The sequence below is a fragment of the Gadus morhua genome, chromosome 22, assembly GCF_902167405.1.
Source record: "Gadus morhua chromosome 22, gadMor3.0, whole genome shotgun sequence".
Classification (NCBI taxonomy): Eukaryota; Metazoa; Chordata; class Actinopteri; order Gadiformes; family Gadidae; genus Gadus; species Gadus morhua.
In genome coordinates, this window is record NC_044069.1 from 9,215,346 (window position 1) to 9,276,108 (window position 60,763).

General features: G+C 41.2%; 2 protein-coding genes and 25 long non-coding RNA genes across 27 annotated transcripts; all 27 read right to left on the reverse strand.

Moving 5' to 3' along the window:
* Positions 1-5,592: 5,592 nt before the first annotated feature.
* Positions 5,593-13,448, reverse strand: LOC115536301 (mucin-5AC). Its single transcript, XM_030348119.1, has 19 exons — positions 13,390-13,448; positions 12,904-13,073; positions 12,581-12,750; positions 12,158-12,222; positions 11,672-11,841; positions 11,349-11,518; positions 10,926-10,990; positions 10,429-10,598; positions 10,106-10,275; positions 9,683-9,747; positions 9,187-9,356; positions 8,973-9,080; positions 8,208-8,791; positions 7,958-8,022; positions 7,568-7,746; positions 7,210-7,469; positions 6,900-6,961; positions 6,511-6,653; positions 5,593-5,935 (listed from the first exon to the last, which is right to left on the reverse strand). The coding sequence occupies exons 2-19, from the start codon at positions 12,971-12,973 to the stop codon at positions 5,844-5,846; spliced, it is 2,778 nt and encodes a 925-aa protein (XP_030203979.1). The 5' UTR covers positions 12,974-13,073; positions 13,390-13,448; the 3' UTR covers positions 5,593-5,843.
* Positions 13,449-13,875: 427 nt separating this feature from the next.
* LOC115536358 (uncharacterized) lies at positions 13,876-14,686 on the reverse strand. The gene is made up of 3 exons (XR_003974661.1): positions 14,622-14,686; positions 14,136-14,305; positions 13,876-13,982 (listed from the first exon to the last, which is right to left on the reverse strand). It is a non-coding gene; the product is annotated as an uncharacterized LOC115536358 (long non-coding RNA).
* Positions 14,687-15,107: 421 nt separating this feature from the next.
* Positions 15,108-16,395, reverse strand: LOC115536344 (uncharacterized). The gene is made up of 4 exons (XR_003974646.1): positions 16,277-16,395; positions 15,854-15,918; positions 15,368-15,537; positions 15,108-15,214 (listed from the first exon to the last, which is right to left on the reverse strand). It is a non-coding gene; the product is annotated as an uncharacterized LOC115536344 (long non-coding RNA).
* Positions 16,396-16,398: 3 nt separating this feature from the next.
* Positions 16,399-17,559, reverse strand: LOC115536350 (uncharacterized). The gene is made up of 4 exons (XR_003974652.1): positions 17,520-17,559; positions 17,097-17,161; positions 16,600-16,769; positions 16,399-16,446 (listed from the first exon to the last, which is right to left on the reverse strand). It is a non-coding gene; the product is annotated as an uncharacterized LOC115536350 (long non-coding RNA).
* Positions 17,560-17,641: 82 nt separating this feature from the next.
* Positions 17,642-18,790, reverse strand: LOC115536352 (uncharacterized). The gene is made up of 4 exons (XR_003974654.1): positions 18,751-18,790; positions 18,329-18,393; positions 17,843-18,012; positions 17,642-17,689 (listed from the first exon to the last, which is right to left on the reverse strand). It is a non-coding gene; the product is annotated as an uncharacterized LOC115536352 (long non-coding RNA).
* A 231-nt stretch (positions 18,791-19,021) lies between these two features.
* On the reverse strand, positions 19,022-20,474 carry LOC115536338 (uncharacterized). Its single transcript, XR_003974640.1, has 4 exons — positions 20,306-20,474; positions 19,983-20,152; positions 19,560-19,624; positions 19,022-19,243 (listed from the first exon to the last, which is right to left on the reverse strand). It is a non-coding gene; the product is annotated as an uncharacterized LOC115536338 (long non-coding RNA).
* Positions 20,475-21,276: 802 nt separating this feature from the next.
* On the reverse strand, positions 21,277-22,058 carry LOC115536360 (uncharacterized). Its single transcript, XR_003974663.1, has 3 exons — positions 22,034-22,058; positions 21,537-21,706; positions 21,277-21,383 (listed from the first exon to the last, which is right to left on the reverse strand). It is a non-coding gene; the product is annotated as an uncharacterized LOC115536360 (long non-coding RNA).
* Positions 22,059-22,518: 460 nt separating this feature from the next.
* LOC115536341 (uncharacterized) lies at positions 22,519-23,817 on the reverse strand. Its single transcript, XR_003974643.1, has 4 exons — positions 23,699-23,817; positions 23,276-23,340; positions 22,779-22,948; positions 22,519-22,625 (listed from the first exon to the last, which is right to left on the reverse strand). It is a non-coding gene; the product is annotated as an uncharacterized LOC115536341 (long non-coding RNA).
* A 3-nt stretch (positions 23,818-23,820) lies between these two features.
* LOC115536351 (uncharacterized) lies at positions 23,821-24,981 on the reverse strand. Its single transcript, XR_003974653.1, has 4 exons — positions 24,942-24,981; positions 24,519-24,583; positions 24,022-24,191; positions 23,821-23,868 (listed from the first exon to the last, which is right to left on the reverse strand). It is a non-coding gene; the product is annotated as an uncharacterized LOC115536351 (long non-coding RNA).
* An 82-nt stretch (positions 24,982-25,063) lies between these two features.
* LOC115536353 (uncharacterized) lies at positions 25,064-26,223 on the reverse strand. The gene is made up of 4 exons (XR_003974655.1): positions 26,184-26,223; positions 25,762-25,826; positions 25,265-25,434; positions 25,064-25,111 (listed from the first exon to the last, which is right to left on the reverse strand). It is a non-coding gene; the product is annotated as an uncharacterized LOC115536353 (long non-coding RNA).
* A 23-nt stretch (positions 26,224-26,246) lies between these two features.
* Positions 26,247-27,534, reverse strand: LOC115536342 (uncharacterized). The gene is made up of 4 exons (XR_003974644.1): positions 27,416-27,534; positions 26,993-27,057; positions 26,507-26,676; positions 26,247-26,353 (listed from the first exon to the last, which is right to left on the reverse strand). It is a non-coding gene; the product is annotated as an uncharacterized LOC115536342 (long non-coding RNA).
* Positions 27,535-27,537: 3 nt separating this feature from the next.
* LOC115536345 (uncharacterized) lies at positions 27,538-28,698 on the reverse strand. The gene is made up of 4 exons (XR_003974647.1): positions 28,659-28,698; positions 28,236-28,300; positions 27,739-27,908; positions 27,538-27,585 (listed from the first exon to the last, which is right to left on the reverse strand). It is a non-coding gene; the product is annotated as an uncharacterized LOC115536345 (long non-coding RNA).
* Positions 28,699-28,721: 23 nt separating this feature from the next.
* On the reverse strand, positions 28,722-30,020 carry LOC115536343 (uncharacterized). The gene is made up of 4 exons (XR_003974645.1): positions 29,902-30,020; positions 29,479-29,543; positions 28,982-29,151; positions 28,722-28,828 (listed from the first exon to the last, which is right to left on the reverse strand). It is a non-coding gene; the product is annotated as an uncharacterized LOC115536343 (long non-coding RNA).
* Positions 30,021-30,023: 3 nt separating this feature from the next.
* On the reverse strand, positions 30,024-34,735 carry LOC115536337 (uncharacterized). The gene is made up of 7 exons (XR_003974639.1): positions 34,697-34,735; positions 34,274-34,338; positions 33,777-33,946; positions 31,145-31,314; positions 30,722-30,786; positions 30,225-30,394; positions 30,024-30,071 (listed from the first exon to the last, which is right to left on the reverse strand). It is a non-coding gene; the product is annotated as an uncharacterized LOC115536337 (long non-coding RNA).
* On the reverse strand, positions 31,537-32,247 carry LOC115536359 (uncharacterized). Its single transcript, XR_003974662.1, has 3 exons — positions 32,209-32,247; positions 31,786-31,850; positions 31,537-31,637 (listed from the first exon to the last, which is right to left on the reverse strand). It is a non-coding gene; the product is annotated as an uncharacterized LOC115536359 (long non-coding RNA).
* Positions 32,537-33,572, reverse strand: LOC115536357 (uncharacterized). The gene is made up of 3 exons (XR_003974660.1): positions 33,454-33,572; positions 33,031-33,095; positions 32,537-32,701 (listed from the first exon to the last, which is right to left on the reverse strand). It is a non-coding gene; the product is annotated as an uncharacterized LOC115536357 (long non-coding RNA).
* Positions 34,736-34,818: 83 nt separating the features above from the next.
* On the reverse strand, positions 34,819-35,979 carry LOC115536346 (uncharacterized). Its single transcript, XR_003974648.1, has 4 exons — positions 35,940-35,979; positions 35,517-35,581; positions 35,020-35,189; positions 34,819-34,866 (listed from the first exon to the last, which is right to left on the reverse strand). It is a non-coding gene; the product is annotated as an uncharacterized LOC115536346 (long non-coding RNA).
* Positions 35,980-36,061: 82 nt separating this feature from the next.
* On the reverse strand, positions 36,062-37,222 carry LOC115536347 (uncharacterized). Its single transcript, XR_003974649.1, has 4 exons — positions 37,183-37,222; positions 36,760-36,824; positions 36,263-36,432; positions 36,062-36,109 (listed from the first exon to the last, which is right to left on the reverse strand). It is a non-coding gene; the product is annotated as an uncharacterized LOC115536347 (long non-coding RNA).
* Positions 37,223-37,304: 82 nt separating this feature from the next.
* On the reverse strand, positions 37,305-38,465 carry LOC115536348 (uncharacterized). The gene is made up of 4 exons (XR_003974650.1): positions 38,426-38,465; positions 38,003-38,067; positions 37,506-37,675; positions 37,305-37,352 (listed from the first exon to the last, which is right to left on the reverse strand). It is a non-coding gene; the product is annotated as an uncharacterized LOC115536348 (long non-coding RNA).
* An 82-nt stretch (positions 38,466-38,547) lies between these two features.
* LOC115536336 (uncharacterized) lies at positions 38,548-40,950 on the reverse strand. Its single transcript, XR_003974638.1, has 7 exons — positions 40,911-40,950; positions 40,488-40,552; positions 39,991-40,160; positions 39,668-39,837; positions 39,246-39,310; positions 38,749-38,918; positions 38,548-38,595 (listed from the first exon to the last, which is right to left on the reverse strand). It is a non-coding gene; the product is annotated as an uncharacterized LOC115536336 (long non-coding RNA).
* Positions 40,951-41,032: 82 nt separating this feature from the next.
* On the reverse strand, positions 41,033-42,193 carry LOC115536349 (uncharacterized). Its single transcript, XR_003974651.1, has 4 exons — positions 42,154-42,193; positions 41,731-41,795; positions 41,234-41,403; positions 41,033-41,080 (listed from the first exon to the last, which is right to left on the reverse strand). It is a non-coding gene; the product is annotated as an uncharacterized LOC115536349 (long non-coding RNA).
* Positions 42,194-42,275: 82 nt separating this feature from the next.
* LOC115536355 (uncharacterized) lies at positions 42,276-43,926 on the reverse strand. Its single transcript, XR_003974658.1, has 5 exons — positions 43,720-43,926; positions 43,397-43,566; positions 42,975-43,039; positions 42,477-42,646; positions 42,276-42,323 (listed from the first exon to the last, which is right to left on the reverse strand). It is a non-coding gene; the product is annotated as an uncharacterized LOC115536355 (long non-coding RNA).
* A 719-nt stretch (positions 43,927-44,645) lies between these two features.
* Positions 44,646-45,922, reverse strand: LOC115536339 (uncharacterized). The gene is made up of 4 exons (XR_003974641.1): positions 45,883-45,922; positions 45,460-45,524; positions 44,963-45,132; positions 44,646-44,809 (listed from the first exon to the last, which is right to left on the reverse strand). It is a non-coding gene; the product is annotated as an uncharacterized LOC115536339 (long non-coding RNA).
* Positions 45,923-46,004: 82 nt separating this feature from the next.
* Positions 46,005-47,655, reverse strand: LOC115536356 (uncharacterized). The gene is made up of 5 exons (XR_003974659.1): positions 47,449-47,655; positions 47,126-47,295; positions 46,703-46,767; positions 46,206-46,375; positions 46,005-46,052 (listed from the first exon to the last, which is right to left on the reverse strand). It is a non-coding gene; the product is annotated as an uncharacterized LOC115536356 (long non-coding RNA).
* Positions 47,656-48,374: 719 nt separating this feature from the next.
* On the reverse strand, positions 48,375-49,651 carry LOC115536340 (uncharacterized). Its single transcript, XR_003974642.1, has 4 exons — positions 49,612-49,651; positions 49,189-49,253; positions 48,692-48,861; positions 48,375-48,538 (listed from the first exon to the last, which is right to left on the reverse strand). It is a non-coding gene; the product is annotated as an uncharacterized LOC115536340 (long non-coding RNA).
* Positions 49,652-49,733: 82 nt separating this feature from the next.
* Positions 49,734-52,264, reverse strand: LOC115536335 (uncharacterized). The gene is made up of 7 exons (XR_003974637.1): positions 52,098-52,264; positions 51,675-51,739; positions 51,178-51,347; positions 50,855-51,024; positions 50,432-50,496; positions 49,935-50,104; positions 49,734-49,781 (listed from the first exon to the last, which is right to left on the reverse strand). It is a non-coding gene; the product is annotated as an uncharacterized LOC115536335 (long non-coding RNA).
* A 97-nt stretch (positions 52,265-52,361) lies between these two features.
* Positions 52,362-55,901, reverse strand: LOC115536058 (mucin-5AC-like). The gene is made up of 9 exons (XM_030347716.1): positions 55,805-55,901; positions 55,382-55,446; positions 54,896-55,065; positions 54,573-54,742; positions 54,150-54,214; positions 53,653-53,822; positions 53,330-53,499; positions 52,907-52,971; positions 52,362-52,590 (listed from the first exon to the last, which is right to left on the reverse strand). Exons 1-9 carry the CDS (start codon positions 55,847-55,849, stop codon positions 52,362-52,364), a joined length of 1,149 nt encoding a protein of 382 aa, XP_030203576.1. The 5' UTR covers positions 55,850-55,901.
* Positions 55,902-60,763: the final 4,862 nt, after the last annotated feature.

Here is a 60,763-nt window from a genome sequence, read left to right on the forward strand (position 1 = left end):
GCATCCTCCCTGACTGACCTGGTGACTTACTACAATAACTGCCTCTCCTCTTCCGTCACAACCCTGGCCCCCCTGAAAACCCGCTCAGTCTCATTCACCCACACTGCTCCCTGGTTCACTCCTCATCTGTGCCAGCTCAAAGCCACTGGCGGTCGACTGGAGCGACTCTACAATAAGACTCAACTCACTGTACACCAAATGTATTCAGACCACCTCCATCACTATAAGAATGCTCTCACCACTGCCAAAACCTCATACTACTCCAACCTCATCAAGACTGGTACAGGTAACAGCAGAGTCCTCTTCTCAAAAGTCAGCCACTTACTTCAGCCTCCTAAAACCCTCCCTCCAGACATTTCCACCACCAAGTGCACTGCGTTCCTGGACTTCTTCAGCTCTAAAATCAACACCATTCACCAACAACTGGCCTCATCCCGCACCCCCTCTGATGACCCACCCTGGATGATCACCTCTGGCCAACCTCTCATCAGCTCCCTCTCTGACTACACACCAGTAACAGAACAGACCGTCTCAGAACTCCGCAAAGCCAAAACCACCACCTGTCAGCTCGATCCTCTTCCCACCTCCCTTGTCAAAGCATGTCTACCGTCCATCTCCCCCATGATCACCAACATAATAAACTCCTCCCTCACTACTGGTACTGTACCCCCCACTCTCAAGCTGGCTGCCATCACTCCCATCCTGAAAAAACCTGGTGCTGACCCAACTGACCTTAACCATTACCGGCCCATCTCCAATCTCCCTTTCATCTCCAAAACACTTGAAAGGGTGGTTGCCGCACAACTACAGTCCCACCTTGACACAAACAATCTCCAAAAACCGTTCCAATCTGGCTTCCGTCGAAAACACAGCACTGAAACAGCCCTAGTCGAAATCACCAACGACCTCCTCTGTGCAGCCGACTGGATTACTCACCATTCTCATCCTCCTCGATCTCAGCGCAGCATTCGACACCATCTCCCACCCTCTGCTCCTGGACCGCCTGGCAGGCATTGGGATCACTGGTGCTGCACTCTCCTGGTTCACATCCTACCTCACCGGCCGTCAACAATTTGTTCAAATAAGCAACCACAAGTCTGGGTGTTCAGGTGTCTCACTGGGTGTCCCCCAGGGGTCAGTCTTGGGTCCACTCCTGTTGGACCACTTACCTCCTCCCGCTGGGCACACTCCTCCGTCACCATGGGGTCTATTTTCACTGCTACGCTGACGACACACAGGTCTACATCTCCACCAAACCCACCGCTGCCATCCCCCCCCACCTCCCTCATCACCTGCCTGGAAGATATCCGGAGCTGGATTAGAAGGAACTTCCTGAAACTCAATGGAAACAAGACAGAGGCCCTGCTCATCGGCTCCAAATCCACCCTCACCAAATCACAACACACCCCAGCTCCACTTATAATCATCGATGGATTCCCAGTACCCTTCTCCTCCAAAGTCAAGAGCCTCGGCGTCATACTGGACAAAACCCTCTCATTCGCACCACATATTCAAAACATCACCCGGACTGCATTTTTCCACCTCCGCAACATCGCCAGACTACACCCATCACTGACCCGATCCTGCACTGAAATCCTGTCAACGCATAGACTACTGCAACGCCCTCCTCACCGGACTCCCCACCAAACGTATCAACAGACTGCAGATCATTCAGAACTCAGCCACCCGGATCATCACCCGCACCAAATCATCTGACCACATCACCCCTGTCCTCATCCAGCTTCACTGGCTCCCAGTACACTACAACATCCAATACAAAATCATACTCCTCACCTACAAAGCTCTCTGCAACCTAGCCCCCAGTTACCTCTGCGACCTCCTCCAAGAATACACTCCCTCCGCTCAACCTCTGCTGGACTACTATGTATCCCCACATCATGACTCATTACAATATGTGCCCGGTCATTCAGTTGTTCAAGACCCAGGCTCTGGAACTCCCTCCCCCCACACATAAAACATTCAGACACAATTACAACCTTCAAGTCACAACTCAAAACTCACCTGTTCAAACTCGGACACAACGTCTAACTGGTCACTGTCTTGATTATTTATTTGTTTTGTTTTTGTTGTTTTTCCACAATGTCTTGTATTTAACGATTTATGATGATTTTTATGCTCTGTAAGGTGACCTTGGGTGCCATGAAAGGCGCCTCTAAATTAAATGTATTATTACCACCGAGTTCCCCGATCCACACGACAAGGGGGTCCGGTCCGCCCAGTCCGGATCGCAGGGGCCGTCCCCCCACCGCACCACGGACACCTTAACGGCGTCTGAGCAGAACGACCCACCCGATAGTTCTCCCCTCACCGAGTTCTCGGACTTCTTACCGCCATTGGGGGAAGGTACTACTCGGCCGGGCCAGTTCGCCAGTGCTCAACTGCAGGACGACGCCCTAAAGCATGCTTGGAGCCACGTGCTCGCCCACGACGGACAAACCCGGGACTCGGTGAGTTGCTTACTGCACCCACATTTTAGCACCAGGGGGGGGGGCTGCTCTACAGGGTAGTGGAAAAAGAGGGGGAGGAGACGGAACAATTAGTGGTCCCGCGACCATACGTCAGTAAGGTGCTCTTTATGGCCCACACACACCTCCTGGGAGCGCACCTGCATGGCACCATCTGGGCATGGACAAAACCCGGGACCGGGTCTTAGCGAGGTTTTACTGGCCAGGGGTAAAGAGGGATCCCCTGCGCCCACCGGTAAGTATTTGCCAACGCTGCCGAAGATGACACACTTTTTTACGGCTACTGTTGAGGATACAGACAGGAACAAGAACGTCCGAAGTGTTGAACATACCGCAACAGCAGAAGCAGCAGGAGCTGTGAAGTGGCGCTAGGTGAAGACCTGTGAGAAGACGTCAATAAGTAGGACTCTGTAGTCCTTTTTCCATCAAAAAGATAATGCGCTTTAAAATGATGCGCATCAAAAGTTAGTGCGACATATGTGATGGAAAAAGGGTTATATCGCTCTAACGCCGATTTTGTCGCACTAAGTTAATTCGCTCTGCAGAGGTGGTTTTGGGAAAGTTCTAGCGACATAAAAGTAATGGAAAACGGCTGAAGCGATATAGAATGTCGCGCATGCGCATTGTTGATGGAAAATCATCTAGCGGGTCAGAAAAATGCGCTTCAACACGGGGCATTGTGACACAATTTTAATTCGCTATAATCATTCTGTCGATGGAAAACCGTTTAGGCGCTTCTTATGTCGCTACAAATTAATTCGCTTTAAGAGTTAATTCGCTTGAAAATCTGATGGAAAAAGGACTTGTCAGAAGCGTGTGATGTGGAGAACAATATATCTATCGTCACTCATAGACTCTCTCTCTCTCTCTCTCTCTCTCTCTCTCTCTCTCTCTCTCTCTCTCTCTCTCTCTCTCGTACATAGGTAGGTTTGAAATGTTCAATCTCAACTGTAATGTCAATTCACTTACAATATCCTGTATCTTGTACATGGGTTTGTTTGTAGAATGATTGAAATGAAAATCTCAAGTGCAATGCAAATTGCAACCTAACTCACACATAGGCTACAAAGTAAATTATTCATCTTGGCAATTTTTAAGTATATGGCTGTTTGGGATGTTTTGCTAAGTATATGGCTGTTTGTGGGGTTTTACCCTAACTACTTGTCTTGCTGGTTACATTGATGTTGATTTGATAAACAGTGCTGATTTTCCTGGCATTTTGGTAAAGACAGGTGTTATTTGAAACCTTATTGTCTTTTGGGTTCCATTGTGACTATTAGTTTGTGTACTGCTACACTTTGTGTGTTCTTTGCTTTCCATCTTTATTTTGGAGTACAGAAGTGTATGCAGGGTTTAAAGGGGAAGGTATTTTTTTTCTCATCTCCAACCTTTGCAACCGGGGTTTCACCGAGCATGATGGGAGTGGGCGGAGCGGCGTTTCTCCTGAAGTCTACCACCATCTCCCGTGCGTTGAGCTCCAGGTTTTTGCAGCTGCACCAGCTCTGTAGCCGCTCGATCTCCCTCCTGTATTCAGACTCGTCCCCCCTGGAGATGAGGTTCACCAGGGTGGTGTCGTCTGCAAACTTCAGGAGCTTGACCAACGGTTGGAGGGACGTGCAGCTGTGGGTGTACAGGGAAAACATGGCTGGACACAGGACACAGCCCTGCGGGAAGCCAGTTCTTGTGGACCTGGAGCTGGTAAATACTCTTCCCCAGCTTCACCCGCTGAGACCTGTTGGTCAGGAAGTCGGTAATCCACTTACAGGTAGAGACCGGCACCTGCAGCAGGGTGTTGGTAAGCACCGGGGCCAGCTGGTCGGCACAGTGCTTCAGGGCTGAGGGAGAGACGGAATCCGGACCGGCAGCCTTCCGGTGATTCTGACTCCTAAACCGATTTTGCACCTGCATCTCTGTGACAGAGAAGGGGGGTGACGAGGAGGGAGAGAGGGGAGGAGGCGGGGGAGGAGTAGCAGGGGAACGATGGCCCTGCTTGGGTGCAGGGGTGGTTGTGTCCTGGGGGTGTGGAGGGAGGGGGCCGGGGGGAACTCCTTCTCAAACCTGCAATAGAACTCATTGAGCTCGTTGGCAAGGGGGAGGCTGTTGGGTGCCTGCGGGGGCTTTGGTTTGTAGTTGGTGATCTTCTTGAGGCCTTTCTAGACCGAGGAGGGATTCCCTTCAGAAAGTTGTTGCTGCAGTCTCTCAAAACTACAGCAAATCTGTCCGGGTACTGGCGTTCCACACTCATTAACTGCTCGTCCAGTGTGTCTACTGCTGCGGTGACGTCAGCAGAAGGCGGAATTTAAACGCACACGAGAATGAATGAGCTGAACTCACAGGGGGGATAAAATGGCTGACAGAGGATGAAGAGGGATTCTATTTCAGTGGAACAGTTTTCCAGAATCACTGTTACATCCGAACTCCAGCGATCGTTAACAAAAACCAGTACTCCACCTCCACGCGACTTGTTCACTGCCTCGAAGTCCCTGTCCACCCGGAACGTAGAGAAGCCTTCCAACTCCACAGACCAATCAGGTATAGCTGGCGACCGACGGGTCTCCACGAACGCAAACACAGCCGAGGAATGAAAGTCCTTGCTCCTCGCTATGAGACACTGGAGTTCGTCCATTTTATTCTATGGTGATTTTCTCTACTCTAGATTTGTATACTGATAGAGCTGACTTATCAGAACAGGATACAGGCAGAAATTAAAGTCACCCCCTATAAGAATTTATTGCCGTTCTCATGACACCTTCAAGAATATATCTTGAACAAATGGTTCATCGACATAGTTGGGTGCCTAAAAATTTAAGAGAGTCCAGGGTTCTGAGTATATCTGACAATTCACTAAAACATATCTCCCCTATGTATCAACAACGGTTTCTCCAATTGTTACACACCCTAATCTTCTGCGATGCAATACTAATCTTTCTTTCTTTCTTTCTTTCTTTCTTTCTTTCTTTCTTTCTTTCTTTCTTTCTTTCTTTCTTTCTTTCTTTCTTTCTTTCTTTCTTTCTTTCTTTATATTTTGATAATATTTCCCCATACAAGATATAGAGGGGTCTACATTTAAAATATTTTTCGATGACACTAGACAAGAACAAATATGATAGCTTAATCTTTTTATTTAAGAGAATAGTCTTTTGTTTACAAGCAAAGTGCATGATATCTTAATTAGAAATACTCTGTTGTGATTAAATAGCAATTCATTTAGTAATATATATTATTCATTTGTTTGTTTATCTTGGTTAATATAATTCTGTGGTTAACATGGTTAATAGGGTTAATAATGTTTCTTAGTTAAAATGGTTCTTATGTGTTGTCTTGGGTTTGTCTTGAGTGAACACCCAAGTCCTATGATCAGCTTGAAACGAGTAGCCATGAGAGAAGTGCCATCGAAGATATGATGAAGGCACTGCTTTTGTTCATTCCACTTGAAACTCCCCCCGTCACTGTACGAAAGAGTAACAATGTACTTGATTAGTTAGTGAAATATCTTAAATCACCAGTCATCAGTCAGTCTTAAAATCACCTCCACATTTCCATCGTTTTAGAACTGTGAAAAAGGGATGAGAGTATTGGAAAGACAATGCAATGTCTAGCATGATAAGATGCTTGGTGTTTTACCTAGCAGTGGTATAACTATATCAAGGGTGTGTAAATCAATCTATCCGTCAATCATCCTTCAGTTCACCTATCCCATGACAACCATGCTTCAGGATTTAGAATCGTCCTAAACCTTTTTACTTCCATCTAACTACTTAATTGCATTCATTTGCGGCTAAATAATTAAAAATGTGGGATGAAGTAATTTCCTAACAATTAAACGTTACACAAACAAAGAGGACTCAATTAGTAGGAAAGATTCAGAAGAAAATCATTGTATTATCATTTTAAAAATGACACACACACACACACACACACACACACACACACACACACACACACACACACACACACACACACACACACACACACACACACACCCGCATCACACTTATTTTACAAATGTGTTTGCATATCTTACCTATACCATTAACAGTAATAGAGTTGGTTTCAATGTCAAAAGCTGTGATGGTTCCTGCGGCATCGGTCAGAACTCTGGCTATCTGGTCACTAGAAGGAGCTGAACTGAACTTTGCGTCCATGGTGGTGATGATCGATCCTTGGCTAGGGAAAAAAATTGTAGCACATATCTTTGTTTTAAATTGATGTACTAACCAGTGAACTGAGACACATGAATGCCAAGCCAAACTTTAATATGTTAATATGTATACATAATGTGTAATATAATGTGTATGCGAAAATTTAATTCTAGTTATCTTATTTTGTAAAACACAGTTTAGAACGTTGACATTTTCCAAGTAACATTTTATTTTAATATCATAGAATGCCACCCGAGGCTTCAAAAGGTACCTGAAAGTTACCACTTGCAAGCTAGTGAAGGAACCAAAAGCTCTTCTGAACAAGGGTTCGAGCTGCACAGAGGAAAAGACAGTTAGAATAAGAAGGCTTTGTTCATTTCAAGGAATACCAAATAAGCACTGTGTTATTCACCGCTGACATCTGTTAAAATTCTGTGTATCACCTACTTAACATAGCTTTGCAGAGTAGCAACAAGTGATACGGGATGGATCCCTCATTTAGATAATTATCAAAGGCAAATGTTGTTTAAGGAGCAACTTGGTTCCCATGTAAGCCGCCCAGGTGCTCAAAATGTTATTACCGCAGATGTGATGGTTGTGGCTCGATTTTGGAAGGCTGCTGATGAGGGATTCAAAAGGTCTGCTGTAAATGTGTCTCTGACAGAACGGAATCCAAATCGGACGTTAGCCAACGCTACTGCAGCAGTGGTTGTGGTTTGAGTTGGGGCCGGTAGTTGGGCATTTGTAGCAGGTGGTTGGGCTGTTGTAGCCGTTGGTTTGGCAGTTATTGTCAGTGGTTGGGCAGTTGTTGGGGCAATCGTTGTGGTAGTGGTAACAACTCCTGTAAAGACGCATTTTGGGTTTTTGCGTTTAGTAATTTACGTTTATGATATGATATACACTGTATGTGATACATTTTATTGAAATTTAAGAACTTACTTTCGACAACAATAGTGGTAGCATCAATTTGGAGACTATCAGTGGAGTTGTCCATTGCAGCATTTCTCAAGACATTTGCAACTTCCTCTGCTGGCGGAATACTTTCACTTGGGGCAGTATTATTGAACACAAGCTCCAAAACGGTTTCAGTGTTGGCCATACGTCGACCTCCGGCAGGTCTGGAAAAACAGGTTATCATTACGATTGCAACAATTCAAATTTTATGTCAGAAAGCTGGTTCAGAGACAGGGGTACAGCGATTAATTGGCATACGAGACTTGGAATGGAGTATATTATCATTCGCATTGTGGTGAGGCCACAAAATGCCTTGCAAAAATATCTGTAGGCCTAGATATATTTACAGTCATGAGGAGGTTTCCAAGGTTTTACCTGAATCCAATGACAATAACGCGGATGAAAAGGAATCCATATTCTGCCCTGTAGATAGCATTACACTAAGGAGAAAACATTGAAATGTAAAAAAACATTGAAATGGCTTTCAAAGTAGATTATATCAAATCTGTATGAAATGTCAAGAGAAACAAAACGATCAATACAAAATAACTAGCCAATATTTCAAATTCTTCGAACACCAGGTTACATTCATTTTTTTAATCAACCACAACTGTGTCCAACTCACCGTTGTAACAACGATCAACTGCAGTGCAATAAACTGCTGACTGCTCGGGTTTGATAATTGTTCGTCGTAAGTTTGTGTTAACGTAACCGACAAACTGAAGGTCGGAGCAGGGGCTGATGGTGCGGTCGGAGGACTGGTGGTCGTCATGAGGCTGGTCGTGGATTCGCTGGAAGGTGTTTGGGTGGAACCCATGGTGCTGCTTGCTGTGGAAGATGTTTGGGTGGAACCCATGGTGCTGCTTGCTGTGGAAGATGTTTGGGTGGAACCCATGGTGCTGCTTGCTGTGGAAGATGTTTGGGTGGAACCCATGGTGCTGCTTGCTGTGGAAGATGTTTGGGTGGAACCCATGGTGCTGCTTGCTGTGGAAGATGTTTGGGTGGAACCCATGGTGCTGCTTGCTGTGGAAGATGTTTGGGTGGAACCCATGGTGCTGCTTGATGTGGAAGATGCTCCAGTTGTGACCGTGACAGGAGCAACATTTACAGTTGGGGTGGGAACCGATACGTCTGTTGTGATGGTTGGTGTAACAGAAGAGACGATTGTGCTTGTGATGGGTGCCTTGGTTGAGCTTGGTGTGAGAGTTCCTGTAAACGTTGTATTTATATATTTAGAAAAGCGAGGAAAGTGAATCCGTTGCTATTTCTTTGATCTTGCATACTGTACCTATGACTAGGATAGAGTCATGATCAACTGAGATTCTGTCGAACCCTTACCCTAACCCCATAACTTTTATCATAATATCCAGAATGGAAATTGTAATCATACCTGTGACAAAATAATCTGTAGTTGGAACTGAGGGTGCTGTAGCTGGAGTTGGCGTAGTTGTAGTTGCTGTTGCTGCTGTCGTCGGAGTTGCTGTTGGGATTTGCGTTTCTGAGAAGGAACATGTTACTTGTAACTATGTATTTATACAAACCTTTGTTTTACTTTTGTTATTGGAAATATTATTTTTTATCAAATATGGAAAGTGTGACCATACCTGTGACAACAATAGATTCAGGATCAAAGGAGAATCCGCCAGCGGAGGTGTTGGTTGCTGCCGTCGTCATGGTCTCCAGTACATCGGCAGTTGAAACGGTCACTTCAGGTGATGCTGTGTTATTGAAAACAAGCTCCACCTCTATTGTAGTGTTTCCATCGATGGACGGGCTGAAAAACAGATTGCCATCATTATGAGACCATTCAACTTGAAATCAACTTGAAAGCTTGATGCTCTAGCTTACAGTTGGGGAACATATACCATCATGTTTAGCTTATAATGCATGCAACAGAACTTATTCTTTGACCCTATGGTGCCTGGATCTTAATATTATCGTTCAGATCGTTTCAATCAGCCTTTATCATTGTGCGTTGTGATTAACCCTAAACTACATCGGTACAATTGCTACTTTTCAGAAATTAAGAACAATGATTGAAATTTGTCAACAGGACCTATATTCATATGGAAAATTGGTTATTTAAGAAGGATCATTTACCTGAATCCAAGGACAAGAGTGGTGATGAAAACCGACCCATAGGCCTCCTGGAAGATCGCATCGCACTATGGGAACAGCATACACAATTTTAAAAGATGGACAACCCCTTAAAAATGAATGCAATCAATGCAAATCCCTCTGAAGTTAAAGGTTCGTAAAATGACGTCTCAATTCCCGACTGTATGAAATCCAAATAAACCCTGTAAAGGTTTTTGGAATTATCTAGTGTAGTGCTGTGTGCATTACCGCTCATGAGGCCAGACATGTAAAAGGTTTCACCAGATGAAAGCAAACCACAACGACAAATATGGCAAACACGCTGAACGAATCAAGTAATATTGAATGCATCGCAAGGTTATCGAAGGACGAGAGGCAAAAAAGGGCAACGTGAAAGACTTCAAGTTTGAAATGATATCAACTTACAGATGTCACAACAGTTGTTTGCAGTTCTTGAAACTCTGCAGTCGTTTGGTTTGTTAACTCTGCAGTGAAAGGCTTTGATAGTGTAGCCTCTACCGTGAAAGACACAGTAGGAACTGAGGGTTCTGGAGTTGCCGTAGTTGTTGTTGGTGCTGTCGTTGAGGTTGGCGTTTCTGAGAAGGAACATGTCACTTGTAACTATGTATTTGTACATGCATAAGCGCAAGAATCAGGGAAAAGCCACATACTTGAGCAACAAGTTATTGGTTACGAGCAAAGTGCTGTTACTTTTATCATTGGATGAAATACGGAAAATGTGACCATACCTGTGACAACAATAGATTCAGGATCAAAGGAGAATCCGCCAGCGGAGGTGTTGGTTGCTGCCGTCGTCATGGTCTCCAGTACATCGGCAGTTGAAACGGTCACTTCAGGTGATGCTGTGTTATTGAAAACAAGCTCCACCTCTATTGTAGTGTTTCCATCGATGGACGGGCTGAAAAACAGATTGCCAACATTATGAGACCATTCAACTTGAAATCAACTTGAAAGCTTGATGCTCTAGCTTACAGTTGGGGAACATATACCATCATGTTTAGCTTATAATGCATGCAACAGAACTTATTCTTTGACCCTATGGTGCCTGGATCTTAATATTATCGTTCAGATCGTTTCAATCAGCCTTTATCATTGTGCGTTGTGATTAACCCTAAACTACATCGGTACAATTGCTACTTTTCAGAAATTAAGAACAATGATTGAAATTTGTCAACAGGACCTATATTCATATGGAAAATTTGGTTATTTAAGAAGGATCATATACCTGAATCCAAGGACAAGAGTGGTGATGAAAACCGACCCATAGGCCTCCTGGAAGATCGCATCGCACTATGGGAACAGCATACACAATTTTAAAAGATGGACAACCCCTTAAAAATGAATGCAATCAATGCAAATCCCTCTGAAGTTAAAGGTTCGTAAAATGACGTCTCAATTCACGACTGTATGAAATCCAAATAAACCCTGTAAAGGTTGTTGGAATTATCTAGTGTAGTGCTGTGTGCATTACCGCTCATGAGGCCAGACATGTAAAAGGTTTCACCAGATGAAAGCAAACCACAACGACAAATATGGCAAACACGCTGAACGAATCAAGTAATATGGAATGCATCGCAAGGTTATCGAAGGACGAGAGGCAAAAGAGGGCAACGTGAAAGACTTCAAGTTTGAAATGATATCAACTTACAGATGTCACAACAGTTGTTTGCAGTTCTTGAAACTCTGCAGTCGTTTGGTTTGTTAACTCTGCAGTGAAAGGCTTTGATAGTGTAGCCTCTACCGTGAAAGACACAGTAGGAACTGAGGGTTCTGGAGTTGCCGTAGTTGTTGTTGGTGCTGTCGTTGAGGTTGGCGTTTCTGAGAAGGAACATGTTACTTGTAACTATGTATTTGTACATGCATAAGCGCAAGAATCAGGGAAAAGCCACATACTTGAGCAACAAGTTATTGGTTACGAGCAAAGTGCTGTTACTTTTATCATTGGATGAAATATGGAAAATGTGACCATACCTGTGACAACAATAGATTCAGGATCAAAGGAGAATCCGCCAGCGGAGGTGTTGGTTGCTGCCGTCGTCATGGTCTCCAGTACATCGGCAGTTGAAACGGTCACTTCAGGTGATGCTGTGTTATTGAAAACAAGCTCCACCTCTATTGTAGTGTTTCCATCGATGGACGGGCTGAAAAACAGATTGCCATCATTATGAGACCATTCAACTTGAAAGCTTGATGCTCTAGCTTACAGTTGGGGAACATATACCATCATGTTTAGCTTATAATGCATACAACAGAACTTATTCTTTGACCCTATGGTGCCTGGATCTGAATATTATCGTTTAGATCGTTTCAATCAGCCTTTATCATTGTGCGTTGTGATTAACCCTAAACTACATCGGTACAATTGCTACTTTTCAGAAATTATGAACAATGATTGAAATTTGTCAACAGGACCTATATTCATATGGAAAATTTGGTTATTTAAGAAGGATCATTTACCTGAATCCAAGGACAAGAGTGGTGATGAAAACCGACCCATAGGCCTCCTGGAAGATCGCATCGCACTATTGGAACAGCATACACAATTTTAAAAGATGGACAACCCCTTAAAAATGAATGCAATCAATGCAAATCCCTCTGAAGTTAAAGGTTCGTAAAATGACGTCTCAATTCACGACTGTATGAAATCCAAATAAACCCTGTAAAGGTTTTTGGAATTATCTAGTGTAGTGCTGTGTGCATTACCGCTCATGAGGCCAGACATGTAAAAGGTTTCACCAGATGAAAGCAAACCACAACGACAAATATGGCAAACACGCTGAACGAATCAAGTAATATGGAATGCATCGCAAGGTTATCGAAGGACGAGAGGCAAAAGAGGGCAACGTGAAAGACTTCAAGTTTGAAATGATATCAACTTACAGATGTCACAACAGTTGTTTGCAGTTCTTGAAACTCTGCAGTCGTTTGGTTTGTTAACTCTGCAGTGAAAGGCTTTGATAGTGTAGCCTCTACCGTGAAAGACACAGTAGGAACTGAGGGTTCTGGAGTTGCCGTAGTTGTTGTTGGTGCTGTCGTTGAGGTTGGCGTTTCTGAGAAGGAACATGTCACTTGTAACTATGTATTTGTACATGCATAAGCGCAAGAATCAGGGAAAAGCCACATACTTGAGCAACAAGTTATTGGTTACGAGCAAAGTGCTGTTACTTTTATCATTGGATGAAATATGGAAAATGTGACCATACCTGTGACAACAATAGATTCAGGATCAAAGGAGAATCCGCCAGCGGAGGTGTTGGTTGCTGCCGTCGTCATGGTCTCCAGTACATCGGCAGTTGAAACGGTCACTTCAGGTGATGCTGTGTTATTGAAAACAAGCTCCACCTCTATTGTAGTGTTTCCATCGATGGACGGGCTGAAAAACAGATTGCCATCATTATGAGACCATTCAACTTGAAAGCTTGATGCTCTAGCTTACAGTTGGGGAACATATACCATCATGTTTAGCTTATAATGCATGCAACAGAACTTATTCTTTGACCCTATGGTGCCTGGATCTTAATATTATCGTTTAGATTGTTTCAATTAGCCTTTATCATTGTGCGTTGTGATTAACCCTAAACTACATCGGTACAATTGCTACTTTTCAGAAATTAAGAACAATGATTGAAATTTGTCAACAGGACCTATATTCATATGGAAAATTTGGTTATTTAAGAAGGATCATTTACCTGAATCCAAGGACAAGAGTGGTGATGAAAACCGACCCATAGGCCTCCTGGAAAATCGCATCGCACTATGGAAACAGCATACACAATTTTAAAAGATGGACAACCCCTTAAAAATGAATGCAATCAATGCAAATCCCTCTGAAGTTAAAGGTTCGTAAAATGACGTCTCAATTCACGACTGTATGAAATCCAAATAAACCCTGTAAAGGTTGTTGGAATTATCTAGTGTAGTGCTGTGTGCATTACCGCTCATGAGGCCAGACATGTAAAAGGTTTCACCAGATGAAAGCAAACCACAACGACAAATATGGCAAACACGCTGAACGAATCAAGTAATATGGAATGCATCGCAAGGTTATCGAAGGACGAGAGGCAAAAGAGGGCAACGTGAAAGACTTCAAATTTGAAATGATATCAACTTACAGATGTCACAACAGTTGTTTGCAGTTCTTGAAACTCTGCAGTCGTTTGGTTTGTTAACTCTGCAGTGAAAGGCTTTGATAGTGTAGCCTCTACCGTGAAAGACACAGTAGGAACTGAGGGTTCTGGAGTTGCCGTAGTTGTTGTTGGTGCTGTCGTTGAGGTTGGCGTTTCTGAGAAGGAACATGTCACTTGTAACTATGTATTTGTACATGCATAAGCGCAAGAATCAGGGAAAAGCCACATACTTGAGCAACAAGTTATTGGGTACGAGCAAAGTGCTGTTACTTTTATCATTGGATGAAATATGGAAAATGTGACCATACCTGTGACAACAATAGATTCAGGATCAAAGGAGAATCCGCCAGCGGAGGTGTTGGTTGCTGCCGTCGTCATGGTCTCCAGTACATCGGCAGTTGAAACGGTCACTTCAGGTGATGCTGTGTTATTGAAAACAAGCTCCACCTCTATTGTAGTGTTTCCATCGATGGACGGGCTGAAAAACAGATTGCCATCATTATGAGACCATTCAACTTGAAAGCTTGATGCTCTAGCTTACAGTTGGGGAACATATACCATCATGTTTAGCTTATAATGCATGCAACAGAACTTATTCTTTGACCCTATGGTGCCTGGATCTTAATATTATCGTTTAGATTGTTTCAATTAGCCTTTATCATTGTGCGTTGTGATTAACCCTAAACTACATCGGTACAATTGCTACTTTTCAGAAATTAAGAACAATGATTGAAATTTGTCAACAGGACCTATATTCATATGGAAAATTTGGTTATTTAAGAAGGATCATTTACCTGAATCCAAGGACAAGAGTGGTGATGAAAACCGACCCATAGGCCTCCTGGAAAATCGCATCGCACTATGGAAACAGCATACACAATTTTAAAAGATGGACAACCCCTTAAAAATGAATGCAATCAATGCAAATCCCTCTGAAGTTAAAGGTTCGTAAAATGACGTCTCAATTCACGACTGTATGAAATCCAAATAAACCCTGTAAAGGTTGTTGGAATTATCTAGTGTAGTGCTGTGTGCATTACCGCTCATGAGGCCAGACATGTAAAAGGTTTCACCAGATGAAAGCAAACCACAACGACAAATATGGCAAACACGCTGAACGAATCAAGTAATATGGAATGCATCGCAAGGTTATCGAAGGACGAGAGGCAAAAGAGGGCAACGTGAAAGACTTCAAATTTGAAATGATATCAACTTACAGATGTCACAACAGTTGTTTGCAGTTCTTGAAACTCTGCAGTCGTTTGGTTTGTTAACTCTGCAGTGAAAGGCTTTGATAGTGTAGCCTCTACCGTGAAAGACACAGTAGGAACTGAGGGTTCTGGAGTTGCCGTAGTTGTTGTTGGTGCTGTCGTTGAGGTTGGCGTTTCTGAGAAGGAACATGTCACTTGTAACTATGTATTTGTACATGCATAAGCGCAAGAATCAGGGAAAAGCCACATACTTGAGCAACAAGTTATTAGTTACGAGCAAAGTGCTGTTACCTTTATCATTGGATGAAATATGGAAAATGTGACCATACCTGTGACAACAATAGATTCAGGATCAAAGGAGAATCCGCCAGCGGAGGTGTTGGTTGCTGCCGTCGTCATGGTCTCCAGTACATCGGCAGTTGAAACGGTCACTTCAGGTGATGCTGTGTTATTGAAAACAAGCTCCACCTCTATTGTAGTGTTTCCATCGATGGACGGGCTGAAAAACAGATTGCCATCATTATGAGACCATTTAACTTGAAAGCTTGATGCTCTAGCTTACAGTTGGGGAACATATACCATCATGTTTAGCTTATAATGCATACAACAGAACTAATTCTTTGACCCTATGGTGCCTGGATCTTAATATTATCGTTTAGATCGTTTCAATCAGCCTTTATCATTGTGCGTTGTGAATAACCCTAAACTACATCGGTACAATTGCTACTTTTCAGAAATTAAGAACAATGATTGAAATTTGTCAACAGGACCTATATTCATATGGAAAATTTGGTTATTTAAGAAGGATCATATACCTGAATCCAAGGACAAGAGTGGTGATGAAAACCGACCCATAGGCCTCCTGGAAGATCGCATCGCACTATAGGAACAGAATACACAATTTTAAAAGATGGACAACCCCTTAAAAATGAATGCAATCAATGCAAATCCCTCTGAAGTTAAAGGTTCGTAAAATGACGTCTCAATTCACGACTGTATGAAATCCAAATAAACCCTGTAAAGGTTTTTGGAATTATCTAGTGTAGTGCTGTGTGCATTACCGCTCATGAGGCCAGACATGTAAAAGGTTTCACCAGATGAAAGCAAACCACAACGACAAATATGGCAAACACGCTGAACGAATCAAGTAATATGGAATGCATCGCAAGGTTATCGAAGGACGAGAGGCAAAAGAGGGCAACGTGAAAGACTTCAAGTTTGAAATGATATCAACTTACAGATGTCACAACAGTTGTTTGCAGTTCTTGAAACTCTGCAGTCGTTTGGTTTGTTAACTCTGCAGTGAAAGGCTTTGATAGTGTAGCCTCTACCGTGAAAGACACAGTAGGAACTGAGGGTTCTGGAGTTGCCGTAGTTGTTGTTGGTGCTGTCGTTGAGGTTGGCGTTTCTGAGAAGGAACATGTCACTTGTAACTATGTATTTGTACATGCATAAGCGCAAGAATCAGGGAAAAGCCACATACTTGAGCAACAAGTTATTGGTTATGAGCAAAGTGCTGTTACTTTTATCATTGGATGAAATATGGGAAATGTGACCATACCTGTGACAACAATAGATTCAGGATCAAAGGAGAATCCGCCAGCGGAGGTGTTGGTTGCTGCCGTCGTCATGGTCTCCAGTACATCGGCAGTTGAAACGGTCACTTCGGGTGATGCTGTGTTATTGAAAACAAGCTCCACCTCTATTGTAGTGTTTCCATCGATGGACGGGCTGAAAAACAGATTGCCATCATTATGAGACCATTCAACTTGAAATCAACTTGAAAGCTTGATGCTCTAGCTTACAGTTGGGGAACATATACCATCATGTTTAGCTTATAATGCATGCAACAGAACTTATTCCTTGACCCTATGGTGCCTGGATCTTAATATTATCGTTTAGATTGTTTCAATTAGCCTTTATCATTGTGCGTTGTGATTAACCCTAAACTACATCGGTACAATTGCTACTTTTCAGAAATTAAGAACAATGATTGAAATTTGTCAACAGGACCTATATTCATATGGAAAATTTGGTTATTTAAGAAGGATCATTTACCTGAATCCAAGGACAAGAGTGGTGATGAAAACCGACCCATAGGCCTCCTGGAAGATCGCATCGCACTATGGGAACAGCATACACAATTTTAAAAGATGGACAACCCCTTAAAAATGAATGCAATCAATGCAAATCCCTCTGAAGTTAAAGGTTCGTAAAATGACGTCTCAATTCACGACTGTATGAAATCCAAATAAACCCTGTAAAGGTTGTTGGAATTATCTAGTGTAGTGCCGTGTGCATTACCGCTCATGAGGCCAGACATGTAAAAGGTTTCACCAGATGAAAGCAAACCACAACGACAAATATGGCAAACACGCTGAACGAATCAAGTAATATGGAATGCATCGCAAGGTTATCGAAGGACGAGAGGCAAAAGAGGGCAAGGTGAAAGACTTCAAGTTTGAAATGATATCAACTTACAGATGTCACAACAGTTGTTTGCAGTTCTTGAAACTCTGCAGTCGTTTGGTTTGTTAACTCTGCAGTGAAAGGCTTTGATAGTGTAGCCTCTACCGTGAAAGACACAGTAGGAACTGAGGGTTCTGGAGTTGCCGTAGTTGTTGTTGGTGCTGTCGTTGAGGTTGGCGTTTCTGAGAAGGAACATGTCACTTGTAACTATGTATTTGTACATGCATAAGCGCAAGAATCAGGGAAAAGCCACATACTTGAGCAACAAGTTATTGGTTACGAGCAAAGTGCTGTTACTTTTATCATTGGATGTAATATGGAAAATGTGACCATACCTGTGACAACAATAGATTCAGGATCAAAGGAGAATCCGCCAGCGGAGGTGTTGGTTGCTGCCGTCGTCATGGTCTCCAGTACATCGGCAGTTGAAACGGTCACTTCAGATGATGCTGTGTTATTGAAAACAAGCTCCACCTCTATTGTAGTGTTTCCATCGATGGACGGGCTGAAAAACAGATTGCCATCATTATGAGACCATTCAACTTGAAAACTTGATGCTCTAGCTTACAGTTGGGGAACATATACCATCATGTTTAGCTTATAATGCATACAACAGAACTTATTCTTTGACCCTATGGTGCCTGGATCTTAATATTATCGTTTAGATCGTTTCAATCAGCCTTTATCATTGTGCGTTGTGATTAACCCTAAACTACATCGGTACAATTGCTACTTTTCAGAAATTAAGAACAATGATTGAAATTTGTCAACAGGACCTATATTCATATGGAACATTTGGTTATTTAAGAAGGATCATTTACCTGAATCCAAGGACAAGAGTGGTGATGAAAACCGACCCATAGGCCTCCTGGAAGATCGCATCGCACTATGGGAACAGCATACACAATTTTAAAAGATGGACAACCCCTTAAAAATGAATGCAATCAATGCAAATCCCTCTGAAGTTAAAGGTTCGTAAAATGACGTCTCAATTCACGACTGTATGAAATCCAAATAAACCCTGTAAAGGTTTTTGGAATTATCTAGTGTAGTCTATGTGCATTACCGCTCATGAGGCCAGACATGTAAAAGGTTTCACCAGATGAAAGCAAACCACAACGACAAATATGGCAAACACGCTGAACGAATCAAGTAATATGGAATGCATCGCAAGGTTATCGAAGGACGAGAGGCAAAAGAGGGCAACGTGAAAGACTTCAAGTTTGAAATGATATCAACTTACAGATGTCACAACAGTTGTTTGCAGTTCTTGAAACTCTGCAGTCGTTTGGTTTGTTAACTCTGCAGTGAAAGGCTTTGATAGTGTAGCCTCTACCGTGAAAGACACAGTAGGAACTGAGGGTTCTGGAGTTGCCGTAGTTGTTGTTGGTGCTGTCGTTGAGGTTGGCGTTGCTGAGAAGGAACATGTCACTTGTAACTATGTATTTGTACATGCATGAGCGCAAGAATCAGGGAAAAGCCACATACTTGAGCAACAAGTTATTGGTTACGAGCAAAGTGCTGTTACTTTTATCATTGGATGAAATATGGAAAATGTGACCATACCTGTGACAACAATAGATTCAGGATCAAAGGAGAATCCGCCAGCGGAGGTGTTGGTTGCTGCCGTCTTCATGGTCTCCAGTACATCGGCAGTTGAAACGGTCACTTCAGGTGATGCTGTGTTATTGAAAACAAGCTCCACCTCTATTGTAGTGTTTCCATCGATGGACGGGCTGAAAAACAGATTGCCATCATTATGAGACCATTTAACTTGAAAGCTTGATGCTCTAGCTTACAGTTGGGGAACATATACCATCATGTTTAGCTTATAATGCATACAACAGAACTTATTCTTTGACCCTATGGTGCCTGGATCTTAATATTATCGTTTAGATCGTTTCAATCAGCCTTTATCATTGTGCGTTGTGATTAACCCTAAACTACATTGGTACAATTGCTACTTTTCAGAAATTAAGAACAATGATTGAAATTTGTCAACAGGACCTATATTCATATGGAAAATTTGGTTATTTAAGAAGGATCATTTACCTGAATCCAAGGACAAGAGTGGTGATGAAAACCGACCCATAGGCCTCCTGGAAGATCGCATCGCACTATGGGAACAGCATACACAATTTTAAAAGATGGACAACCCCTTAAAAATGAATGCAATCAATGCAAATCCCTCTGAAGTTAAAGGTTCGTAAAATGACGTCTCAATTCACGACTGTATGAAATCCAAATAAACCCTGTAAAGGTTGTTGGAATTATCTAGTGTAGTGCTGTGTGCATTACCGCTCATGAGGCCAGACATGTAAAAGGTTTCACCAGATGAAAGCAAACCACAACGACAAATATGGCAAACACGCTGAACGAATCAAGTAATATGGAATGCACCGCAAGGTTATCGAAGGACGAGAGGCAAAAGAGGGCAACGTGAAAGACTTCAAGTTTGAAATGATATCAACTTACAGATGTCACAACAGTTGTTTGCAGTTCTTGAAACTCTGCAGTCGTTTGGTTTGTTAACTCTGCAGTGAAAGGCTTTGATAGTGTAGCCTCTACCGTGAAAGACACAGTAGGAACTGAGGGTTCTTGAGTTGCCGTAGTTGTTGTTGGTGCTGTCGTTGAGGTTGGCGTTTCTGAGAAGGAACATGTCACTTGTAACTATGTATTTGTACATGCATAAGCGCAAGAATCAGGGAAAAGCCACATACTTGAGCAACAAGTTATTGGTTACGAGCAAAGTGCTGTTACTTTTATCATTGGATGAAATATGGAAAATGTGACCATACCTGTGACAACAATAGATTCAGGATCAAAGGAGAATCCGCCAGCGGAGGTGTTGGTTGCTGCCGTCGTCATGGTCTCCAGTACATCGGCAGTTGAAACGGTCACTTCGGGTGATGCTGTGTTATTGAAAACAAGCTCCACCTCTATTGTAGTGTTTCCATCGATGGACGGGCTGAAAAACAGATTGCCATCATTGTGAGACCATTCAACTTGAAAGCTTGATGCTCTAGCTTACAGTTGGGGAACATATACCATCATGTTTAGCTTATAATGCATACAACAGAACTTATTCTTTGACCCTATGGTGCCTGGATCTTAATATTATCGTTTAGATCGTTTCAATCAGCCTTTATCATTGTGCGTTGTGATTAACCCTAAACTACATCGGTACAATTGCTACTTTTCAGAAATTAAGAACAATGATTGAAATTTGTCAACAGGACCTATATTCATATGGAACATTTGGTTATTTAAGAAGGATCATTTACCTGAATCCAAGGACAAGAGTGGTGAGGAAAACCGACCCATAGGCCTCCTGGAAGATCGCATCGCACTATGGGAACAGCATACACAATTTTAAAAGATGGACAACCCCTTAAAAATGAATGCAATCAATGCAAATCCCTCTGAAGTTAAAGGTTCGTAAAATGACGTCTCAATTCACGACTGTATGAAATCCAAATAAACCCTGTAAAGGTTTTTGGAATTATCTAGTGTAGTCTATGTGCATTACCGCTCATGAGGCCAGACATGTAAAAGGTTTCACCAGATGAAAGCAAACCACAACGACAAATATGGCAAACACGCTGAACGAATCAAGTAATATGGAATGCATCGCAAGGTTATCGAAGGACGAGAGGCAAAAGAGGGCAACGTGAAAGACTTCAAGTTTGAAATGATATCAACTTACAGATGTCACAACAGTTGTTTGCAGTTCTTGAAACTCTGCAGTCGTTTGGTTTGTTAACTCTGCAGTGAAAGGCTTTGATAGTGTAGCCTCTACCGTGAAAGACACAGTAGGAACTGAGGGTTCTGGAGTTGCCGTAGTTGTTGTTGGTGCTGTCGTTGAGGTTGGCGTTTCTGAGAAGGAACATGTCACTTGTAACTATGTATTTGTACATGCATAAGCGCAAGAATCAGGGAAAAGCCACATACTTGAGCAACAAGTTATTGGTTACGAGCAAAGTGCTGTTACTTTTATCATTGGATGAAATATGGAAAATGTGACCATACCTGTGACAACAATAGATTCAGGATCAAAGGAGAATCCGCCAGCGGAGGTGTTGGTTGCTGCCGTCGTCATGGTCTCCAGTACATCGGCAGTTGAAACGGTCACTTCAGGTGATGCTGTGTTATTGAAAACAAGCTCCACCTCTATTGTAGTGTTTCCATCGATGGACGGGCTGAAAAACAGATTGCCATCATTATGAGACCATTCAACTTGTAATCAACTTGAAAGCTTGATGCTCTAGCTTACAGTTGGGGAACATATACCATCATGTTTAGCTTATAATGCATACAACAGAACTTATTCTTTGACCCTATGGTGCCTGGATCTTAATATTATCGTTTAGATCGTTTCAATCAGCCTTTATCATTGTGCGTTGTGATTAACCCTAAACTACATCGGTACAATTGCTACTTTTCAGAAATTAAGAACAATGATTGAAATTTGTCAACAGGACCTATATTCATATGGAACATTTGGTTATTTAAGAAGGATCATTTACCTGAATCCAAGGACAAGAGTGGTGAGGAAAACCGACCCATAGGCCTCCTGGAAGATCGCATCGCACTATGGGAACAGCATACACAATTTTAAAAGATGGACAACCCCTTAAAAATGAATGCAATCAATGCAAATCCCTCTGAAGTTAAAGGTTCGTAAAATGACGTCTCAATTCACGACTGTATGAAATCCAAATAAACCCTGTAAAGGTTTTTGGAATTATCTAGTGTAGTCTATGTGCATTACCGCTCATGAGGCCAGACATGTAAAAGGTTTCACCAGATGAAAGCAAACCACAACGACAAATATGGCAAACACGCTGAACGAATCAAGTAATATGGAATGCATCGCAAGGTTATCGAAGGACGAGAGGCAAAAGAGGGCAACGTGAAAGACTTCAAGTTTGAAATGATATCAACTTACAGATGTCACAACAGTTGTTTGCAGTTCTTGAAACTCTGCAGTCGTTTGGTTTGTTAACTCTGCAGTGAAAGGCTTTGATAGTGTAGCCTCTACCGTGAAAGACACAGTAGGAACTGAGGGTTCTGGAGTTGCCGTAGTTGTTGTTGGTGCTGTCGTTGAGGTTGGCGTTTCTGAGAAGGAACATGTCACTTGTAACTATGTATTTGTACATGCATAAGCGCAAGAATCAGGGAAAAGCCACATACTTGAGCAACAAGTTATTGGTTACGAGCAAAGTGCTGTTACTTTTATCATTGGATGAAATATGGAAAATGTGACCATACCTGTGACAACAATAGATTCAGGATCAAAGGAGAATCCGCCAGCGGAGGTGTTGGTTGCTGCCGTCGTCATGGTCTCCAGTACATCGGCAGTTGAAACGGTCACTTCAGGTGATGCTGTGTTATTGAAAACAAGCTCCACCTCTATTGTAGTGTTTCCATCGATGGACGGGCTGAAAAACAGATTGCCATCATTATGAGACCATTCAACTTGTAATCAACTTGAAAGCTTGATGCTCTAGCTTACAGTTGGGGAACATATACCATCATGTTTAGCTTATAATGCATGCAACAGAACTTATTCTTTGACCCTATGGTGCCTGGATCTTAATATTATCGTTTAGATTGTTTCAATTAGCCTTTATCATTGTGCGTTGTGATTAACCCTAAACTACATCGGTACAATTGCTACTTTTCAGAAATTAAGAACAATGATTGAAATTTGTCAACAGGACCTATATTCATATGGAAAATTTGGTTATTTAAGAAGGATCATTTACCTGAATCCAAGGACAAGAGTGGTGATGAAAACCGACCCATAGGCCTCCTGGAAGATCGCATCGCACTATGGGAACAGCATACACAATTTTAAAAGATGGACAACCCCTTAAAAATGAATGCAATCAATGCAAATCCCTCTGAAGTTAAAGGTTCGTAAAATGACGTCTCAATTCACGACTGTATGAAATCCAAATAAACCCTGTAAAGGTTGTTGGAATTATCTAGTGTAGTGCTGTGTGCATTACCGCTCATGAGGCCAGACATGTAAAAGGTTTCACCAGATGAAAGCAAACCACAACGACAAATATGGCAAACACGCTGAACGAATCAAGTAATATGGAATGCATCGCAAGGTTATCGAAGGACGAGAGGCAAAAGAGGGCAACGTGAAAGACTTCAAGTTTGAAATGATATCAACTTACAGATGTCACAACAGTTGTTTGCAGTTCTTGAAACTCTGCAGTCGTTTGGTTTGTTAACTCTGCAGTGAAAGGCTTTGATAGTGTAGCCTCTACCGTGAAAGACACAGTAGGAACTGAGGGTTCTGGAGTTGCCGTAGTTGTTGTTGGTGCTGTCGTTGAGGTTGGCGTTTCTGAGAAGGAACATGTTACTTGTAACTATGTATTTGTACATGCATAAGCGCAAGAATCAGGGAAAAGCCACATACTTGAGCAACAAGTTATTGGTTATGAGCAAAGTGCTGTTACTTTTATCATTGGATGAAATATGGGAAATGTGACCATACCTGTGACAACAATAGATTCAGGATCAAAGGAGAATCCGCCAGCGGAGGTGTTGGTTGCTGCCGTCGTCATGGTCTCCAGTACATCGGCAGTTGAAACGGTCACTTCGGGTGATGCTGTGTTATTGAAAACAAGCTCCACCTCTATTGTAGTGTTTCCATCGATGGACGGGCTGAAAAACAGATTGCCATCATTATGAGACCATTCAACTTGAAATCAACTTGAAAGCTTGATGCTCTAGCTTACAGTTGGGGAACATATACCATCATGTTTAGCTTATAATGCATGCAACAGAACTTATTCCTTGACCCTATGGTGCCTGGATCTTAATATTATCGTTTAGATTGTTTCAATTAGCCTTTATCATTGTGCGTTGTGATTAACCCTAAACTACATCGGTACAATTGCTACTTTTCAGAAATTAAGAACAATGATTGAAATTTGTCAACAGGACCTATATTCATATGGAAAATTTGGTTATTTAAGAAGGATCATTTACCTGAATCCAAGGACAAGAGTGGTGATGAAAACCGACCCATAGGCCTCCTGGAAGATCGCATCGCACTATGGGAACAGCATACACAATTTTAAAAGATGGACAACCCCTTAAAAATGAATGCAATCAATGCAAATCCCTCTGAAGTTAAAGGTTCGTAAAATGACGTCTCAATTCACGACTGTATGAAATCCAAATAAACCCTGTAAAGGTTGTTGGAATTATCTAGTGTAGTGCCGTGTGCATTACCGCTCATGAGGCCAGACATGTAAAAGGTTTCACCAGATGAAAGCAAACCACAACGACAAATATGGCAAACACGCTGAACGAATCAAGTAATATGGAATGCATCGCAAGGTTATCGAAGGACGAGAGGCAAAAGAGGGCAAGGTGAAAGACTTCAAGTTTGAAATGATATCAACTTACAGATGTCACAACAGTTGTTTGCAGTTCTTGAAACTCTGCAGTCGTTTGGTTTGTTAACTCTGCAGTGAAAGGCTTTGATAGTGTAGCCTCTACCGTGAAAGACACAGTAGGAACTGAGGGTTCTGGAGTTGCCGTAGTTGTTGTTGGTGCTGTCGTTGAGGTTGGCGTTTCTGAGAAGGAACATGTCACTTGTAACTATGTATTTGTACATGCATAAGCGCAAGAATCAGGGAAAAGCCACATACTTGAGCAACAAGTTATTGGTTACGAGCAAAGTGCTGTTACTTTTATCATTGGATGTAATATGGAAAATGTGACCATACCTGTGACAACAATAGATTCAGGATCAAAGGAGAATCCGCCAGCGGAGGTGTTGGTTGCTGCCGTCGTCATGGTCTCCAGTACATCGGCAGTTGAAACGGTCACTTCAGATGATGCTGTGTTATTGAAAACAAGCTCCACCTCTATTGTAGTGTTTCCATCGATGGACGGGCTGAAAAACAGATTGCCATCATTATGAGACCATTCAACTTGAAATCAACTTGAAAGCTTGATGCTCTAGCTTACAGTTGGGGAACATATACCATCATGTTTAGCTTATAATGCATACAACAGAACTTATTCTTTGACCCTATGGTGCCTGGATCTTAATATTATCGTTTAGATCGTTTCAATCAGCCTTTATCATTGTGCGTTGTGATTAACCCTAAACTACATCGGTACAATTGCTACTTTTCAGAAATTAAGAACAATGATTGAAATTTGTCAACAGGACCTATATTCATATGGAACATTTGGTTATTTAAGAAGGATCATTTACCTGAATCCAAGGACAAGAGTGGTGATGAAAACCGACCCATAGGCCTCCTGGAAGATCGCATCGCACTATGGGAACAGCATACACAATTTTAAAAGATGGACAACCCCTTAAAAATGAATGCAATCAATGCAAATCCCTCTGAAGTTAAAGGTTCGTAAAATGACGTCTCAATTCACGACTGTATGAAATCCAAATAAACCCTGTAAAGGTTTTTGGAATTATCTAGTGTAGTCTATGTGCATTACCGCTCATGAGGCCAGACATGTAAAAGGTTTCACCAGATGAAAGCAAACCACAACGACAAATATGGCAAACACGCTGAACGAATCAAGTAATATGGAATGCATCGCAAGGTTATCGAAGGACGAGAGGCAAAAGAGGGCAACGTGAAAGACTTCAAGTTTGAAATGATATCAACTTACAGATGTCACAACAGTTGTTTGCAGTTCTTGAAACTCTGCAGTCGTTTGGTTTGTTAACTCTGCAGTGAAAGGCTTTGATAGTGTAGCCTCTACCGTGAAAGACACAGTAGGAACTGAGGGTTCTGGAGTTGCCGTAGTTGTTGTTGGTGCTGTCGTTGAGGTTGGCGTTTCTGAGAAGGAACATGTCACTTGTAACTATGTATTTGTACATGCATAAGCGCAAGAATCAGGGAAAAGCCACATACTTGAGCAACAAGTTATTGGTTACGAGCAAAGTGCTGTTACTTTTATCATTGGATGAAATATGGAAAATGTGACCATACCTGTGACAACAATAGATTCAGGATCAAAGGAGAATCCGCCAGCGGAGGTGTTGGTTGCTGCCGTCGTCATGGTCTCCAGTACATCGGCAGTTGAAACGGTCACTTCAGGTGATGCTGTGTTATTGAAAACAAGCTCCACCTCTATTGTAGTGTTTCCATCGATGGACGGGCTGAAAAACAGATTGCCATCATTATGAGACCATTCAACTTGAAAGCTTGATGCTCTAGCTTACAGTTGGGGAACATATACCATCATGTTTAGCTTATAATGCATACAACAGAACTTATTCTTTGACCCTATGGTGCCTGGATCTTACTATTATCGTTTAGATCGTTTCAATCAGCCTTTATCATTGTGCGTTGTGATTAACCCTAAACTACATCGGTACAATTGCTACTTTTCAGAAATTAAGAACAATGATTGAAATTTGTCAACAGGACCTATATTCATATGGAAAATTTGGTTATTTAAGAAGGATCATTTACCTGAATCCAAGGACAAGAGTGGTGATGAAAACCGACCCATAGGCCTCCTGGAAGATCGCATCGCACTATGGGAACAGGATACACAATTTTAAAAGATGGACAACCCCTTAAAAATGAATGCAATCAATGCAAATCCCTCTGAAGTTAAAGGTTCGTAAAATGACGTCTCAATTCCCGACTGTATGAAATCCAAATAAACCCTGTAAAGGTTTTTGGAATTATCTAGTTTAGTGCTGTGTGCATTACCGCTCATGAGGCCAGACATGTAAAAGGTTTCACCAGATGAAAGCAAACCACAACGACAAATATGGCAAACACGCTGAACGAATCAAGTAATATGGAATGCATCGCAAGGTTATCGAAGGACGAGAGGCAAAAGAGGGCAACGTGATAGACTTCAAGTTTGAAATGATATCAACTTACAGATGTCACAACAGTTGTTTGCAGTTCTTGAAACTCTGCAGTCGTTTGGTTTGTTAACTCTGCAGTGAAAGGCTTTGATAGTGTAGCCTCTACCGTGAAAGACACAGTAGGAACTGAGGGTTCTGGAGTTGCCGTAGTTGTTGTTGGTGCTGTCGTTGAGGTTGGCGTTTCTGAGAAGGAACATGTCACTTGTAACTATGTATTTGTACATGCATAAGCGCAAGAATCAGGGAAAAGCCACATACTTGAGCAACAAGTTATTGGTTACGAGCAAAGTGCTGTTACTTTTATCATTGGATGAAATATGGAAAATGTGACCATACCTGTGACAACAATAGATTCAGGATCAAAGGAGAATCCGCCAGCGGAGGTGTTGGTTGCTGCCGTCGTCATGGTCTCCAGTACATCGGCAGTTGAAACGGTCACTTCGGGTGATGCTGTGTTATTGAAAACAAGCTCCACCTCTATTGTAGTGTTTCCATCGATGGACGGGCTGAAAAACAGATTGCCATCATTATGAGACCATTCAACTTGAAATCAACTTGAAAGCTTGATGCTCTAGCTTACAGTTGGGGAACATATACCATCATGTTTAGCTTATAATGCATGCAACAGAACTTATTCTTTGACCCTATGGTGCCTGGATCTTAATATTATCGTTTAGATTGTTTCAATTAGCCTTTATCATTGTGCGTTGTGATTAACCCTAAACTTCATCGGTACAATTGCTACTTTTCAGAAATTAAGGACAATGATTGAAATTTGTCAACAGGACCTATATTCATATGGAAAATTTGGTTATTTAAGAAGGATCATTTACCTGAATCCAAGGACAAGAGTGGTGATGAAAACCGACCCATAGGCCTCCTGGAAGATCGCATCGCACTATGGGAACAGCATACACAATTTTAAAAGATGGACAACCCCTTAAAAATGAATGCAATCAATTCAAATCCCTCTGAAGTTAAAGGTTCGTAAAATGACGTCTCAATTCACGACTGTATGAAATCCAAATAAACCCTGTAAAGGTTGTTGGAATTATCTAGTGTAGTGCTGTGTGCATTACCGCTCATGAGGCCAGACATGTAAAAGGTTTCACCAGATGAAAGCAAACCACAACGACAAATATGGCAAACACGCTGAACGAATCAAGTAATATGGAATGCATCGCAAGGTTATCGAAGGACGAGAGGCAAAAGAGGGCAACGTGAAAGACTTCAAGTTTGAAATGATATCAACTTACAGATGTCACAACAGTTGTTTGCAGTTCTTGAAACTCTGCAGTCGTTTGGTTTGTTAACTCTGCAGTGAAAGGCTTTGATAGTGTAGCCTCTACCGTGAAAGACACAGTAGGAACTGAGGGTTCTGGAGTTGCCGTAGTTGTTGTTGGTGCTGTCGTTGAGGTTGGCGTTTCTGAGAAGGAACATGTCACTTGTAACTATGTATTTGTACATGCATAAGCGCAAGAATCAGGGAAAAGCCACATACTTGAGCAACAAGTTATTGGTTACGAGCAAAGTGCTGTTACTTTTATCATTGGATGAAATATGGAAAATGTGACCATACCTGTGACAACAATAGATTCAGGATCAAAGGAGAATCCGCCAGCGGAGGTGTTGGTTGCTGCCGTCGTCATGGTCTCCAGTACATCGGCAGTTGAAACGGTCACTTCAGGTGATGCTGTGTTATTGAAAACAAGCTCCACCTCTATTGTAGTGTTTCCATCGATGGACGGGCTGAAAAACAGATTGCCATCATTATGAGACCATTCAACTTGAAATCAACTTGAAAGCTTGATGCTCTAGCTTACAGTTGGGGAACATATACCATCATGTTTAGCTTATAATGCATGCAACAGAACTTATTCTTTGACCCTATGGTGCCTGGATCTTAATATTATCGTTTAGATTGTTTCAATTAGCCTTTATCATTGTGCGTTGTGATTAACCCTAAACTACATCGGTACAATTGCTACTTTTCAGAAATTAAGAACAATGATTGAAATTTGTCAACAGGACCTATATTCATATGGAAAATTTGGTTATTTAAGAAGGATCATTTACCTGAATCCAAGGACAAGAGTGGTGATGAAAACCGACCCATAGGCCTCCTGGAAGATCGCATCGCACTATGGGAACAGCATACACAATTTTAAAAGATGGACAACCCCTTAAAAATGAATGCAATCAATGCAAATCCCTCTGAAGTTAAAGGTTCGTAAAATGACGTCTCAATTCACGACTGTATGAAATCCAAATAAACCCTGTAAAGGTTGTTGGAATTATCTAGTGTAGTGCTGTGTGCATTACCGCTCATGAGGCCAGACATGTAAAAGGTTTCACCAGATGAAAGCAAACCACAACGACAAATATGGCAAACACGCTGAACGAATCAAGTAATATGGAATGCATCGCAAGGTTATCGAAGGACGAGAGGCAAAAGAGGGCAACGTGAAAGACTTCAAGTTTGAAATGATATCAACTTACAGATGTCACAACAGTTGTTTGCAGTTCTTGAAACTCTGCAGTCGTTTGGTTTGTTAACTCTGCAGTGAAAGGCTTTGATAGTGTAGCCTCTACCGTGAAAGACACAGTAGGAACTGAGGGTTCTGGAGTTGCCGTAGTTGTTGTTGGTGCTGTCGTTGAGGTTGGCGTTTCTGAGAAGGAACATGTCACTTGTAACTATGTATTTGTACATGCATAAGCGCAAGAATCAGGGAAAAGCCACATACTTGAGCAACAAGTTATTGGTTACGAGCAAAGTGCTGTTACTTTTATCATTGGATGAAATATGGAAAATGTGACCATACCTGTGACAACAATAGATTCAGGATCAAAGGAGAATCCGCCAGCGGAGGTGTTGGTTGCTGCCGTCGTCATGGTCTCCAGTACATCGGCAGTTGAAACGGTCACTTCGGGTGATGCTGTGTTATTGAAAACAAGCTCCACCTCTATTGTAGTGTTTCCATCGATGGACGGGCTGAAAAACAGATTGCCATCATTATGAGACCATTCAACTTGAAATCAACTTGAAAGCTTGATGCTCTAGCTTACAGTTGGGGAACATATACCATCATGTTTAGCTTATAATGCATGCAACAGAACTTATTCTTTGACCCTATGGTGCCTGGATCTTAATATTATCGTTTAGATTGTTTCAATTAGCCTTTATCATTGTGCGTTGTGATTAACCCTAAACTACATCGGTACAATTGCTACTTTTCAGAAATTAAGAACAATGATTGAAATTTGTCAACAGGACCTATATTCATATGGAAAATTTGGTTATTTAAGAAGGATCATTTACCTGAATCCAAGGACAAGAGTGGTGATGAAAACCGACCCATAGGCCTCCTGGAAGATCGCATCGCACTATGGGAACAGCATACACAATTTTAAAAGATGGACAACCCCTTAAAAATGAATGCAATCAATGCAAATCCCTCTGAAGTTAAAGGTTCGTAAAATGACGTCTCAATTCACGACTGTATGAAATCCAAATAAACCCTGTAAAGGTTGTTGGAATTATCTAGTGTAGTGCTGTGTGCATTACCGCTCATGAGGCCAGACATGTAAAAGGTTTCACCAGATGAAAGCAAACCACAACGACAAATATGGCAAACACGCTGAACGAATCAAGTAATATGGAATGCATCGCAAGGTTATCGAAGGACGAGAGGCAAAAGAGGGCAACGTGAAAGACTTCAAGTTTGAAATGATATCAACTTACAGATGTCACAACAGTTGTTTGCAGTTCTTGAAACTCTGCAGTCGTTTGGTTTGTTAACTCTGCAGTGAAAGGCTTTGATAGTGTAGCCTCTACCGTGAAAGAGACAGTAGGAACTGAGGGTTCTGGAGTTGCCGTAGTTGTTGTTGGTGCTGTCGTTGAGGTTGGCGTTTCTGAGAAGGAACATTTCACTTGTAACTATGTATTTGTACATGCATAAGCGCAAGAATCAGGGAAAAGCCACATACTTGAGCAACAAGTTATTGGTTACGAGCAAAGTGCTGTTACTTTTATCATTGGATGAAATATGGAAAATGTGACCATACCTGTGACAACAATAGATTCCGGATCAAAGGAGAATCCGCCAGCGGAGGTGTTGGTTGCTGCCGTCGTCATGGTCTCCAGTACATCGACAGTTGAAACGGTCACTTCAGGTGATGCTGTGTTATTGAAAACAAGCTCCACCTCTATTGTAGTGTTTCCATCGATGGACGGGCTGAAAAACAGATTGCCATCATTATGAGACCATTCAACTTGAAATCAACTTGAAAGCTTGATGCTCTAGCTTACAGTTGGGGAACATATACCATCAACAGGACCTATATTCATATGGAAAATTTGGTTATTTAAGAAGGATCATTTACCTGAATCCAAGGACAATAGTGGTGATGAAAACCGACCCATAGGCCTCCTGGAAGATCGCATTGCACTATGGGAACAGCATACACAATTTTAAAAGATGGACAACCCCTTAAAAATGAATGGAATCAATGCAAATCCCTCTGAAGTTCAAGGTTCGTAAAATGACGTCTCAATTCACGACTGTATGAAATCCAAATAAACCCTGTAAAGGTTTTTGGAATTATCTAGTGTAGTACTGTGTGCATTACCGCTCATGAGGCCAGACATGTAAAAGGTTTCACCAGATGAAAGCAAACCACAACGACAAATATGGCAAACACGCTGAACGAATCAAATAATATGGAATGCATCGCAAGGGTATCGAAGGACAAGAGGCAAAAGAGGGCAACGTGAAAGACTTCAAGTTTGAAATGATATCAACTTACAGATGTCACAACAGTTGTTTGCAGTTCTTGAAACTCTGCAGTAGTTTGGTTTGTTAACTCTGCAGTGAAAGGCTTTGATAGTGTAGCCTCTACCGTGAAAGACACAGTAGGAACTGAGGGTTCTGGAGTTGCCGTAGTTGTTGTTGGTGCTGTCGTTGAGGTTGGCGTTTCTGAGAAGGAACATGTCACTTGTAACTATGTATTTGTACATGCATAAGCGCAAGAATCAGGGAAAAGCCACATACTTGAGCAACAAGTTATTGGTTACGAGCAAAGTGCTGTTACTTTTATCATTGGATGAAATATGGAAAATGTGACCATACCTGTGACAACAATAGATTCCGGATCAAAGGAGAATCCGCCAGCGGAGGTGTTGGTTGCTGCCGTCGTCATGGTCTCCAGTACATCGGCAGTTGAAACGGTCACTTCAGGTGATGCTGTGTTATTGAAAACAAGCTCCACCTCTATTGTAGTGTTTCCATCGATGGACGGGCTGAAAAACAGATTGCCATCATTATGAGACCATTCAACTTGAAATCAACTTGAAAGCTTGATGCTCTAGCTTACAGTTGGCGAACATATACCATCATGCTTTAGCTTATAATGCATACAACAGAACTTATTCTTTGACCCTATGGTGCCTGGATCTTAATATTATCGTTTAGATCTGTTTCAATTAGCCTTTATCATTGTGCGTTGTGATTAACCCTAAACTACATCGGTACAATTGCTACTTTTCAGAAATTAAGAACAATGATTGAAATTTGTCAACAGGACCTATATTCATATGGAAAATTTGGTTATTTAAGAAGGATCATTTACCTGAATCCAAGGACAAGAGTGGTGATGAAAACCGACCCATAGGCCTCCTGGAAGATCGCATCGCACTATGGGAACAGCATACACAATTTTAAAAGATGGACAACCCCTTAAAAATGAATGCAATCAATGCAAATCCCTCTGAAGTTAAAGGTTCGTAAAATGACGTCTCAATTCACGACTGTATGAAATCCAAATAAACCCTGTAAAGGTTGTTGGAATTATCTAGTGTAGTGCTGTGTGCATTACCGCTCATGAGGCCAGACATGTAAAAGGTTTCACCAGATGAAAGCAAACCACAACGACAAATATGGCAAACACGCTGAACGAATCAAGTAATATGGAATGCATCGCAAGGTTATCGAAGGACGAGAGGCAAAAGAGGGCAACGTGAAAGACTTCAAGTTTGAAATGATATCAACTTACAGATGTCACAACAGTTGTTTGCAGTTCTTGAAACTCTGCAGTCGTTTGGTTTGTTAACTCTGCAGTGAAAGGCTTTGATAGTGTAGCCTCTACCGTGAAAGACACAGTAGGAACTGAGGGTTCTGGAGTTGCCGTAGTTGTTGTTGGTGCTGTCGTTGAGGTTGGCGTTTCTGAGAAGGAACATGTCACTTGTAACTATGTATTTGTACATGCATAAGCGCAAGAATCAGGGAAAAGCCACATACTTGAGCAACAAGTTATTGGTTACGAGCAAAGTGCTGTTACTTTTATCATTGGATGAAATATGGAAAATGTGACCATACCTGTGACAACAATAGATTCAGGATCAAAGGAGAATCCGCCAGCGGAGGTGTTGGTTGCTGCCGTCGTCATGGTCTCCAGTACATCGGCAGTTGAAACGGTCACTTCGGGTGATGCTGTGTTATTGAAAACAAGCTCCACCTCTATTGTAGTGTTTCCATCGATGGACGGGCTGAAAAACAGATTGCCATCATTATGAGACCATTCAACTTGAAATCAACTTGAAAGCTTGATGCTCTAGCTTACAGTTGGGGAACATATACCATCATGTTTAGCTTATAATGCATGCAACAGAACTTATTCTTTGACCCTATGGTGCCTGGATCTTAATATTATCGTTTAGATTGTTTCAATTAGCCTTTATCATTGTGCGTTGTGATTAACCCTAAACTACATCGGTACAATTGCTACTTTTCAGAAATTAAGAACAATGATTGAAATTTGTCAACAGGACCTATATTCATATGGAAAATTTGGTTATTTAAGAAGGATCATTTACCTGAATCCAAGGACAAGAGTGGTGATGAAGACCGACCCATAGGCCTCCTGGAAGATCGCATTGCACTATGGGAACAGCATACACAATTTTAAAAGATGGACAACCCCTTAAAAATGAATGCAATCAATGCAAATCCCTCTGAAGTTAAAGGTTCGTAAAATGACGTCTCAATTCACGACTGTATGAAATCCAAATAAACCCTGTAAAGGTTGTTGGAATTATCTAGTGTAGTGCTGTGTGCATTACCGCTCATGAGGCCAGACATGTAAAAGGTTTCACCAGATGAAAGCAAACCACAACGACAAATATGGCAAACACGCTGAACGAATCAAGTAATATGGAATGCATCGCAAGGTTATCGAAGGACGAGAGGCAAAAGAGGGCAACGTGAAAGACTTCAAGTTTGAAATGATATCAACTTACAGATGTCACAACAGTTGTTTGCAGTTCTTGAAACTCTGCAGTCGTTTGGTTTGTTAACTCTGCAGTGAAAGGCTTTGATAGTGTAGCCTCTACCGTGAAAGACACAGTAGGAACTGAGGGTTCTGGAGTTGCCGTAGTTGTTGTTGGTGCTGTCGTTGAGGTTGGCGTTTCTGAGAAGGAACATGTCACTTGTAACTATGTATTTGTACATGCATAAGCGCAAGAATCAGGGAAAAGCCACATACTTGAGCAACAAGTTATTGGTTACGAGCAAAGTGCTGTTACTTTTATCATTGGATGAAATATGGAAAATGTGACCATACCTGTGACAACAATAGATTCAGGATCAAAGGAGAATCCGCCAGCGGAGGTGTTGGTTGCTGCCGTCGTCATGGTCTCCAGTACATCGGCAGTTGAAACGGTCACTTCGGGTGATGCTGTGTTATTGAAAACAAGCTCCACCTCTATTGTAGTGTTTCCATCGATGGACGGGCTGAAAAACAGATTGCCATCATTATGAGACCATTCAACTTGAAATCAACTTGAAAGCTTGATGCTCTAGCTTACAGTTGGGGAACATATACCATCATGTTTAGCTTATAATGCATGCAACAGAACTTATTCTTTGACCCTATGGTGCCTGGATCTTAATATTATCGTTTAGATTGTTTCAATTAGCCTTTATCATTGTGCGTTGTGATTAACCCTAAACTACATCGGTACAATTGCTACTTTTCAGAAATTAAGAACAATGATTGAAATTTGTCAACAGGACCTATATTCATATGGAAAATTTGGTTATTTAAGAAGGATCATTTACCTGAATCCAAGGACAAGAGTGGTGATGAAAACCGACCCATAGGCCTCCTGGAAGATCGCATCGCACTATGGGAACAGCATACACAATTTTAAAAGATGGACAACCCCTTAAAAATGAATGCAATCAATGCAAATCCCTCTGAAGTTAAAGGTTCGTAAAATGACGTCTCAATTCACGACTGTATGAAATCCAAATAAACCCTGTAAAGGTTGTTGGAATTATCTAGTGTAGTGCTGTGTGCATTACCGCTCATGAGGCCAGACATGTAAAAGGTTTCACCAGATGAAAGCAAACCACAACGACAAATATGGCAAACACGCTGAACGAATCAAGTAATATGGAATGCATCGCAAGGTTATCGAAGGACGAGAGGCAAAAGAGGGCAACGTGAAAGACTTCAAGTTTGAAATGATATCAACTTACAGATGTCACAACAGTTGTTTGCAGTTCTTGAAACTCTGCAGTCGTTTGGTTTGTTAACTCTGCAGTGAAAGGCTTTGATAGTGTAGCCTCTACCGTGAAAGACACAGTAGGAACTGAGGGTTCTGGAGTTGCCGTAGTTGTTGTTGGTGCTGTCGTTGAGGTTGGCGTTTCTGAGAAGGAACATGTCACTTGTAACTATGTATTTGTACATGCATAAGCGCAAGAATCAGGGAAAAGCCACATACTTGAGCAACAAGTTATTGGTTACGAGCAAAGTGCTGTTACTTTTATCATTGGATGAAATATGGAAAATGTGACCATACCTGTGACAACAATAGATTCAGGATCAAAGGAGAATCCGCCAGCGGAGGTGTTGGTTGCTGCCGTCGTCATGGTCTCCAGTACATCGGCAGTTGAAACGGTCACTTCGGGTGATGCTGTGTTATTGAAAACAAGCTCCACCTCTATTGTAGTGTTTCCATCGATGGACGGGCTGAAAAACAGATTGCCATCATTATGAGACCATTCAACTTGAAATCAACTTGAAAGCTTGATGCTCTAGCTTACAGTTGGGGAACATATACCATCATGTTTAGCTTATAATGCATGCAACAGAACTTATTCTTTGACCCTATGGTGCCTGGATCTTAATATTATCGTTTAGATTGTTTCAATTAGCCTTTATCATTGTGCGTTGTGATTAACCCTAAACTACATCGGTACAATTGCTACTTTTCAGAAATTAAGAACAATGATTGAAATTTGTCAACAGGACCTATATTCATATGGAAAATTTGGTTATTTAAGAAGGATCATTTACCTGAATCCAAGGACAAGAGTGGTGATGAAAACCGACCCATAGGCCTCCTGGAAGATCGCATCGCACTATGGGAACAGCATACACAATTTTAAAAGATGGACAACCCCTTAAAAATGAACGCAATCAATGCAAATCCCTCTGAAGTTAAAGGTTCGTAAAATGACGTCTCAATTCACGACTGTATGAAATCCAAATAAACCCTGTAAAGGTTGTTGGAATTATCTAGTGTAGTGCTGTGTGCATTACCGCTCATGAGGCCAGACATGTAAAAGGTTTCACCAGATGAAAGCAAACCACAACGACAAATATGGCAAACACGCTGAACGAATCAAGTAATATGGAATGCATCGCAAGGTTATCGAAGGACGAGAGGCAAAAGAGGGCAACGTGAAAGACTTCAAGTTTGAAATGATATCAACTTACAGATGTCACAACAGTTGTTTGCAGTTCTTGAAACTCTGCAGTCGTTTGGTTTGTTAACTCTGCAGTGAAAGGCTTTGATAGTGTAGCCTCTACCGTGAAAGACACAGTAGGAACTGAGGGTTCTGGAGTTGCCGTAGTTGTTGTTGGTGCTGTCGTTGAGGTTGGCGTTTCTGAGAAGGAACATGTTACTTGTAACTATGTATTTGTACATGCATAAGCGCAAGAATCAGGGAAAAGCCACATACTTGAGCAACAAGTTATTGGTTACGAGCAAAGTGCTGTTACTTTTATCATTGGATGAAATATGGAAAATGTGACCATACCTGTGACAACAATAGATTCAGGATCAAAGGAGAATCCGCCAGCGGAGGTGTTGGTTGCTGCCGTCGTCATGGTCTCCAGTACATCGGCAGTTGAAACGGTCACTTCGGGTGATGCTGTGTTATTGAAAACAAGCTCCACCTCTATTGTAGTGTTTCCATCGATGGACGGGCTGAAAAACAGATTGCCATCATTATGAGACCATTCAACTTGAAATCAACTTGAAAGCTTGATGCTCTAGCTTACAGTTGGGGAACATATACCATCATGTTTAGCTTATAATGCATGCAACAGAACTTATTCTTTGACCCTATGGTGCCTGGATCTTAATATTATCGTTTAGATTGTTTCAATTAGCCTTTATCATTGTGCGTTGTGATTAACCCTAAACTACATCGGTACAATTGCTACTTTTCAGAAATTAAGAACAATGATTGAAATTTGTCAACAGGACCTATATTCATATGGAAAATTTGGTTATTTAAGAAGGATCATTTACCTGAATCCAAGGACAAGAGTGGTGATGAAAACCGACCCATAGGCCTCCTGGAAGATCGCATCGCACTATGGGAACAGCATACACAATTTTAAAAGATGGACAACCCCTTAAAAATGAATGCAATCAATGCAAATCCCTCTGAAGTTAAAGGTTCGTAAAATGACGTCTCAATTCACGACTGTATGAAATCCAAATAAACCCTGTAAAGGTTGTTGGAATTATCTAGTGTAGTGCCGTGTGCATTACCGCTCATGAGGCCAGACATGTAAAAGGTTTCACCAGATGAAAGCAAACCACAACGACAAATATGGCAAACACGCTGAACGAATCAAGTAATATGGAATGCATCGCAAGGTTATCGAAGGACGAGAGGCAAAAGAGGGCAACGTGAAAGACTTCAAGTTTGAAATGATATCAACTTACAGATGTCACAACAGTTGTTTGCAGTTCTTGAAACTCTGCAGTCGTTTGGTTTGTTAACTCTGCAGTGAAAGGCTTTGATAGTGTAGCCTCTACCGTGAAAGACACAGTAGGAACTGAGGGTTCTGGAGTTGCCGTAGTTGTTGTTGGTGCTGTCGTTGAGGTTGGCGTTTCTGAGAAGGAACATGTCACTTGTAACTATGTATTTGTACATGCATAAGCGCAAGAATCAGGGAAAAGCCACATACTTGAGCAACAAGTTATTGGTTACGAGCAAAGTGCTGTTACTTTTATCATTGGATGAAATATGGAAAATGTGACCATACCTGTGACAACAATAGATTCAGGATCAAAGGAGAATCCGCCAGCGGAGGTGTTGGTTGCTGCCGTCGTCATGGTCTCCAGTACATCGGCAGTTGAAACGGTCACTTCGGGTGATGCTGTGTTATTGAAAACAAGCTCCACCTCTATTGTAGTGTTTCCATCGATGGACGGGCTGAAAAACAGATTGCCATCATTATGAGACCATTCAACTTGAAATCAACTTGAAAGCTTGATGCTCTTGCTTACAGTTGGGGAACATATACCATCATGTTTAGCTTATAATGCATGCAACAGAACTTATTCTTTGACCCTATGGTGCCTGGATCTTACTATTATCGTTTAGATTGTTTCAATCAGCCTTTATCATTGTGCGTTGTGATTAACCCTAAACTACATCGGTACAATTGCTACTTTTCAGAAATTAAGAACAATGATTGAAATTTGTCAACAGGACCTATATTCATATGGAACATTTGGTTATTTAAGAAGGATCATTTACCTGAATCCAAGGACAAGAGTGGTGATGAAAACCGACCCATAGGCCTCCTGGAAGATCGCATCGCACTATGGGAACAGCATACACAATTTTAAAAGATGGACAACCCCTTAAAAATGAATGCAATCAATGCAAATCCCTCTGAAGTTAAAGGTTCGTAAAATGACGTCTCAATTCACGACTGTATGAAATCCAAATAAACCCTGTAAAGGTTTTTGGAATTATCTAGTGTAGTCTATGTGCATTACCGCTCATGAGGCCAGACATGTAAAAGGTTTCACCAGATGAAAGCAAACCACAACGACAAATATGGCAAACACGCTGAACGAATCAAGTAATATGGAATGCATCGCAAGGTTATCGAAGGACGAGAGGCAAAAGAGGGCAACGTGAAAGACTTCAAGTTTGAAATGATATCAACTTACAGATGTCACAACAGTTGTTTGTAGTTCTTGAAACTCTGCAGTCGTTTGGTTTGTTAACTCTGCAGTGAAAGGCTTTGATAGTGTAGCCTCTACCGTGAAAGACACAGTAGGTACTGAGGGTTCTGGAGTTGCCGTAGTTGTTGTTGGTGCTGTCGTTGAGGTTGGCGTTTCTGAGAAGGAACATGTCACTTGTAACTATGTATTTGTACATGCATAAGCGCAAGAATCAGGGAAAAGCCACATACTTGAGCAACAAGTTATTGGTTACGAGCAAAGTGCTGTTACTTTTATCATTGGATGAAATATGGAAAATGTGACCATACCTGTGACAACAATAGATTCAGGATCAAAGGAGAATCCGCCAGCGGAGGTGTTGGTTGCTGCCGTCGTCATGGTCTCCAGTACATCGGCAGTTGAAACGGTCACTTCGGGTGATGCTGTGTTATTGAAAACAAGCTCCACCTCTATTGTAGTGTTTCCATCGATGGACGGGCTGAAAAACAGATTGCCATCATTATGAGACCATTCAACTTGAAATCAACTTGAAAGCTTGATGCTCTAGCTTACAGTTGGGGAACATATACCATCATGTTTAGCTTATAATGCATGCAACAGAACTTATTCTTTGACCCTATGGTGCCTGGATCTTAATATTATCGTTTAGATTGTTTCAATTAGCCTTTATCATTGTGCGTTGTGATTAACCCTAAACTACATCGGTACAATTGCTACTTTTCAGAAATTAAGAACAATGATTGAAATTTGTCAACAGGACCTATATTCATATGGAAAATTTGGTTATTTAAGAAGGATCATTTACCTGAATCCAAGGACAAGAGTGGTGATGAAAACCGACCCATAGGCCTCCTGGAAGATCGCATCGCACTATGGGAACAGCATACACAATTTTAAAAGATGGACAACCCCTTAAAAATGAACGCAATCAATGCAAATCCCTCTGAAGTTAAAGGTTCGTAAAATGACGTCTCAATTCACGACTGTATGAAATCCAAATAAACCCTGTAAAGGTTGTTGGAATTATCTAGTGTAGTGCTGTGTGCATTACCGCTCATGAGGCCAGACATGTAAAAGGTTTCACCAGATGAAAGCAAACCACAACGACAAATATGGCAAACACGCTGAACGAATCAAGTAATATGGAATGCATCGCAAGGTTATCGAAGGACGAGAGGCAAAAGAGGGCAACGTGAAAGACTTCAAGTTTGAAATGATATCAACTTACAGATGTCACAACAGTTGTTTGCAGTTCTTGAAACTCTGCAGTCGTTTGGTTTGTTAACTCTGCAGTGAAAGGCTTTGATAGTGTAGCCTCTACCGTGAAAGACACAGTAGGAACTGAGGGTTCTGGAGTTGCCGTAGTTGTTGTTGGTGCTGTCGTTGAGGTTGGCGTTTCTGAGAAGGAACATGTTACTTGTAACTATGTATTTGTACATGCATAAGCGCAAGAATCAGGGAAAAGCCACATACTTGAGCAACAAGTTATTGGTTACGAGCAAAGTGCTGTTACTTTTATCATTGGATGAAATATGGAAAATGTGACCATACCTGTGACAACAATAGATTCAGGATCAAAGGAGAATCCGCCAGCGGAGGTGTTGGTTGCTGCCGTCGTCATGGTCTCCAGTACATCGGCAGTTGAAACGGTCACTTCGGGTGATGCTGTGTTATTGAAAACAAGCTCCACCTCTATTGTAGTGTTTCCATCGATGGACGGGCTGAAAAACAGATTGCCATCATTATGAGACCATTCAACTTGAAATCAACTTGAAAGCTTGATGCTCTAGCTTACAGTTGGGGAACATATACCATCATGTTTAGCTTATAATGCATGCAACAGAACTTATTCTTTGACCCTATGGTGCCTGGATCTTAATATTATCGTTTAGATTGTTTCATTTAGCCTTTATCATTGTGCGTTGTGATTAACCCTAAACTACATCGGTACAATTGCTACTTTTCAGAAATTAAGAACAATGATTGAAATTTGTCAACAGGACCTATATTCATATGGAAAATTTGGTTATTTAAGAAGGATCATTTACCTGAATCCAAGGACAAGAGTGGTGATGAAAACCGACCCATAGGCCTCCTGGAAGATCGCATCGCACTATGGGAACAGCATACACAATTTTAAAAGATGGACAACCCCTTAAAAATGAATGCAATCAATGCAAATCCCTCTGAAGTTAAAGGTTCGTAAAATGACGTCTCAATTCACGACTGTATGAAATCCAAATAAACCCTGTAAAGGTTGTTGGAATTATCTAGTGTAGTGCCGTGTGCATTACCGCTCATGAGGCCAGACATGTAAAAGGTTTCACCAGATGAAAGCAAACCACAACGACAAATATGGCAAACACGCTGAACGAATCAAGTAATATGGAATGCATCGCAAGGTTATCGAAGGACGAGAGGCAAAAGAGGGCAACGTGAAAGACTTCAAGTTTGAAATGATATCAACTTACAGATGTCACAACAGTTGTTTGCAGTTCTTGAAACTCTGCAGTCGTTTGGTTTGTTAACTCTGCAGTGAAAGGCTTTGATAGTGTAGCCTCTACCGTGAAAGACACAGTAGGAACTGAGGGTTCTGGAGTTGCCGTAGTTGTTGTTGGTGCTGTCGTTGAGGTTGGCGTTTCTGAGAAGGAACATGTCACTTGTAACTATGTATTTGTACATGCATAAGCGCAAGAATCAGGGAAAAGCCACATACTTGAGCAACAAGTTATTGGTTACGAGCAAAGTGCTGTTACTTTTATCATTGGATGAAATATGGAAAATGTGACCATACCTGTGACAACAATAGATTCAGGATCAAAGGAGAATCCGCCAGCGGAGGTGTTGGTTGCTGCCGTCGTCATGGTCTCCAGTACATCGGCAGTTGAAACGGTCACTTCGGGTGATGCTGTGTTATTGAAAACAAGCTCCACCTCTATTGTAGTGTTTCCATCGATGGACGGGCTGAAAAACAGATTGCCATCATTATGAGACCATTCAACTTGAAATCAACTTGAAAGCTTGATGCTCTTAGCTTACAGTTGGGGAACATATACCATCATGTTTAGCTTATAATGCATGCAACAGAACTTATTCTTTGACCCTATGGTGCCTGGATCTTACTATTATCGTTTAGATTGTTTCAATCAGCCTTTATCATTGTGCGTTGTGATTAACCCTAAACTACATCGGTACAATTGCTACTTTTCAGAAATTAAGAACAATGATTGAAATTTGTCAACAGGACCTATATTCATATGGAACATTTGGTTATTTAAGAAGGATCATTTACCTGAATCCAAGGACAAGAGTGGTGATGAAAACCGACCCATAGGCCTCCTGGAAGATCGCATCGCACTATGGGAACAGCATACACAATTTTAAAAGATGGACAACCCCTTAAAAATGAATGCAATCAATGCAAATCCCTCTGAAGTTAAAGGTTCGTAAAATGACGTCTCAATTCACGACTGTATGAAATCCAAATAAACCCTGTAAAGGTTTTTGGAATTATCTAGTGTAGTCTATGTGCATTACCGCTCATGAGGCCAGACATGTAAAAGGTTTCACCAGATGAAAGCAAACCACAACGACAAATATGGCAAACACGCTGAACGAATCAAGTAATATGGAATGCATCGCAAGGTTATCGAAGGACGAGAGGCAAAAGAGGGCAACGTGAAAGACTTCAAGTTTGAAATGATATCAACTTACAGATGTCACAACAGTTGTTTGTAGTTCTTGAAACTCTGCAGTCGTTTGGTTTGTTAACTCTGCAGTGAAAGGCTTTGATAGTGTAGCCTCTACCGTGAAAGACACAGTAGGTACTGAGGGTTCTGGAGTTGCCGTAGTTGTTGTTGGTGCTGTCGTTGAGGTTGGCGTTTCTGAGAAGGAACATGTCACTTGTAACTATGTATTTGTACATGCATAAGCGCAAGAATCAGGGAAAAGCCACATACTTGAGCAACAAGTTATTGGTTACGAGCAAAGTGCTGTTACTTTTATCATTGGATGAAATATGGAAAATGTGACCATACCTGTGACAACAATAGATTCAGGATCAAAGGAGAATCCGCCAGCGGAGGTGTTGGTTGCTGCTGTCGTCATGGTCTCCAGTACATCGGCAGTTGAAACGGTCACTTCGGGTGATGCTGTGTTATTGAAAACAAGCTCCACCTCTATTGTAGTGTTTCCATCGATGGACGGGCTGAAAAACAGATTGCCATCATTATGAGACCATTCAACTTGAAATCAACTTGAAAGCTTGATGCTCTAGCTTACAGTTGGGGAACATATACCATCATGTTTAGCTTATAATGCATGCAACGGAACTTATTCTTTGACCCTATGGTGCCTGGATCTTAATATTATCGTTTAGATTGTTTCAATTAGCCTTTATCATTGTGCGTTGTGATTAACCCTAAACTTCATCGGTACAATTGCTACTTTTCAGAAATTAAGAACAATGATTGAAATTTGTCAACAGGACCTATATTCATATGGAAAATTTGGTTATTTAAGAAGGATCATTTACCTGAATCCAAGGGCAAGAGTGGTGATGAAAACCGACCCATAGGCCTCCTGGAAGATCGCATCGCACTATGGGAACAGCATACACAATTTTAAAAGATGGACAACCCCTTAAAAATGAATGCAATCAATGCAAATCCCTCTGAAGTTAAAGGTTCGTAAAATGACGTCTCAATTCACGACTGTATGAAATCCAAATAAACCCTGTAAAGGTTGTTGGAATTATCTAGTGTAGTGCTGTGTGCATTACCGCTCATGAGGCCAGACATGTAAAAGGTTTCACCAGATGAAAGCAAACCACAACGACAAATATGGCAAACACGCTGAACGAATCAAGTAATATGGAATGCATCGCAAGGTTATCGAAGGACGAGAGGCAAAAGAGGGCAACGTGAAAGACTTCAAGTTTGAAATGATATCAACTTACAGATGTCAAAACAGTTGTTTGCAGTTCTTGAAACTCTGCAGTCGTTTGGTTTGTTAACTCTGCAGTGAAAGGCTTTGATAGTGTAGCCTCTACCGTGAAAGACACAGTAGGAACTGAGGGTTCTGGAGTTGCCGTAGTTGTTGTTGGTGCTGTCGTTGAGGTTGGCGTTTCTGAGAAGGAACATGTTACTTGTAACTATGTATTTGTACATGCATAAGCGCAAGAATCAGGGAAAAGCCACATACTTGAGCAACAAGTTATTGGTTACGAGCAAAGTGCTGTTACTTTTATCATTGGATGAAATATGGAAAATGTGACCATACCTGTGACAACAATAGATTCAGGATCAAAGGAGAATCCGCCAGCGGAGGTGTTGGTTGCTGCCGTCGTCATGGTCTCCAGTACATCGGCAGTTGAAACGGTCACTTCGGGTGATGCTGTGTTATTGAAAACAAGCTCCACCTCTATTGTAGTGTTTCCATCGATGGACGGGCTGAAAAACAGATTGCCATCATTATGAGACCATTCAACTTGAAATCAACTTGAAAGCTTGATGCTCTAGCTTACAGTTGGGGAACATATACCATCATGTTTAGCTTATAATGCATGCAACAGAACTTATTCTTTGACCCTATGGTGCCTGGATCTTAATATTATCGTTTAGATTGTTTCAATTAGCCTTTATCATTGTGCGTTGTGATTAACCCTAAACTACATCGGTACAATTGCTACTTTTCAGAAATTAAGAACAATGATTGAAATTTGTCAACAGGACCTATATTCATATGGAAAATTTGGTTATTTAAGAAGGATCATTTACCTGAATCCAAGGACAAGAGTGGTGATGAAAACCGACCCATAGGCCTCCTGGAAGATCGCATCGCACTATGGGAACAGCATACACAATTTTAAAAGATGGACAACCCCTTAAAAATGGATGGAATCAATGCAAATCCCTCTGAAGTTAAAGGTTCATAAAATGACGTCTCAATTCACGACTGTATGAAATCCAAATAAACCCTGTAAAGGTTGTTGGAATTATCTAGTGTAGTGCCGTGTGCATTACCGCTCATGAGGCCAGACATGTAAAAGGTTTCACCAGATGAAAGCAAACCACAACGACAAATATGGCAAACACGCTGAACGAATCAAGTAATATGGAATGCATCGCAAGGTTATCGAAGGACGAGAGGCAAAAGAGGGCAACGTGAAAGACTTCAAGTTTGAAATGATATCAACTTACAGATGTCACAACAGTTGTTTGCAGTTCTTGAAACTCTGCAGTCGTTTGGTTTGTTAACTCTGCAGTGAAAGGCTTTGATAGTGTAGCCTCTACCGTGAAAGACACAGTAGGAACTGAGGGTTCTGGAGTTGCCGTAGTTGTTGTTGGTGCTGTCGTTGAGGTTGGCGTTTCTGAGAAGGAACATGTCACTTGTAACTATGTATTTGTACATGCATAAGCGCAAGAATCAGGGAAAAGCCACATACTTGAGCAACAAGTTATTGGTTACGAGCAAAGTGCTGTTACTTTTATCATTGGATGAAATATGGAAAATGTGACCATACCTGTGACAACAATAGATTCAGGATCAAAGGAGAATCCGCCAGCGGAGGTGTTGGTTGCTGCCGTCGTCATGGTCTCCAGTACATCGGCAGTTGAAACGGTCACTTCGGGTGATGCTGTGTTATTGAAAACAAGCTCCACCTCTATTGTAGTGTTTCCATCGATGGACGGGCTGAAAAACAGATTGCCATCATTATGAGACCATTCAACTTGAAATCAACTTGAAAGCTTGATGCTCTAGCTTACAGTTGGGGAACATATACCATCATGTTTAGCTTATAATGCATGCAACAGAACTTATTCTTTGACCCTATGGTGCCTGGATCTTAATATTATCGTTTAGATTGTTTCAATTAGCCTTTATCATTGTGCGTTGTGATTAACCCTAAACTACATCGGTACAATTGCTACTTTTCAGAAATTAAGAACAATGATTGAAATTTGTCAACAGGACCTATATTCATATGGAAAATTTGGTTATTTAAGAAGGATCATTTACCTGAATCCAAGGACAAGAGTGGTGATGAAAACCGACCCATAGGCCTCCTGGAAGATCGCATCGCACTATGGGAACAGCATACACAATTTTAAAAGATGGACAACCCCTTAAAAATGAATGCAATGAATGCAAATCCCTCTGAAGTTAAAGGTTCGTAAAATGACGTCTCAATTCACGACTGTATGAAATCCAAATAAACCCTGTAAAGGTTGTTGGAATTATCTAGTGTAGTGCTGTGTGCATTACCGCTCATGAGGCCAGACATGTAAAAGGTTTCACCAGATGAAAGCAAACCACAACGACAAATATGGCAAACACGCTGAACGAATCAAGTAATATGGAATGCATCGCAAGGTTATCGAAGGACGAGAGGCAAAAGAGGGCAACGTGAAAGACTTCAAGTTTGAAATGATATCAACTTACAGATGTCACAACAGTTGTTTGTAGTTCTTGAAACTCTGCAGTCGTTTGGTTTGTTAACTCTGCAGTGAAAGGCTTTGATAGTGTAGCCTCTACCGTGAAAGACACAGTAGGTACTGAGGGTTCTGGAGTTGCCGTAGTTGTTGTTGGTGCTGTCGTTGAGGTTGGCGTTTCTGAGAAGGAACATGTCACTTGTAACTATGTATTTGTACATGCATAAGCGCAAGAATCAGGGAAAAGCCACATACTTGAGCAACAAGTTATTGGTTACGAGCAAAGTGCTGTTACTTTTATCATTGGATGAAATATGGAAAATGTGACCATACCTGTGACAACAATAGATTCAGGATCAAAGGAGAATCCGCCAGCGGAGGTGTTGGTTGCTGCTGTCGTCATGGTCTCCAGTACATCGGCAGTTGAAACGGTCACTTCGGGTGATGCTGTGTTATTGAAAACAAGCTCCACCTCTATTGTAGTGTTTCCATCGATGGACGGGCTGAAAAACAGATTGCCATCATTATGAGACCATTCAACTTGAAATCAACTTGAAAGCTTGATGCTCTAGCTTACAGTTGGGGAACATATACCATCATGTTTAGCTTATAATGCATGCAACGGAACTTATTCTTTGACCCTATGGTGCCTGGATCTTAATATTATCGTTTAGATTGTTTCAATTAGCCTTTATCATTGTGCGTTGTGATTAACCCTAAACTTCATCGGTACAATTGCTACTTTTCAGAAATTAAGAACAATGATTGAAATTTGTCAACAGGACCTATATTCATATGGAAAATTTGGTTATTTAAGAAGGATCATTTACCTGAATCCAAGGGCAAGAGTGGTGATGAAAACCGACCCATAGGCCTCCTGGAAGATCGCATCGCACTATGGGAACAGCATACACAATTTTAAAAGATGGACAACCCCTTAAAAATGAATGCAATCAATGCAAATCCCTCTGAAGTTAAAGGTTCGTAAAATGACGTCTCAATTCACGACTGTATGAAATCCAAATAAACCCTGTAAAGGTTGTTGGAATTATCTAGTGTAGTGCTGTGTGCATTACCGCTCATGAGGCCAGACATGTAAAAGGTTTCACCAGATGAAAGCAAACCACAACGACAAATATGGCAAACACGCTGAACGAATCAAGTAATATGGAATGCATCGCAAGGTTATCGAAGGACGAGAGGCAAAAGAGGGCAACGTGAAAGACTTCAAGTTTGAAATGATATCAACTTACAGATGTCAAAACAGTTGTTTGCAGTTCTTGAAACTCTGCAGTCGTTTGGTTTGTTAACTCTGCAGTGAAAGGCTTTGATAGTGTAGCCTCTACCGTGAAAGACACAGTAGGAACTGAGGGTTCTGGAGTTGCCGTAGTTGTTGTTGGTGCTGTCGTTGAGGTTGGCGTTTCTGAGAAGGAACATGTTACTTGTAACTATGTATTTGTACATGCATAAGCGCAAGAATCAGGGAAAAGCCACATACTTGAGCAACAAGTTATTGGTTACGAGCAAAGTGCTGTTACTTTTATCATTGGATGAAATATGGAAAATGTGACCATACCTGTGACAACAATAGATTCAGGATCAAAGGAGAATCCGCCAGCGGAGGTGTTGGTTGCTGCCGTCGTCATGGTCTCCAGTACATCGGCAGTTGAAACGGTCACTTCGGGTGATGCTGTGTTATTGAAAACAAGCTCCACCTCTATTGTAGTGTTTCCATCGATGGACGGGCTGAAAAACAGATTGCCATCATTATGAGACCATTCAACTTGAAATCAACTTGAAAGCTTGATGCTCTAGCTTACAGTTGGGGAACATATACCATCATGTTTAGCTTATAATGCATGCAACAGAACTTATTCTTTGACCCTATGGTGCCTGGATCTTAATATTATCGTTTAGATTGTTTCAATTAGCCTTTATCATTGTGCGTTGTGATTAACCCTAAACTACATCGGTACAATTGCTACTTTTCAGAAATTAAGAACAATGATTGAAATTTGTCAACAGGACCTATATTCATATGGAAAATTTGGTTATTTAAGAAGGATCATTTACCTGAATCCAAGGACAAGAGTGGTGATGAAAACCGACCCATAGGCCTCCTGGAAGATCGCATCGCACTATGGGAACAGCATACACAATTTTAAAAGATGGACAACCCCTTAAAAATGGATGGAATCAATGCAAATCCCTCTGAAGTTAAAGGTTCATAAAATGACGTCTCAATTCACGACTGTATGAAATCCAAATAAACCCTGTAAAGGTTGTTGGAATTATCTAGTGTAGTGCCGTGTGCATTACCGCTCATGAGGCCAGACATGTAAAAGGTTTCACCAGATGAAAGCAAACCACAACGACAAATATGGCAAACACGCTGAACGAATCAAGTAATATGGAATGCATCGCAAGGTTATCGAAGGACGAGAGGCAAAAGAGGGCAACGTGAAAGACTTCAAGTTTGAAATGATATCAACTTACAGATGTCACAACAGTTGTTTGCAGTTCTTGAAACTCTGCAGTCGTTTGGTTTGTTAACTCTGCAGTGAAAGGCTTTGATAGTGTAGCCTCTACCGTGAAAGACACAGTAGGAACTGAGGGTTCTGGAGTTGCCGTAGTTGTTGTTGGTGCTGTCGTTGAGGTTGGCGTTTCTGAGAAGGAACATGTCACTTGTAACTATGTATTTGTACATGCATAAGCGCAAGAATCAGGGAAAAGCCACATACTTGAGCAACAAGTTATTGGTTACGAGCAAAGTGCTGTTACTTTTATCATTGGATGAAATATGGAAAATGTGACCATACCTGTGACAACAATAGATTCAGGATCAAAGGAGAATCCGCCAGCGGAGGTGTTGGTTGCTGCCGTCGTCATGGTCTCCAGTACATCGGCAGTTGAAACGGTCACTTCGGGTGATGCTGTGTTATTGAAAACAAGCTCCACCTCTATTGTAGTGTTTCCATCGATGGACGGGCTGAAAAACAGATTGCCATCATTATGAGACCATTCAACTTGAAATCAACTTGAAAGCTTGATGCTCTAGCTTACAGTTGGGGAACATATACCATCATGTTTAGCTTATAATGCATGCAACAGAACTTATTCTTTGACCCTATGGTGCCTGGATCTTAATATTATCGTTTAGATTGTTTCAATTAGCCTTTATCATTGTGCGTTGTGATTAACCCTAAACTACATCGGTACAATTGCTACTTTTCAGAAATTAAGAACAATGATTGAAATTTGTCAACAGGACCTATATTCATATGGAAAATTTGGTTATTTAAGAAGGATCATTTACCTGAATCCAAGGACAAGAGTGGTGATGAAAACCGACCCATAGGCCTCCTGGAAGATCGCATCGCACTATGGGAACAGCATACACAATTTTAAAAGATGGACAACCCCTTAAAAATGAATGCAATGAATGCAAATCCCTCTGAAGTTAAAGGTTCGTAAAATGACGTCTCAATTCACGACTGTATGAAATCCAAATAAACCCTGTAAAGGTTGTTGGAATTATCTAGTGTAGTGCTGTGTGCATTACCGCTCATGAGGCCAGACATGTAAAAGGTTTCACCAGATGAAAGCAAACCACAACGACAAATATGGCAAACACGCTGAACGAATCAAGTAATATGGAATGCATCGCAAGGTTATCGAAGGACGAGAGGCAAAAGAGGGCAACGTGAAAGACTTCAAGTTTGAAATGATATCAACTTACAGATGTCACAACAGTTGTTTGCAGTTCTTGAAACTCTGCAGTCGTTTGGTTTGTTAACTCTGCAGTGAAAGGCTTTGATAGTGTAGCCTCTACCGTGAAAGACACAGTAGGAACTAAGGGTTCTGGAGTTGCCGTAGTTGTTGTTGGTGCTGTCGTTGAGGTTGGCGTTTCTGAGAAGGAACATGTCACTTGTAACTATGTATTTGTACATGCATAAGCGCAAGAATCAGGGAAAAGCCACATACTTGAGCAACAAGTTATTGGTTACGAGCAAAGTGCTGTTACTTTTATCATTGGATGAAATATGGAAAATGTGACCATACCTGTGACAACAATAGATTCAGGATCAAAGGAGAATCCGCCAGCGGAGGTGTTGGTTGCTGCCGTCGTCATGGTCTCCAGTACATCGGCAGTTGAAACGGTCACTTCGGGTGATGCTGTGTTATTGAAAACAAGCTCCACCTCTATTGTAGTGTTTCCATCGATGGACGGGCTGAAAAACAGATTGCCATCATTATGAGACCATTCAACTTGAAATCAACTTGAAAGCTTGATGCTCTAGCTTACAGTTGGGGAACATATACCATCATGTTTAGCTTATAATGCATGCAACAGAACTTATTCTTTGACCCTATGGTGCCTGGATCTTAATATTATCGTTTAGATTGTTTCAATTAGCCTTTATCATTGTGCGTTGTGATTAACCCTAAACTACATCGGTACAATTGCTACTTTTCAGAAATTAAGAACAATGATTGAAATTTGTCAACAGGACCTATATTCATATGGAAAATTTGGTTATTTAAGAAGGATCATTTACCTGAATCCAAGGACAAGAGTGGTGATGAAAACCGACCCATAGGCCTCCTGGAAGATCGCATCGCACTATGGGAACAGCATACACAATTTTAAAAGATGGACAACCCCTTAAAAATGAATGCAATGAATGCAAATCCCTCTGAAGTTAAAGGTTCGTAAAATGACGTCTCAATTCACGACTGTATGAAATCCAAATAAACCCTGTAAAGGTTTTTGGAATTATCTAGTGTAGTGCCGTGTGCATTACCGCTCATGAGGCCAGACATGTAAAAGGTTTCACCAGATGAAAGCAAACCAGAACGACAAATATGGCAAACACGCTGAACGAATCAAGTAATATGGAATGCATCGCAAGGTTATCGAAGGACGAGAGGCAAAAGAGGGCAACGTGAAAGACTTCAAGTTTGAAATGATATCAACTTACAGATGTCACAACAGTTGTTTGCAGTTCTTGAAACTCTGCAGTCGTTTGGTTTGTTAACTCTGCAGTGAAAGGCTTTGATAGTGTAGCCTCTACCGTGAAAGACACAGTAGGAACTGAGGGTTCTTGAGTTGCCGTAGTTGTTGTTGGTGCTGTCGTTGAGGTTGGCGTTTCTGAGAAGGAACATGTCACTTGTAACTATGTATTTGTACATGCATAAGCGCAAGAATCAGGGAAAAGCCACATACTTGAGCAACAAGTTATTGGTTACGAGCAAAGTGCTGTTACTTTTATCATTGGATGAAATATGGAAAATGTGACCATACCTGTGACAACAAGAGATTCAGGATCAAAGGAGAATCCGCCAGCGGAGGTGTTGGTTGCTGCCGTCGTCATGGTCTCCAGTACAGCGGCAGTTGAAACGGTCACTTCAGGTGATGCTGTGTTATTGAAAACAAGCTCCACCTCTATTGTAGTGTTTCCATCGATGGACGGGCTGAAAAACAGATTGCCATCATTATGAGACCATTCAACTTGAAAGCTTGATGCTCTAGCTTACAGTTGGGGAACATATACCATCATGTTTAGCTTATAATGCATACAACAGAACTTATTCTTTGACCCTATGGTGCCTGGATCTTAATATTATCGTTTAGATCGTTTCAATCAGCCTTTATCATGGTGCGTTGTGATTAACCCTAAACTACATCAGTACAATTGCTACTTTTCAGAAATTAAGAACAATGATTGAAATTTGTCAACAGGACCTATATTCATATGGAAAATTTGGTTATTTAAGAAGGATCATTTACCTGAATCCAAGGACAAGAGTGGTGATGAAAACCGACCCATAGGCCTCCTGGAAGATCGCATCGCACTATGGGAACAGCATACACAATTTTAAAAGATGGACAACCCCTTAAAAATGAATGCAATCAATGCAAATCCCTCTGAAGTTAAAGGTTCGTAAAATGACGTCTCAATTCACGACTGTATGAAATCCAAATAAACCCTGTAAAGGTTGTTGGAATTATCTAGTGTAGTGCTGTGTGCATTACCGCTCATGAGGTCAGACATGTAAAAGGTTTCACCAGATGAAAGCAAACCACAACGACAAATATGGCAAACACGCTGAACGAATCAAGTAATATGGAATGCATCGCAAGGTTATCGAAGGACGAGAGGCAAAAGAGGGCAACGTGAAAGACTTCAAGTTTGAAATGATATCAACTTACAGATGTCACAACAGTTGTTTGCAGTTCTTGAAACTCTGCAGTCGTTTGGTTTGTTAACTCTGCAGTGAAAGGCTTTGATAGTGTAGCCTCTACCGTGAAAGACACAGTAGGAACTGAGGGTTCTGGAGTTGCCGTAGTTGTTGTTGGTGCTGTCGTTGAGGTTGGCGTTTCTGAGAAAGAACACGTCACTTGTAACTATGTATTTGTACATGCATAAGCGCAAGAATCAGGGAAAAGCCACATACTTGAGCAACAAGTTATTGGTTACGAGCAAAGTGCTGTTACTTTTATCATTGGATGAAATATGGAAAATGTGACCATACCTGTGACAACAATAGATTCAGGATCAAAGGAGAATCCGCCAGCGGAGGTGTTGGTTGCTGCCGTCGTCATGGTCTCCAGTACATCGGCAGTTGAAACGGTCACTTCGGGTGATGCTGTGTTATTGAAAACAAGCTCCACCTCTATTGTAGTGTTTCCATCGATGGACGGGCTGAAAAACAGATTGCCATCATTATGAGACCATTCAACTTGAAATCAACTTGAAAGCTTGATGCTCTAGCTTACAGTTGGGGAACATATACCATCATGTTTAGCTTATAATGCATGCAACAGAACTTATTCTTTGACCCTATGGTGCCTGGATCTTAATATTATCGTTTAGATTGTTTCAATTAGCCTTTATCATTGTGCGTTGTGATTAACCCTAAACTACATCGGTACAATTGCTACTTTTCAGAAATTAAGAACAATGATTGAAATTTGTCAACAGGACCTATATTCATATGGAAAATTTGGTTATTTAAGAAGGATCATTTACCTGAATCCAAGGACAAGAGTGGTGATGAAAACCGACCCATAGGCCTCCTGGAAGATCGCATCGCACTATGGGAACAGCATACACAATTTTAAAAAATGGACAACCCCTTAAAAATGAATGCAATGAAAGCAAATCCCTCTGAAGTTAAAGGTTCGTAAAATGACGTCTCAATTCACGACTGTATGAAATCCAAATAAACCCTGTAAAGGTTTTTGGAATTATCTAGTGTAGTGCCGTGTGCATTACCGCTCATGAGGCCAGACATGTAAAAGGTTTCACCAGATGAAAGCAAACCAGAACGACAAATATGGCAAACACGCTGAACGAATCAAGTAATATGGAATGCATCGCAAGGTTATCGAAGGACGAGAGGCAAAAGAGGGCAACGTGAAAGACTTCAAGTTTGAAATGATATCAACTTACAGATGTCACAACAGTTGTTTGCAGTTCTTGAAACTCTGCAGTCGTTTGGTTTGTTAACTCTGCAGTGAAAGGCTTTGATAGTGTAGCCTCTACCGTGAAAGACACAGTAGGAACTGAGGGTTCTTGAGTTGCCGTAGTTGTTGTTGGTGCTGTCGTTGAGGTTGGCGTTTCTGAGAAGGAACATGTCACTTGTAACTATGTATTTGTACATGCATAAGCGCAAGAATCAGGGAAAAGCCACATACTTGAGCAACAAGTTATTGGTTACGAGCAAAGTGCTGTTACTTTTATCATTGGATGAAATATGGAAAATGTGACCATACCTGTGACAACAATAGATTCAGGATCAAAGGAGAATCCGCCAGCGGAGGTGTTGGTTGCTGCCGTCGTCATGGTCTCCAGTACAGCGGCAGTTGAAACGGTCACTTCAGGTGATGCTGTGTTATTGAAAACAAGCTCCACCTCTATTGTAGTGTTTCCATCGATGGACGGGCTGAAAAACAGATTGCCATCATTATGAGACCATTCAACTTGAAAGCTTGATGCTCTAGCTTACAGTTGGGGAACATATACCATCATGTTTAGCTTATAATGCATACAACAGAACTTATTCTTTGACCCTATGGTGCCTGGATCTTAATATTATCGTTTAGATCGTTTCAATCAGCCTTTATCATTGTGCGTTGTGATTAACCCTAAACTACATCGGTACAATTGCTACTTTTCAGAAATTAAGAACAATGATTGAAATTTGTCAACAGGACCTATATTCATATGGAAAATTTGGTTATTTAAGAAGGATCATTTACCTGAATCCAAGGACAAGAGTGGTGATGAAAACCGACCCATAGGCCTCCTGGAAGATCGCATCGCACTATGGGAACAGCATACACAATTTTAAAAGATGGACAACCCCTTAAAAATGAATGCAATCAATGCAAATCCCTCTGAAGTTAAAGGTTCGTAAAATGACGTCTCAATTCACGACTGTATGAAATCCAAATAAACCCTGTAAAGGTTTTTGGAATTATCTAGTGTAGTGCTGTGTGCATTACCGCTCATGAGGCCACACATGTAAAAGGTTTCACCAGATGAAAGCAAACCACAACGACAAATATGGCAAACACGCTGAACGAATCAAGTAATATGGAATGCATCGCAAGGTTATCGAAGGACGAGAGGCAAAAGAGGGCAACGTGAAAGACTTCAAGTTTGAAATGATATCAACTTACAGATGTCACAACAGTTGTTTGCAGTTCTTGAAACTCTGCAGTCATTTGGTTTGTTAACTCTGCAGTGAAAGGCTTTGATAGTGTAGCCTCTACCGTGAAAGACACAGTAGGTGCTGTCGTTGGAGTTGGCGTTTCTGAGAAGGAACATGTAAATTGTAACTATGTATTTGTACATGCATAGCACAAGAATCAGGGAAAAGCGACATACTTGAGCAAAATGTTATTAGTTATGAGCAAAGTCCTGTTACTTTTATCATAGGTGTGACATGCATTCACACATTCATACTAACAGGCCACTTATGTCCTTGGTGACTAGAGAGGCGTCCCTCTCATGTGAGGAGCCTAGAGAGGCGTGCGGCTCATACAAGGAGCCATTCTTTCGCGTATCAATTCTAGAGATACCAGCAGCCCGGGTGTTCGAGAAACTCAGACGCTCAAGGCCGCAAAAACAAGGGTAATTCCCGCGCATAGCCAAGACGTCCACAGGTCTGGTAACGTGTGTCTGAACCCACTGTTTCAGCTTGAATTCGCACACGTAAGTTATACGATAAAATATAAAAAAAAAAAAAATTGTTTTGAGCTGAGCGTTCTAGGAAGGATGGGGGCGTGTTATGACCCATGGCAACTTTGTGGAACTTTTTTAGTATTGTCGTTGTGTATGAGTGATATAATGACCGATGTTGTATATAAATTGCGCCACACACCATGCGATTGTGAGCTAAACCCTCATTTGGACACGGACATCAGAATAAACCGCTGCTCAGACGGAGCCCCACACATCCACATACACCGTAGCGTTATAATGAGAAGCCCTACTCTTTCTCGGACATGATAATCTAAATCAACGGCTGTCCAGAACGAGCTTCACATATCTGCACACTAAAGACTCTTTCTTTCTTTCAAAATATAGCATCTTTTGACTCTGGTCTGCCTCAGACTGTTGCTGGACATCCGTTCTGTTTTACGCTCCTCCATGTTTGTTTCTGTGTTGGTCGTGCACTTGTAGTGAATGTAGTCCTGGTTATGATAGCAAATTATTTCCATTACAAATTCCTTTAGGATCCTACAATGCACCGAATATGATGAATTTATAATTGCGGATACGCTTTTTTGAGCGTACAAAATGTCCAAATTGTTTTTCAATTGTCAATAAATTTTCCGGATCCCTACATCTAAAGCGTGAAAATATGCTTGAACATGGATGAGCTTTCCCTTTGAGATAGTTGTGGTAGGCCTACCTGGTGGAGTTGTGGGGACGGTTTCTGGAGAGACCGTAGAGAGAGTTGTTTTGTGCCGTTTCATTTTATATATAGATATAGATAGGCCCTACATATATAGTTACAACTTCCCTTCACGCTATTAACATCTTGAGCTCCATGACATGCAATCAGCCACAACGGAGCATTTGCCATTAATTTCATGTTCCAATAGAATGTGATTCTTTTGATGAAATATACCCATTGATTTGAGGTTTGATGTTAGCTATATTAATTCAATATATATTCCAAAAATATTTTTTGTTAACTAATGGCAGCTTACCTATCATGCAGGCGTCGTTGTAGTCTGGGCAGCAGTCAGGGATCGGTCGTGAAGCACATGATTCGTCACAGAAGCAACCATTGAAACAAGATGGATTTTCGCCTGAGCAACACATGGAAGAGTTTGCAGAACAGTTCCCTGAAGACCACAAACGCAAAGTTACAAGGAAATCAGTACAAAGCTTTATATCCAATGGGAATAATTACTGCCCTTCTTGCTAATATTCGACAGAAAGTATACATCTTACAATTTCACAGATCTATGGAATAGCGGCATAATGATAATAAACCTAATTAACTAATTAGAAGTACCTAATTAACAATGCAAAAAATAAATGTAACTCTATTTTTGTTATTCACGGCCAATGATTATTGTATTTACTTTCCCCTCTATTCCAAATATGAATTATTTATTATATAATTATTATAGACTTGCAAGTTAAAATATAACTTGCTATATAACTAAATATATATTTTTTAATGAAAGGTTTGAAATTAAAAACAATTGTATATAATACCTGAAAAGGAAAGAATAGGGAAAGTTGTTTCGTTGGTTGAGGTTGTGTTGGTGAAATTAGAGGGTTGACTTGTTGGGAATCCTGAAAAGGAAAAACACTCAATGCTGTTAATTGAGTGTAATTTGTCAGAAATGGCACAGCCGTCACCCTTCTGTCTTTCCCTCTGTAAATGTAACAGAAATGTCTGTCTTGTACAATAAAAACGATGTTTTACCTGTAATGCAAGTGGCGTTGAAGTCACTGCAGCAGTCGCGGAATCGAAGACAAGCCACGTCACAGTAGCAGCCCCTAAAGCAGCTGCTATTTAACCCCAAGCAGCACAATGGGGGATCGCTGGCGCAACCTTCCAGCAGAGGACACAATTGCTCCACAATCAATTGAAATTATTTAAGCCCTGCTGGGATTCCTATTGTTTGAAATCAACATATAGGCACCAAAATGAATAGACCTTTACACCTGAACCATCGATTCCAGTGCTTCATTTATGCCTTGTGTATTCGATGTATTGAATACAAACAGCAAAGCGATACATTGATATCAATGGGTCACTGTACTTGGTAGAATGTTGCAAACATACGCTAATGACTATCAACTTTACACCGATTTTACCAGCAAGACATAGCATAATAAATATAATATTTAACTATAATATTCTAGATATATTTATATGCATATTATTTGGCAACGTGGCACCATAAATAAAGGATGTGAAAGGAAAGAAGTAGACTCAAAGTACTGTAAGAGCTAAGGGATAAGTCTATACAAATGGGGTCACGCAAATGGGAGCCAACATGGTTTCATGTAAAACAAATGGATAACTTATCAGGATTAGGGGAGATAATGTGTTGTCAACAAACACAACAGTACAATACAAAACTTTTGAAAAACAGTCAAACTTTGTATGTGTAAAATGCTTTCGCATTCGTTTCAGAAAGCATGCCAGCTAAAACAACACAGGATCAGCTTCATAATTTCTCTTCGAATCAGCTGTGGGCTTGCAGCACAAGGAAAGTAAATCATTACTAGTATGGCCACTCTTCGTCCAGGAATAAGTGTGTGTTTGTGTGTGTGTACACGTGCATGAGCGTTGGTAAGTGTCTGCTTGCGCATATATCTCCATCAAGCATACAGTTTCTAGTTACGATGAAGTTATGTAATAAAAAAACTACTAACCAAATGTATTCGATGAAGGTGCAGCTGTTGTGTTCAGCGAGCCATTTGTAGAAGCACTTGTTGGGCTGGGACTTGTAGTCGTTGAGGTTGGCGTTTCTGAGAAGGAACATGTCACTTGTAAGTAACTATGTATTTGTACATGCATAAGCGCACGAATCAGGGAAAAGCGATACTTGAACGACAAATTATTTGTTATGAGCAAAGTCCTGTTACTTTTATCATTGGATCAAATAGTGTGACCATACCTGTGACAACAATAGATTCAGGATCAAAGGAGAATCCGCCAGCAGAGGTGTTGGTTGCTGCCGTCGTCATGGTCTCCAGTACATCGGCAGTTGAAACGGTCACTTCAGGTGATGCTGTGTTATTGAAAACAAGCTCCACCTCTATTGTAGTGTTTCCATCGATGGACGGGCTGAAAAACAGATTGCCATCATTATGAGACCATTCAACTTGAAATCAACTTGAAAGCTTGATGCTCTAGCTTACAGTTCGGGAACATATACCATCATGTTTAGCTTATAATGCATGCAACAGAACTTATTCTTTGACCCTATGGTGCCTGGATCTGAATATTATCGTTTAAATCGTTTCAATTAGCCTTTATCATTGTGCATTGTGATTAACCCTAAACTACATCGGTACAATTGCTACTTTTCAGAAATTAAGAACAATGATTGAAACTTGTCAACAGGACCTACATTCAACTGGAAAATTTGGTCATTTAAGAAGGATCATTTACCTGAATCCAAGGACAAGAGTGGTGATGAAAATCGACCCATAGGCCTCCCGGAAGATCGCATCGCACTATGGGAACAGCATACACAATTTTAAAAGATGGACAACCCCTTAAAAATGAATGGAATCAATGCAAATCCCTCTGAAGTTAAAGGTTCGTAAAATGACGTCTCAATTCACCACTGTATGAAATCCAAATAAACCCTGTAAAGGTTTTTGGAATTATCTAGTGTAGTGCTGTGTGCATTACCGCTCATGAGGCCAGACATGTAAAAGGTTTCACCAGATGAAAGCAAACGACAACGACAAATATGGCAAACACGCTGAACGAATCAAGTAATATGGAATGCATCGCAAGGGTATCGAAGGACGAGAGGCAAAAGAGGGCCACGTAAAAGACTTCAAGTTTGAAATGATATCAACTTACAGATGTCACAACAGTTGTTTGCAGTTCTTGAAACTCTGCAGTCGTTTGGTTTGTTAACTCTGCAGTGAAAGGCTTTGATATTGTGGCCTCTACCGTGAAAGACACAGTAGGAACTGAGGGTTCTGGAGTTGCCGTAGTTGTTGTTGGTGCTGTCGTTGAGGTTGGCGTTTCTGAGAAGGAACATGTCACTTGTAACTATGTATTTGTACTTGCATAAGCGCCAGAATCAGGGAAAAGCCACATACTTGAGCAACGAGTTATTTGTTACGAGAAAAGTGCTGTTACTTTTATCATTGGATGAAACATGGAAAATGTGACCATACCTGTGACAACAATAGATTCAGGATCAAAGGAGATTCCGCCAGCGGAGGTGTTGGTTGCTGCCGTCGTCATGGTTTCCAGTACATCGGCAGTTGAAACGGTCACTTCAGGTGATGCTGTGTTATTGAAAACAAGCTCCACCTCTATTGTAGTGTTTCCATCGATGGAGGGGCTGAAAAACAGATTGCCATCATTATGAGACCATTCAACTTGAAATCAACTTGAAAGCTTGATGCTCTAGCTT

Excerpts from the sequence above, each read along its gene's own strand:
- LOC115536301 (XM_030348119.1), bottom strand. The coding sequence starts at position 12,973 with ATGACGACGGCAGCAACCAACACCTCCGCTGGCGGATTCTCCTTTGAT. Across the intron at positions 10,991-11,348 it reads AAACAACTGTTGTGACATCT|TGCGATGCGATCTTCCAGGA; the intron begins GTAAGTTGATAT and ends CTGTTCCCATAG. Across the intron at positions 9,357-9,682 it reads ACTCTTGTCCTTGGATTCAG|CCCGTCCATCGATGGAAACA; the intron begins GTAAATGATCCT and ends TCTGTTTTTCAG.
- LOC115536058 (XM_030347716.1), bottom strand. The coding sequence starts at position 55,849 with ATGACTGCAGAGTTTCAAGAACTGCAAACAACTGTTGTGACATCT. Across the intron at positions 54,743-54,895 it reads TGAATCTATTGTTGTCACAG|AAACGCCAACCTCAACGACA; the intron begins GTATGGTCACAT and ends GTTCCTTCTCAG. Across the intron at positions 53,500-53,652 it reads TGAATCTATTGTTGTCACAG|AAACGCCAACCTCAACGACA; the intron begins GTATGGTCACAT and ends GTTCTTTCTCAG.